Source organism: Telmatherina bonti (assembly GCF_933228915.1).
Source record: "Telmatherina bonti genome assembly, chromosome: 23".
In the NCBI taxonomy this organism is placed as follows: Eukaryota; Metazoa; Chordata; class Actinopteri; order Atheriniformes; family Telmatherinidae; genus Telmatherina; species Telmatherina bonti.
Window position 1 is genome coordinate 11274358 of NC_136632.1, and position 60948 is coordinate 11335305.

The following is a 60948-nucleotide window of genomic DNA, read 5'->3' on the forward strand; positions in this document are numbered from 1 at the left end:
ACTATGAAGACCTGATTTTCAGCTAACAATCATAATATTACCTGAGAAGCTTTACAGTAACGTACTGATGATTTTCAGTAATGTGCGGAATACCTATGTCAATATTTTTTCAAATGGGGGCACTGTTGTCAGGGTTACCATGCGAGTTATGACGGAAACCACCACCTCCTCTCAGGCTCACAGCTGTGGTGAGTGAAAAACAAGTAAAGCAAATTAAATAATCAAGAAAATAATTAAACTCAAAATCTTCGACTTGATTACTGACATGCATTCATTGGCTTTGACTCTACTTATACACAAGTGTGTTGGGTGTGTGTGTGTGTGTGTGTGTGTGTGTGTGTGTGTGTGTGTGTGTGTGTGTGTGTGTGTGTGTGTGTGTGTGTGTGTGTGTGTGTGTGTGGTGAGGAAGTTCAGGGGGCCCCAAGAATATAGAGGGTCCTGGGTCCATCATCATGCAGAAGACTGACATCAGATTTTCTGCTACTTCAGATCAACTAACAGAAGTTATTTGATGGAAATAAATGCACACACACACATCCTACAGAGATACCAGAGAGGAGATTACAAGCTGAAGTTTGATCTTTTTTATTGTGCTTCCAGAGTTTTGTCTCTTTTGTTTTTATCTAAATTCTTTACTCAAAATCAGTTACAAGAAACAAAGTGTGAGATCTATTTGCAGGCAACAGACTGTTTAAGCTACTTCTAATGTCAGTCAGTTATTTTCTGAAGCCGGTGTTTCATCATGAGCAATAAAGTGATTTTCAGCTCTGAATAAGATGTTTTTAACATTAAAGCAAATAAACTCTTGTGTGTGCGTGTAGTTCTTTAAAAAGAAAAAGAAATCTAAATATATTCCCGTGTTATCTTTATCAGCTCACAGCAGGGACAGATCCAGAAGGTCATTTGATGGGGGGCCATGAAGAGACACCAACTGGAGAAAAGGTCGCACATGTCAGGGAGATCTTAGAAGTAAAAACATCAAACTGAATATTACAACTTAAAGACGTTTTACGTAACTTTCTGACCTTAAAACTCCATGTCCCAGACTTATTCAATGACACGGTGACATATATCATATATTTCTAGAGGCGCTGCTACCCAGCAGCGTCCAGAGGCTCAGAAACCACACTATACAACTTTTACATCCAGACACGACGTGACGTTGCAGCAGAGTTTCCCTGCTCGGTAGGGAACTGGCTCTTTTGAATACGCAGCATCACTGATTCAGCAAAGAAATGCAAGAAAATTTGAAGCGAGAAAGGGACAAAAAAAGAGTCATCATAAGACGGTCTTTTGCTGGCTGGACAGGTAGGATGCAAGATGGATGCTGAATTAGCCATCTGTGAGGGGCGAAAAATGTGTCTTCAACTGACCATCTAATATAAAAAGTAAAAGGCAGTTTTGTAAAAGCAAATAGTTCATGATAGTTTTTATCAGTAACTGTTTAATGAGGAAAGTCCTACATTATAGGCTTTAATCGGTGTTGTGCAAACACTTATAGTTCCTTTGATAACTTTTAACTTCTGACAAGTTTTACCAGCATCACCGGCTGTTTAAATGTGTATTGTTGTCACACTGTTTAACAGCACACTGGGGAGGGGTGTGGGGCCTGGGGGGATGGGGGACACACTACTGATATGGACAGAGTTAACCACAGTTACTTTATTTCACTCCACCTTATTTTAATTTTATTTCTATTTTAATTATTTGTTGATTTTCCATTATTTTGCAGAGTTCTAAAGCTATCTATCTATCTATCTATATGTATATCTATATGTCTATCTATCTATTCCTAATCTAATCTAGTGATTTAATGACATATACATTGTCTTCATGAACTGTAAAGGGGCATATATTTTCACACAAGTATAAGTGAGATGATTAATGCTGTATTATGGTCAATAACTTGGTGTTGATGCAGAAAATTAAAATAACATTTAAAAAAATACACTACATGCTGTGTTCACTTACACATGGGCATATGAAGTTTAAGTTCAGTCACAAAGAAGTTAGAAATAAATTGGCAAACTGTTGTTACTGGGCATCCCACCCCCCATCAGTACCACTGTGGCAAATCCCAATTTACCTTTTAAATTTAGTTATATAAAGTAAGTATTCGCGGATCAACATTGGACCAAGGCAGCGCGTGGAAATGGGCTACATTCAGAGCTTTATGGGAGTTTTTCATCAGTTTTTTTTTTTTTTTTTTTTTGTGCATTTCAGAGGTTCCCCATCCAAGTCCCCCTCTTTATGTTTTTTTTTTTGTTCTGCACACCTTTGGTTATGGACGCAGTCTTTGGAGAGGCACTGAGTCAGATCAAAGCGCTGCTCTGTAGGTTCACCGCCCACAGACCCGGCTGCAGCTTTCAGACCGGGTTATGAATTGAGGAGAGCTCGCTTCAACACGCCTTTTCTTCACTGCAGGACTCGTTCAGAACTCCCGAGCCGCCGTGCTCGTGCGTGTATCTGTGTGTGTGTGCGTGTTTGCATGCCTGTGCCTAAATATGTGAGTGGTTGCCTTTTATTTTCGCACACCAAAGAGAGGGGGGAGGATTAGGCGATTTCTAAGCACTCACCTTTTATTCAAACAAATCATTCACTTCAGCTAATGAAAGGAATCTGACCCACGTGAACTTTTATTTTAAAGGTTGATTGAGGTTTTGCAAAATGTTCCACTCATTCTTCCCATTTTTATTGGCACGATTCTTGTGTAGAAAGATGTGATTATTCGTTTTTATTTGAGTTGTGTGCTTATGGAGCAATGTCCAATAAAGTAAACATAGATTCACGCTTATTTCTAATCCTTGCGAGTGTTTCATATCCAACACAGGTGTTTGCAGTCAGGTTGTGCGCACAGAGACTCGTGCGCAACGGCCAGGGAGGCGGTTACGAGATGAAGTAGGGTGCGAGGAAGAGGAGGAGTGTGAAGTGAAGAGAGAATGGGTGAGATAGTTGTAGTGGGAGAGTGGCCGTGAGGAGGGGAGGAAGGAACAGCCGCCTTGTTGTTTAATTAGTGTTTTAATCTCTTCGTTAATCTAACAGCTGGATTACATCTTCACGTCTTGGTCTTGTTTTAGGAAGCAGCCTTAAAAGAGGAGAAGATGGGGAAATTGCGCTTTGCGTAAAATCCTAAATTTACACATTTACGCACGAGTTTTGGGCGGAATTTTAAGTGAACTTGATTTTTTTGTACTTTTTTGGAGCATGTTTTTGTGGTCTCTGATGGATAGCCACATCAGAGGACTGGACTTTTTCCTTATTTAGTGCGTTCAGTTTGCTTTTAGATATTTCTTCCCCTGGAGAGAGAAGAAGGCTGACTGGGAGGCTGAATCTAAATAAGAGAAAATAAAGTGGACATCAGGACGCGTCTTGATGTTGTTGCCCATGTCTCGACAGCAGAGCACTTTCTCCAGCACTGACGGTGTGACGGTGACGCAGAAGACAGTCATGGACAACAGGCCTGTCCCGAGAAGAAGGACCGGTGCCATCCGACATCTGCTGCTGGCGGCTGCTTTCCTCGCCTGCAGCTCCCAGCTTGTAGTGGTGGACGCAAACTCATGGTGGTGAGTTCCCATTGATCTTTAGAGTTGGACCTTTGCCCGATAAGCTCAGAGATGTGATGAATTATGACCCTCCATTTGGTGGTTGTAAAGAGAGTAACGCAAGAAAACCTTTTTTTTTTTTTTTTTAAATCTTCTTTTCATTATAATGTTGCTGTTTTTGCGCACATTTTCCATGTAGATCTCAGTCATCTTCTAAGCTATGCAACTTTGTTTTTCATGCACAAAAGAAGGCAAATAGTTCATTTTAAACTGCAACTTCATGTTTTTTTGTTTTTTTTGTTGTTTTTTTTTTTTTTGTCTCCTGCATCTGACTGTGTGTGTGTGTGTGTGTGTGTTTTGGGGGTTAGTTTTTCATGGTGATGTTTCTGTGGTGTGATGGGGTGAATAGAACAAATGTGAAGGCCCTGTCACAATATTTACCCTGGCTGAGCCCCAAATGGCATTGCATGGCGGGCTGCTGCTGTGCCTACAGAGCCTTCAATTAGACACACTTGTTTTTGACTTAAAAACCACTGTGTGCAATTTTGTTGAGGACCAGTGGAGACAGAGTGTGTACAGGTATGTGGAATGATGCTGCTGAAGTTCCCCCGGTCAACAGAATCAGAATTAATTCATATCATATTCTCACATTTCCAACATAGAGGGTTAAGGATGCTTTGGGATGTTCTAGAAAGTAAAGGAAAGGAACCATAAAAATAGCGGCTGCAGAGATGTTCACCACAGGAGTCTATTTATCTGCATTTTATAGGCCACTTGTCCCAATAAAATGTGTGTCTGAGTTTTGCCCTCTGGTGAGCTGACCTTAGATCACAGATCCTCTGTCTCTTCATGGCTCATTGTCTCCGAGCGTCACCTTTTTACAGTTTAAAATGCATCATGATATGACCTCTGTCTTTCAGGTCTCTAGGTCTGACCCCAATCCAGCGGCCTGAAATGTACATAATCGGAGCGCAGCCTCTCTGCAGTCAGCTGTCTGGTCTTTCACCGGTAAGTTGCTGTGAAAAAAAACAAAAAAAAAACAGTCTGCTTTTTAAGTGCTGAGAGTGAGGGAGATGGTTAAATAAAGAGGGACTCTACCTGCAGGGACCACCAAAGTCTCAAAGTAGTAACCTACAAATCTCTGCTAATCTTTCGCCTTCTCTCCTGCAGGGCCAGAGGAAGCTGTGCCAGCTGTACCAGGATCACATGACTTACATCGGCGACGGAGCAAAGACCGGCATCAAGGAATGCCAGTATCAGTTCAGACAGAGGAGGTGGAACTGCAGCACCGTGGACAACACGTCTGTGTTTGGACGGGTCATGCAGATTGGTGAGTGTATTCCTGAATGAGTGCAAACGGGTAAATCATGAGATTATTTAATTGCTTTTAGCATATTTTTAAAAATATGCTGTCGTATAACATATAAATGCATTGATTTATGTGCAAGCATCATGTGGCCATGTGTTAGATGTTCAAACACAAAATGCTTAGTAGTAACACAAAACATGGTCTGGAGGCTGTTTCACGCATGCCGTTGCAGAATTATTCAAAACAGACCAGCTCTCTTCTTACTTTGATTATCATTTTTTCACACAGATCTAACTTTTAACAGCACAGATTGTTCCTCCTCTGTAGACACCTTTTTAAAGGAATAAATGTGTTGTACATGTTGGATAACACCTGCTAAAATCTCACATTGGTTAAGACTGACGTCAAGGTGACACCTTTAATTAATCACTTTTAATGGACAGATGTAAAATCTTTTTACTTTGGAAAGGTATTAAAATACGGACTTAGATAATGGGAATAGAACATAATAGGTATGTTAACACACAAAATAACTGTTTTATTCTTGTTGTGGGAAAGTAATAGTCTGAGATCTTACCTCATGCTCTCCTGCACAGTCCCAAAGACATTACAGAAGCGCTGTGGCGCTTTGGCAGATTTCTCAGCAACATGTCCCCTAAGAACAGCTAATTCTGGTTATATCTTACACCCCACCTGTACTATAAGCCCTCCCCAGCAATTAAAAGACCATGTTGACTTCTGTCTTATATCTTACTCCTCTTTTCCTGTATTAATGTCCTCTAGCCTTTTTTTTAATCATCCCGGGCTGTGTTTAAAATGGTTAGTGTGTATCTAGATGCTAGTGTGTGTGGTTCAGTATGTAGAGCTAGACTCAACTAAAATGTGTGGTCTCAAGCTAACACCCAAAGTGCAGTTTTTCAGCCACACGAAGCTGCTGAGTAACAATAGCTACAGGAATGTACAGAATAAATTACTTTGCCACCAAAACAAGCCAGAAACCATATTTTTTTTGGTAAAAATGTTACACAGTGCAACTTTAAAGTATGTTGTACCGCTGTAGCTATGAATTTATGCAATGTAAGCTGCAATAGTTGATATGTGAACCAAGCACTAAGTACATTTAAGTGTTCTTTAGCAGAGTAATATATAGGTTATGTCCTTATTAAAGACAATACGTCTATATTTTGTATGTGGTAGGTTTCTTTTGTTGTTTTTTTTTTTGTTTTGTTTTTTTGTTGTTGTTTTTTTGCATATTTTTCGAATATTTTTAATGCTTTTATGTGAGCCTCAGGTAACTGAGTGCATTTTTCAAAACCAATGGTGGACTATTGCAGATATTGCTGGAAGTTTACCGGGGAGGCTGTTTCGCCAAGTGACCCGTTTCCCACTCTGCGCAAGCGCAGTACAACTTTGTTATATTTGCTTTCAACCCAAAATGCAGGCGAAAGACGCATTACAAAACCAGCAAAGCAGGTAGAGAACACAAAATAGAAGGGGGGAAATGTTACGTAATTCCAGTATCATAGTAAATATGTTGTGACATCAGTAGCCTCCGCCTGTAATTCCCAGCAGGCGATGTGGGAAACGTCTCATCAGCAAGGAGGTGTGAAATCCGCTGCAGGCGGTCGGACGAGGTGTTTGCGCTTCTTTCTGTCTCCGTGCTCGCTGCCTGTCCTGCTATTGACAGCCGGCTGTATCTCCAGGTTTATATGGAGGTGTTAGCCGGCCCATTGTCCCGCGGCTCTGTCTTTTGAAATGCGCTGATGAGCTGACAGCGAGCCGGCAGATCCGGAGCCGCTATTTGAAGTCGAGGCTCCGCAGGCCCATAAAGCTGACGAGGGAAACTGAATGAAAAGGCTCACACGCCTCGGTTTTGCATGAATACCTGCCCGTCTGTCTGGCTGGTGTTGATTCCCGTTTATAGTAAAACTGACTCGTGTTATTTAGGCACACTGTGGGGTATTTATGTGAGGGAAAAAAAGTCACTTTAAGGACAAGTGTAGTAGATCCACGCGAACCTGCAAGGAAATGATAATAAGCATTACAGATTTATGATTATATCGCAGCAGAAACGTCATAAAGTAGTAAAAAACTGCAATTACATAAAAGTTAATGGGATATTGTAACATTAGAAGTCAATAAAAGACTATAAAATATATTAATAGAGGATTTATCACTTTCACTTGACTTTAAATATGTTCATCTCTGCACTGAAACAGATAAAATGCTGTTAAAGCAGCTTCAAACAGGATAGAGCATGAAGCTGTTTGCTGTTCACACGCAAATAACTAAGTTTCAGAGCACTTAACATCCCACCTGTCAGGCCTGTCTCTGTCCTTTCTGTGCTCTGACATGCGTTGTGTATTAACACACACACACACACACACACAGGCTGTGTTGTGTATTCCTTATTGTGTAGAAATCATTAATATGGACTCGGTCTGTGAAATAGTGAGTGTGCAGGCAGCTTCAAAGAGCAACAACAGCCGGGTAATTAACATCTTAAAGTGAGTTTTTTTCTGTTGTTTATTTGAAGCAAACTGTATTTAGTTTCTACGTTGGTTTTATAAACCACCATTGTGGGCTGATGGCAGGTAATTAGTGTTGTTAAATCACCACCTGCACAGTGGCGATCAGCGCTGGTGGAATTTACCTTCTGGACTAAAGGGCAAATTTTGGATGCTTGTTCTTAAGATGAAAATACTAAACTTTTTTCACTTCACTGCATTTATATAGCTTGATCATTAAGATTTCTGCTTGTGGAATTAGTGAAGCAATATCATAACATAGGCTGACTTAAAATGATTTCTGTTCAGGTGAAATCGATGTTGTTGTTTTCCTGTTATTTTCCATTCTACAGTAATTTATGAGACTATTTCATCCAAAGCAACTTACATTTGAGAGTGAGAACAACACAAGCAAGAAATCAAACAGTGGAGGACATCATAGATAAATGTTAAAAGTTGAAAGGAAAGTATTCCCTTCTGCTTTCAGGTCTGACTTTATTCTTGACGTCAGAAATTCAACAAGATGTTGAAAACATTTTGGTTCATATAACATTACGGCATCACACCGTTGCTGCAGATTTGTTGGCTGGACTTTCACGATGAGAATCTCCCGTTCCGCCACATCCAAAACCTGCTCTGTCGGATTGAGATCTGGTGGCAGTGAACTCATCGTCGTGTACAGGAAAGCAGTCGGAGATGATCTGAGCTTTGAGTCATGGTGCGTTATCTCGCTGGAAGTAGCCATCAGAAGAGGGGTGGGGAACCTTGGCCCTCATCCTGACAGTTTTCAATGTTTCCTTGTTACAACACAACAGACTCAAATGAATAAAACGCAGATCTTGATAAGCTGTTCGATTCACTTGATTTGAATTAGGTGTGCTGGACCAGGGATTCATGGAAAACCTAGAGAATTCCAGTCCTCGAGGACCAGGGTACCCCACCCCTGCATTCGAAGATACTACTCTGCTGTCATAAAAGAATAGACATGCTTGGTTGCTTCTACAGGGTCCCAAAGTGTGCTGAGAAAACATCCCACACCATTGCAACACCATCACTCTGAACTTGATCCAAGGCAGGATGGAGCCAAATTCAGACTCTACCGTCTGAATGTTGCAGCTGAAATGGAGACTCATCCAATCAGAAAGTCTTTCTGATCTTTTATCCTTAAGTTTTGGTTTGCTTGTATGAAATATAGTCTCACTTTCCTGCTATTAGCTGACAAGAGTGTTGTGTGTTTAGATATTCTGCATATCTTGGTTGCAACCAGTGCCTCTCTATCACAAACCAGTCTGCCCATCCTCCTCAGACCTAATCAACAAGGCATTTCAGTCCAGACAGCTGCGACTAACTGGATATTTTCTCTTGTTTAGATCATTCTCTGTAAAACCCAAGAGATGGTTGTGTGTGAGAATTCCAGTAGATCGAGCCATGTGAATCCCCTTTATTTCCCATTCTCATTGCTTTGTCTGAACTCAAGTCAACACTCATGTCTGCATGCCCAAATGCACTGAGTTGCTGCCATGTGATTGGCTGATTAGCCGTTTTTGGTAATAAGCAACTGAACAGGTGGATAAAGTTACCAGTGATTCAATTAGCAAGTTAATTGTGATGGTGTAACTTTAGGATGTAGATTTTGATTAAATAAAATAATCCTTGATGAAAATAGTTGTTAGATAAAGTCTGTCAAAGACATTTAGTCAGCACTCTTAATTACAGCGACACCTAAATGCATCACTAACAATAACAATGATGCCTGATGTCATGTTGAGGTATGTCCAACATTACTACTACTACTACATCTTACTACTGATTCACTGATCTATTTGTAGACTCAGTTCACCACATGACACACAAAAAAACACCTTTTAACACTAACCTCCCTGCTCAAATTAGATGGTTTAGTAAATTTACTGCTTAAATTTAGCAGAAGTCTCAGTCTGAAAGAAAGTGTGTTGTGTATTAGGACATGTTTTGAAACAGAGATACAAGAAATCTACGACAAATCTGGTCCGCATCAAACCGAAACTGATTTCCAAAACATCTGAATGCCTCCAGAAGTGAGTGAAATATGCTTCGTGATGGGGCTAAAGTGACCCTTTAACATAAACGTTGACCTGCTAGGGCTTGGATAGGTATATACCCCGAGGTGAAAAGCTGTGAGGGGGGGAACTGATACACTGGAGAGACTGATATGTTTACATCATTAAATGCTGCACTTGTATCATGGACCACTTATTTAAAGTAGTTGAGTGTAACCAGGTGTGGAGTTTAGAGACTTAAATCACATCTATTGTCCATTGTTAGGCGAAGTGGGGTGTGGGGCTGTTAGCTGTGTGTGTGAGGAGGTTGAAGCTGTGCAGTTTCCATGTTCCCTGTCAGCAAAGTCACAAACACACACACACACACACACACACACACCAAAAACCTGCTTCAAATGCAGGATATTTGGAGAATTTAAGAAAAGATTCTTGTGTTTTCCATCTTTCACATCAGGCTCCAGGGAAACAGCGTTTACATACGCCATCAGTGCTGCCGGCGTGGTCAATGCCATCAGCCGGGCATGCCGCGAGGGCGAGCTCTCCACCTGCGGTTGCAGCCGTGCCGCGCGGCCTCGCGACCTGCCGCGGGATTGGCTGTGGGGCGGCTGTGGCGACAACGTGCATTACGGCTACAGATTTGCCCGGGAGTTCGTCGACGCCAGGGAGAGGGAGAAGAATTACCACCGCGGGTCGCGCGAGCACGCCCAAACCCAGATGAACCTGCACAACAACGAAGCCGGGAGACAAGTAAGACCAAAACACACACACTCTCTCTCTCTCTTTCTCTTTTTTTTTCTGCTGTTTTTTTGTTTGTTTGGTTTTGTTTTATTAAAAGATTAATATAAAGCTAAAATTCAGCTCGAAAAACAAAACTTGAGTGTGGGAAATGTGTGTGTTTCCTCATTTTAACCCCATACTATATCTATATGTCTGTCAGGAATGTGTGTGAAAGTCGAGGTGGCCTCAGATTGACTGACCTGGCAGTATTTCTGAGAGTGTGTGTGTGTAGGTTATTTATTGGGAGGATACAAATGGTATAACCGCTAACGCCCTTGGAGCCTGGCTGGGTCACTGGGTCAAGGCACATACCACTGCAGCAACACACAAAACACACACCGACGTAAAGAGACGCACATAAATCCTCCAGCACAGTGGAGCTAACACACTCGACTGTACGGCAAGTTTGATTAGTCAAACTATAGTAATTTTGTCCCACTCTGGTTGCCGTACAACAATTTGAAATCATCAATGACTGGACACCACACACACATACACACACTTAACTCATAAAAGGCCCGTTTGGCTGCTTTGGTGCACACTGGACCTGGAGATTGTGCTTATCTTCAGTTAGAGCAGCTTTGTTTAAGCTGTTAACAAGACAGACTCTCCGTGTGTGTGTGTGTGTGTGTGTGTGTGTGTGTGTGTGTGTGTGTGTGTGTGTGTGTGTGTGTGTGTGTGTGTGCACGCTGTTTGATTTGTGTGAAAGACAGTGAGCCTGGGATTGTGCGTGCATGTGCGAGTCAGAGGTCAAAGGTGAGGGTCTGGAGAGGTTGTGTTTCTGCTGAGGGTCCCGTTGGGGCTGTACGGGAGTGTATGAGGGAAAGATCTACTGCTGCAGCTTTGTATGAACACACTCACACACTCCTGTAACATACACACTCCTTTTAGAATGACTTTTCCTCCTGTCTCCCGTTTGATCCCTCGCTTTCATTGTCGCCTGTCCACTGAAACGGAAGAGAGGAGAAGAGGGAGATGAAAAGGAGAAGAGGTAGACAGTTTTTCTCCTCTTTACCCCCCCCCCCCCCCCCCCCCCCTCTCTTTCTGTCTTTCTTCAGAGGACACGCTGGTTTGTCCTAAGCGGGATTTGTCTCGCTTGGCTGAACGAGGCGAACCGCAGGGCTTTTGTGGAGGTGACATGGGCGTGCCGCTGTGTGTGTGTGTGTGTGTGCAGCTTCACTGCATGTGTGTGAATGGCGGACAACGTGGTCGGTTGTGTGTACGCTGGAGACAGAGACGCAGGGGTGAGAGACGGACCTCCGTCACAGTCGTCCAACTCTCACACATTAAAGCACACACACGTGCTGTAAGGAGGGTGTGTCTACTGAGAAAGAGGAAGTTTAGTATTCCTACTCATGTTTGTATGAGGAGGCGGATTTATCTGAAAGATGACGGTCGTCAACGTTGCAGCTCATCATGTTGCAGCTTCGTTTTTCTACAACATGCCAGACAAACCCTGACTGGAGAGGTTCTCCAGATTCTTGTGGTTTGACTGGAATTTTCTCATCATATCCAACAGAGGATGACCTACCTTGGTCTCATCTAAATATAAGAAAACAACCAACCTCTAACAGAGAATTACATACTTTATAAGCCGTTTACAGGCCAGGCAAGTGGAGAGGGGAGGCGTTCTCAGAGCAGAATAACATATTCTGTTTTTTGTTTCTGGCTTATTATGTTTTCTGTGACATTTTGGTTAAATTATTCTTGCTTTCATATTGAGACAAAAATCTCCAGATTGGGTGTCAGGTACTTTATATTGTCCCCAAAATAATCAGTCCGTGCGCGCACACAGTTTGTTGGGCCGTATAAATGGTTTAGTGTCCATTTAGACAGTAAACTGGAAAGTGAACGCTGATGTTTTATTGAAGGGGCTTTTAAACATCTTTTATTAAACCATTTTGTTTAGTTTACGTTTTTTCTGCTGTACTTTGCTGGTAGCGTCTCTGTTGATGACAAGAAAAGGATCAATAAGTTGATCAAGAGGGAGGGGATTCATATAAGACTCGCTGCGGAAAAGAGACTTGAGTCAAAACTAAGAACGGAGCTGGACTTTAATTTTGTCTTTGTACAGGACTCATGGGGTCTTTATGTAAGCAGCTAGAGATGCTCCAGCGCTCTACTGAGGAACCGATAAGGTCTTTTATTGCTGCAGCTGTTGGATGTTATAATTCATATTGTGACTAAATAGTTTTAATCTGTTTCTTTGAATCTGTTTGAACCCATTTTACAGGTATTTCAGGTTTGTGGTACTCTGCAACACTTTCCATTAGTTAGTCCTGGGCTGTTTCCAGTTGATCTATTAAATCTCAGACCAAAACAACTGACAAACAGTTTCACTGGTGGGAAATCAGAACCAGGTGGAGCAGTGAGTCACACGGCCACACACAGCCACCGCTACTCACTCTGTATCCTGGCATGGTGTAAAACATGTATAATACAGGAACTTTATGAGCAGTTTGGCCATTTTCCGTTCAGAATAGAATAGAATAGAATAGAATAGAAAAGCATTTATGCAAGTTAAAAACAGGCACGTTGGATTTGTGTGTCCCTGGGTCAAGTAACGAACAGATACAGATCATACTGAAGACAAGGTCCAGTATGCATAGTGTAAACTAAATAAAGGTTTTAAATAAACTACACATTAGAAATAAGGCAATAAAATCACACTAATTAAATACAAACAGTAATAAAAACAGAAATATGCACACAGAGTTAATGCTGTTGTGGGAGCGGACCCTGTAAGTGCTGATGCTGTCAGGCCTGCGGCGTCCCAGGTTGTAGCCTGACCAGTAGCTTGTCCACCCACTGGAGCAGAGTATGGGCTGGGTGGTGTGTGCCCATGAGAATGCTCTGTGCTTTTCTCCAGCTGCACTGTTTGAAGATGGTGTCCATGGGAGGGAGGTCAGAGACCCTCTCTGCAGTCTTGACAACACGCTGCTTCTTCTCATCCTGGGTGGTGTTCCAGTACCACACTGGGAGATTGTGTAAAACATCATCTCTTAGATGCCACTAAAAACTAAACACTGTTCTTTGAAGAAAGACATTTAATTATTAATATTTGAGGTTTTTTTTTACTTAGTATATTGCTCCGGTTTCATTCATTTAAGTGTCAGAGTCACAACATGTCATATTTAGTGCTAAATGTTTCAAAAACATCCAGGCTAAGTTTTGTGAGTAAAAGATCATTTTAAAACCCAAAACAAAGCAGGAGGAAACACAAACAGCAATTTTAGTTGCCTCACCGTCACAAAATTATATTAAAAAAATAAAGCGATCCTTCCTCATTAGCATTACTCCTCAGTCACTGCTTATCCCGCCACAAAGGAGGGCCGATGATCTTCATTTCTCCTCTGTTCCGTTTTTTACTACCTCGACACATACACACTTATCGACACACACATCTCCTGACTCCTAACCCTGTCTGAGCAAAACCTATTGTGCCTGACACAGAGACCGTATCACCACCACGGATGACTGAACGTGTGTGTTTGTCAGGTCCAGTGTCACTATGCCCAGCAGGCATGTCTGACCAAATAGCTCCATGTGATGCTGGACACACACACACACACACACATGCATGCTCTGACAGCGTGGGGTTACCGGTATGTAACACTGCTTCCATACGACTCATATGAGAGATAATTATCTAAGTGAAGGTCAAGTATTATAAAAAAAAACTCAACCACCAACCATAAAAAGCATCATTTTGCTCTCCCAGTAAATTTCATTGTCTCCTGGTCTGTCTGAAGGGGTCAGCGGGGTCGGATGGCAGGATTGGAGGGTGCCGAGTGCTATGCCTGCTGGGTAGTAAAGTATAGGACAGAGAGCAGGGGGTGGGAGGTGGGGGTCGGAGGGGTTAACAGAGGTGACAAGGTAATTGAGATCAGGCAATGCAAGGAGTCGGAGTGATGGGTTTCATTTGCGTGAGGGCGAGTCAGGGGAAATCAGGAATGAGAGGTAATTGATTCAGTAAGTCAAGAATATATGTGAGTGACATTGGTGCGCACACAAAACACTACACAATGCTCGATTAGTGACAGTACATAATTCATGTGTGTTTTGGATGGGGGGTGTTTTACGTGACTTGTTTATTAAATGCTGTTTAAGTGACCTGTTGAAGCCAAAGGGTTTACTGCTCCAGGGGCCATAAGTCTTCTATTTCCTGTTCTGCTTCTTGTAGCGAAGCCATATGTTTAAAACGCTCCCTAATGTTGGGAGTATTTCGCGGAATAATTGTGCAATGCTGCAGAATGCTGCAACTTAGAAACTTTATTGGGTTGCAGGAAGTTTCTAATTTTTATTTTTAATTAGGGATTAAGAGTTATTGTGAACTCATAAGACTAAAAGTTATTGTTGATATGAACATTAAGCAGTTTTACACACAAATATGTGTAGTTTTAGACTCCATTAATACCTCTTTAACGCAAGGGCTCAATGCATTCTGCATGCTAGCACATGCTAACACATGCTAACACATGCAGAATGTGGTATGAAACTTTCTTGTTAAATTAAACAAAACCTCTTTTAAAAATGCTTAATCTAGATGGCTGCATGTGTAGATGTAACTTGTCTATATTATTCTGCATAAATGACTAATTGATTATAAGTTATAGTTGAAGCATGAATAGATGGGTTTCTGTGCAACTGGATCATTGAGATGTGTGCACAACTTGGAGGCATGAGGCAGTGACATCCTGGTTTGTTAAGCATTTCCAGGCTCCTGAGCAGGGAAAATGAAAGCTATGGACATTGTTCAATACTTAATACATTGCCAAGAACAGAGGATGAACATGATGAAAGCGTCGACTTTAGCTCAAGCTCAGTGAAGTCTCTGCACAATGCGTAGTTCTCATCCTATCACATAAGAATTTGTCTTTTTTACCAACACAGAAACACGATATGCATTAAAAAATTTGTTTGCAGGCAGATTTTCCTTTGTAACACTTGACTTTTTAATGATGTTTGTATTAGGTCATGCAATCAGTCTTCATTGCAGCTGCATACGTTTGTCTGGATTTTCTGAATCTTTTATTAAAATGTCTAGCTTGCTATCCTTAACAGTGTAACTTCTCTTTATTGAAATGAATAAATGGCAAAGTTATAGCTCTCTGGAAGACTCGTGTTCTCTTATAAAGGAGTTGTAGGATCGTCCCACTCTTTTTGATTAGGAGTAGCTTCTTATTGCTGACTCATAGATAAGAACATGGAAGAGCGATTTGTTTATTTCACTGCATATTAGATCACAGTGATGACAGAAAAATTTATACCCGTTTGTTACACGATCAAGCTAATTTTGGAAGATCTCCTTTAGGTCAGTTGAACATGGTCGCATGTGGATTAGATGTAAAATGGTGTTTAATTCTTCAGCAGTAGAAACATATCAAATTGCTACAATCCATCACATATTTTCATGAATGTATACAAATTTAATGTTTGTTTGTTTTTTTTTGTTTTTTTTAAAAAAAGAAACCCATCAGGCACAATACCTGTGTGAAGTTTTTCCCCTACTCAAGAAAAAATTATGAAAACAGTCTCAGTCTGAGGGTATGTAGTCCCCCATTGCCATCCAAATCAATTTAAAATGAATATATTGAAATAATCTTCTTATCTCAAAAACTAAAGCATTTTCGCAGCACAAACATAACACCATGAAGATCATTGTCAGTTCATTTGGACAGCAATGGGGTGTCCTCAGATTAGCCATAAAAAGAATGTTTTAATGCCTCAAAAATTAAAGCAGTACAAACTATAACACAGCATAAACTATTGAAATGAATTTAATTATTTTCTTTCTTAAAAATAAGAACTTTACTCGGGTATCAGAAATAGGTTTTTGGATGAAAGTTGGCGTTTAAAAGTAGTGGTTCCACGTTTTCACCACTAGATGGTAGCATTGTCACAGCAAAAATGAAATCCATTAACCAAGATTCTGCTCGTGCAGAGGTGAGGTGGACTCGGCCAGATCATGTTTTTTGTGTTGTTTTATGTGAATAAGATACTAATTAGAGAAGATATGATTTAAAGAGAAAGAAAAAGTTCCATAAACATCTCTGTGTGCTTTTGTCATTCCACCAGGCGGTCTACAAGCTTGCCAATGTGGCCTGTAAGTGTCATGGAGTATCAGGCTCCTGCAGCCTGAAAACCTGCTGGCTTCAGCTGGCTGATTTCAGACAAGTTGGAGAGTTCCTCAAAGAGAAATACGACAGCGCTGCAGCCATGCGGATTGGACGCAAGGTACTGATTTGACACAGAGCAGAAATACAGTGAAAGATTGGTCTTAAAAGTTGCTCAAACTCATTTTCTTCTTGCGCCACCAGGGAAAGCTGGAGCTTGTAGATAAGCGCTTCAACACCCCAACCCCTGAGGACATGGTGTACATCGACCCCAGCCCAGACTACTGCCTGCGCAATGAGACCACAGGCTCTCTGGGTACGCAGGGTCGCCTCTGCAACAAAACCTCGGAGGGTATGGACGGCTGCGAGCTGATGTGCTGCGGACGTGGATACGACCAGTTTAAGACCTACAAGCACGAGCGTTGCCACTGCAAGTTCCACTGGTGCTGCTATGTCAAGTGCAAACGTTGCACGTCGCTCGTGGACCAGTTTGTGTGCAAATAGCACGCTGGTGCGCGGTGATGGAGGTGGACGGCTGCATCAGAGAGGGAGAAGGTGACGTTGGAGGATGAAGGTGATTGTTCAGGGTTTTGTTCAGGATGTGACGTACAAGCACAATTCTCCTACATTATTTCTTTGTTTTCAAAAGAAGAAAAATGGCTACATGACACTAGTGTTAGTGTGAAAGGTGACTGGCGGATGGACAGAGAAGTTAGATAACAAAAAGATTATGAATAACGTCCTGATCACAACCCTGAAGGAAAAACGGAGGAAAGAAATCTGGAAAAACAAAGAACATCAAGGAAGGTGAACTAACTGGATCCTTTAAACAGGGACTCATAACTTGTGTGAGATGAAGAAATGAAATAAATATAATTAAAAGATAAATAAACATACAGCTCTGATTCTTATTTAAAGGCAGTTGAACTCATTGCAGTCCTTTTGGAGCAATTTGGCTCCTCTGTTGCGATAGCATGCATGCAGCAGCTGTGCTAACATTCCCAAAATGAAGAAAAGATGGACTTGAAGTGCATGAATAAGAAAAAGAAAAAAAGGAGGAATCAAGGTGAAAAAAAGAAACAGAAAAGTGAAAAAAGGCGGAATTTGAATGTTTATTTTACAGCGATCCTCAGGAGGCGGCTGACGGGAACATCAGCTGGAATTGTCTGCTTAAAACTGCAGTAACTGTGTGAAATAAAAGTTTTAAATAAAAGGGGGACACAACACACACTCCTGCACCTGTGGCCTTACAAGAGTACCTGTGTGCAGGTTAATGAGGCCTGCTGGTTGCTGCTTTACACCGCGGCTGTTTAAACTAGCAGCTACGCTAACAGTGAGGCGAACTAAACCTCCATTAGTGAGATTGATGAGCTGGATCTGCCTTAATGAAGCCGCAAGAAGAGACACGTTCAGTGTGAGTGGACCTCTCCATCCTCTCCTGCTACTCAACTTGTTAAGTCAGGAAAGAGCCTTGTTGTGCCGACTTGGCAGTTTTCCAGCACTTTAGCATGTTGATATTCCGCCGTGACATGTTTGCTAATTTGCGATGGCTGTAGATTGTTAGATGGAGTTCCAGGCAAACATTCAGAGGACAAAGTGTGCAGAAGAGGACTGGTCATGCCGTGGAAACATGAACGCATGAAGGACTGCAATATATAACGTTCTCCTTTTAAGAAATAGATTTAAAAAAAAGAAAGTATATTTTATTACTGTGTTTAATTCTCTTGTTCTCTATGTTTTAAACATGCATATTATTGTGTATTCTTTTGATAAACTAGTCTATGAAAACGACTTGTTTTGTCTGCTCCAGTTATTTGAGGAAACGTCTGATCCGGGCCATCATGACCGCTACAAACAGGTTTTTTGTCACGGGAAGGTTGTTTAGGAAAATAATTCTGCAGTGGCTTAATGGCAACAGCAAGTAATGCAGGACACAAGACTTCTTGTATTGATAAACAGGGAAAAAGCAAATGGACTCTATGCTGCAAAGAGACTTTTTATAAAGTCTAATGTTTAAAATACTAATAAATAAGCTATAGTCTGTAAGAGATAACCTGCAGTGGACTAATTAAAATACAAATATTCTCTGTTTTAAAACTGATCTGCAAACCTGCTGAATAGGTCCTGCAGACCTGAAGAAGCATGGAAACATAGACGTAGCAGTGGAAGAGTGGCAGCAACAACTGCACCAGCAGACAGGTGCAACGTGCATCTTCACAGCTACAGAAAACATTTAGATGTCACTGTTGCAGAAGTTCCTGCTGCTAATTAATAAATAAAATTGCTAGCATTTTCTTTGTCAACACGTGAACCTTTTGCTGTTGTTCAACAACTTTACACTTTTATTATGTTCAGATTATCCAACTGTGGCTCATTTCTAAAGATTTTTTGGTCAGATTTGCTGATTTTTCCTCATTTTATGTCTATTCCTGCTTTGATTTCTGCTGCTTTTCTTGCACCCTCCAGAGACCTTTGATCCCGACAGATGGCCGAACAGCTTGTCCGCCTCTACGCTTCTTTTCAAAGCGCTCTTTACTGATCAGAAATCTTATTCTGCTGGATTCCCCAGTGGCTGTATGATGGCTTCATCAGACCGATGTCAAGGGGTCTCTATAACTACATAAAATGCTTCAGCAGCGATGTTCATCAGCCTCTTACAACTTTTAGTGCTGAATGTCAAGTACGCAGTCACGACTAATCAGGTCAGCAGCCTAACCTAACCAACAATCCCATTACTTTCAGCTGCTCACAGGTAATTGGATTAGACAACTGACCAGAGTGGCATGACCGACCTACAGCACTATAACCGAGTAATCCACCACACCTGATAGAAGACTGCACACGTCTGCCGTTTCCTTCCATTACAGACAAAATGTTGATTTTAACTAGAAAGACAACCATCAGTACATTCGTTCTGATTGATCTACATCAGTGTAGAATCTGTTTTTGTTTGTATTTAATGAGGATTAGACCAGTGAAAGTGTTAACCTGATGGTCTGTGTAATCCTCCTCATGTGACCCTCATCTGCGGCTGTGATGCTACAGGGTGGATTTCTCGAAAAGGGATGAGAAAATCAATTAACAGAGAGTTTTTTAATCACATTAAAACCCTGATTTAACTAATTATTATTTATTGTAGTCTTTAAAGAAGTTGCAAGATTTTTTTATTCACATCTTATCCTGAACTTAAAGGTATTTTATTTTACATATTAGCATTTTGTGTCATATCTGGCACAGTCTGAAAGAATGAGTTGTCCTTTTTCCATCTCTTTGGTTAATAGTAGTATTTCTGTTTCTTTAACACTTCAAATACCATTTTGACGTGTAGTTTACTTGTAGTTTGACTGGTGAAAATGCTCCTATTTTCTTCCTTTTCTTTGTGCTGATTTCCACACTCAGCTTTGACACTGAGAAGCTGCTGAATAAAGCAGAAGCATGTTTGAAGAATCAAGACGAAGCAAATATGTTTTGCATGTATGGAATATGGGACTTTTGCGCCATATTTCATCTCATAATACCAGGAGCAAAATGGACAATGGGATCTTGCACGTGTTAGGGTTTGTAGATTACCCAACAGCTGTTGTAGTTAAGACATCCTTGAGCAAAACACACTGATCTGGATTAGCTGAAGTAAAGAATGTCTTTTTTTTCTTTCCACCTGGGACATACTGCACAATTGAAGTCTCCTTCTGAGTCAGCGCCGCTGTCTTTTTAAAGTTGTCGTACACACACAGATCTCAAAGAACAACTCAAACACAAATGCTCAGCCACTTTATCTATGAGCTCATCCATCCATAGGCTCTCTCCAAGCAGAATGGATCGCTGAGTGCTCTGAATGTCTTATCTTTTCAGGATGGCACTCCAGATGTTGTAAACGCACTCTGAGTTGGAAGGTCAGTTGCCACGTCAATGCTGCTTTTTTTTTTTTCCATCTTAGCTGATGTCTTCTCAACCTGTTCTGTTTATTGACCCGTCCCTCATTATATCTATAGATTCAACAAGCTAAAAATAGTTTTACTTTAGCTTATAGAGTTGCAGACAGAGAGTTACCATCTGTGTCTGCATGTCTGCAACTAAAGCTAGAAGAATTTATCTCTAATTAGCATAAATTGATGTTGCATTAAGCCACTTTATATAGTTGATTAAAATCAAACAGTGACATGAGAAATTAACCAATGTGTTGCTCCAGGTTTCATGAAGGTTTCTCAGAACTGCAGACAGCTGGTGTTATGTAGCCGTCTTATGCAGGACTTTTTAACTAATGTTTGTTAAAAATTAACAAAATGAAAAAATGAAGGGAAAAAGTGACATGTAGACAATTTTTTTCATATTTAATCATCATGTAAGGCTGTTTTTATTATGCAGTTCATATGTTGCAGGAGTTTCCACACCATTTACATAGTAGATGCCTTACTTTATGTCCTCATTAGTTTGATTCTGAACCTCATTTTTCATATTCAGCTTTGAAAGTCACATGATTTGATGTGCATGTTAACAAAATCGCCCTACAGTAACAATAAAGAAATGAATTCACTGTTAAAGTTAAACAAAATTTTTTTTAAAAATTGTCATAAATCTCAGGCGTGGTCTGTTGTGACTTGTTGATCCTACATACTTTACCAGGATCTTAACCACACGGTGTCTGTAATACACATAACTCAATATGAGCACCGGCCAATGTAAAATTATAACCTTATTTTTGAGCTCAGATGATATGCAATTTGCAAACTAAACCATTACATTTTTATTAAAGTGCACAAAGACAACAAATCAAATCATAAAAGTTTTCTTATGTCTTACATTTTTAAAAAAGAAACATCAGCTGGTTTTAAGGCACTAACAAGCTTTAACAAATGTTTTGTAGCAGCTGAGCAGCTGGTCAGTTACTTGAGCTGGATATTAAGAGTCCTACAGAAGTTTTGTTTCTCTGAAACAAGATAGGTAAAATTCAGTGCTCAGTCACATTGGACAAAAAGACAAACAATTTCAGCATTGCTTTTCTGTTAGCATGGGACAAGACTGGGACACGGCTGTATATCAGATTTTACCAAAATTGGATATACTGATTTTGCCCAACTCCTAATTTCTGGCACCAATATGAACTGACACTGATATTTTTGGAGCGAGGTGTGCCAAACAAACAAAAATACCTGGAAAACTATACATGACATCTGTTATATTTGGTCATTTTGAGTTAGAGAAGACGTATCTGAAGAGTTTGACGTATAATATGTGTGCATGTTATGTCAACGTTCCATTAAAAAAGTAAAAGCCAATACTAATATTCTGATATTCTATTATAAGGTCAATATCGGCCGATAATATCGCACATATCTACTGAAAACTAATGTCAAACATTGAGACAGAATTTGACTATAGATTAAAGTGATCATTTATTATCAAGGTCCAGAAGTGCAGCACCTCATCTAAACCTGAGCTCATTAAAGATTAACTTGATGCAGCAGAGAACTGCGCTCTGCTCTGAGAAAATATTAAATTCTGATTAATCCTGATTAAATCTTTAAAACATCATTAACTACAGGCAAGTTTAATAATAGTTGTACTGATGAGGCAGCTAAGTTTGTTGTGTTATTCCTGCTATTACAGCAGCAGCTACAAGGGATTTACAAGTGTGCACAAATAAAGCAACAAAGAAACTTTAAATGCTGGATTAGTGATATGAACATAGTGCAGTAAGAAATGTTATGCAAATAAACTGGTTATGCCACCACTAAGGGTCCATTGGTGGGTTACGGAGCTGAAGGTGTCATTAGATTATACAGCTATTTCTGTTTAGAAGGACATTTCATAAATTAGGAATTTAACCACAATGAAAATACACTTATTTTTCTACATTTCCATATCTGAAGCATAAGAAACTCATTTTATAAGTTTTTTTTTTAACAGTGTGATTTAGTTTGATTACATGGATCCAGAAATGTTCTTACAAATGACAATGATGATGATTGCTTTCTGAGATCAGAAATGTTCGTCAAATGTTAGTCAATCTGCGAAATAGGACCATAATTTGACCATCTACTCAGTATTATACTCTGTTATGCTATATAATCTACTCTAAAATATTATTGTTAACCAACAGCAAAGTTTTATGTTAAACTTCAACATCAACAAATATCAAAATTATAGTAAATCAGTGTAACCCTGTACAGTGCACATGTTCCATGCCCTGTCTTTAAGACATGTCAGTCACGTTGTGCTGTTAAAAATTAATCAATTACTTCAGCTGTGGACTGTGTCAAAAAGAATAGATAAAAGTGAACTCCATATCAGCCACCCAGTTGAACTAACTGGCCAATACAAAACATAATCCTTCTTAACGTTTGGGAATATTATTTTTCGGTTTTGTGGACTGCTTTTAGAGAAGGAAAAGAAAATAATAATACTTTAAACCTCTTTATTTGGCAATTAAATGACATTTTTTCCCAAAGTATACTTACATAAGCAGCTATAGACATTTACATAATGCTGTATGAGATGCATTAATTTAAAGAAAATAGAAAAATGGTCCTATGAAACATCATACACTGCCTATCAGTGACATGATAATTCCAACAGCAAAGTAGGACGGATTAGTTTGTCCTTCTCTTCTGTAAGAAAAATGCTTTCCTGCAAACAATAAAGCATCTGTTGAAAAAAATGTTTAAAGGGTTTCATGGTGGTACAGCCGACCTGATTAACCAGTCTTGTGTTGAGTTTAGCAATACACCCAGTTGCCAGAGCTTAGCAACACAATAAATCTGTCACATTAGCACAATTATGCAATTAACCAACCATAATTGTTGCCTATTTGGGTGTGGACTTAAATAGGTGTGTTTTTATGTGGGTTCTGTCATGAAACACTTCATGTGTATGTGTGATTTAAAAGCTAAGAAGAAAAGAGAGGACAGAAGGCCAATGATAATATGGTGGTGCAATTCAGACTATAGTCATACCGCAACACACACTCCCATGCACACATGGAGGTGTAGCCAAACTGTCCTACAATGTGCAACTTCAAGAGGTGCTTGAAATTGCACATTACATGAATGAAGAATTTACAAAAATTACAATGAATACTGCCACAAGAAAAAAATTTTTTTTCTCATATTTACAGTAATTAAAAAATTGACACAAAATAAGCCTCCAAAAGAAAACGTTAATTTCAGCACCTGAAAAGGGCATTTGAGATTAAATAATCCCCTTTTTTTTAACCACATTACTCCAGAGACTGATCATCAAATAAAATAACTGCTAGCTGCTGATTATGTGTGTACAGTTGGGCTCATATTTATTCATACCCTTTCATTAAAGAAGGAAAAAACAGCTGTCTGTAAAATAAGCTGAAATTGACTAAAGAAATAATAAATGAAATTTTTATGAAAATCATTTAATTATTTTCTAATTCTGGTTCAATAGAAATATTTTTTTAAAAGGCAAACAAATAAGATAATTTACTACATATTACATCACTCATAAACTAATATTTTGTTGAACAATCGTTTAATGTTTCCGCTACAGTCAGGTGTTTTCTGTTCCTCTCAGTCAGACTTTTGTTTGTTTGTTTTTTCTTTCTTCAACTCAGTTAAATGAAAAAACAGTGTCTTATATTACTAAATTATATTTTTGCAAATGTTTACTTATTGTTCCTTTTTTAAGTCTCCAGTTATTTGAATGACTGTTGTAAATTCAGCCTTTTCTTTAATGAAAGGGTATGAATACATATGAGCACAACTGTATATCTGAGCAGCTCTTTGTCTAACAATTTTCTACATAAAAAAACAGTCACAGATACTGTTTAATGGTCCGTTTAATGCGCGGCGATACAACTCACTCCATACTTAATGATCCAGCATATTATGTACTAATTACTGATAATAATTTCGCAACGAATGCGTTTTTTGCAAAAACTACAAAAACATTACTTGGTGAATGGAATCTCTCCGTCTGTTCCTGCTTGTCAGTAATTGGTCAATTTTTATTTGTCGAGCCATCTGATTGGTTACCTGCGTCTCATGAGAGTGGCGTCATCCCCCCGGACCAGTCTAGTCCAGCAGCGACACCGTCAGTCACCGTTCAGAGTGGAGAGGAGCTGGTTGTGTCCACAACTCTCTGTCAACTACAACTCGTTATCCAGAACACTGATTCTTCCTCAGACTTCCGGACCAGGTGAATAACATAACTTACATTTTTGCTCTTAATTGTTGGTGCTGTTGTTCTGTATTGTTTCGAGCAGTTTAAATAAACCCAGTACTTTCCCAGCTTGACGTTAGCGCCTCTCGGAGTGTAACATGCCAGCTAGCAGCTTCGCTATCCAGCTAATTCTAGCTGTCAAAACAAGAGGAGCATAATCTGCTAGCCAGCGACAAACCACAGCTTTCTTTCTCTTTTCAAGGCATTGGTTTACATTTTATGGTGATAAGTGTCATGTTTAAAGGCAGGCAGCTTGTTGAGGGAAGCTGTCAAGGTGCACAAAAGCCGCGCTGAAGAGTTTTCTGGCTGTTTTCGGACGTGGCAGCTCTTGTTAGCGGACTAGCCAGTTCGCTAGCTCGGTGTAAACAAACCATCATCCTTTCCTTCGTGTTGGACTGCAGTATGCTTCTTCTTGTTTTTCACAAACAAGGTCACATATTAAAATATACCCCATATACCGGCATAATATACATTTAAAGACACACTTTTGCAGGTGTCTTGTGTTAGAAGTGGAAGAGTTGCCCCTGTCAACAAGAAGACTGTCTGGAGTTTTGCTTTTCTTTGTCTTGCTCGTCAGTGTTCTGTTGACTACCGGGGACTCCTTCCGAGTTGAAACTATTGAATTATTTGCTATTATTAAATCTCCCTGCAATGCAATATTTATCGATTTTTTTTCTAAGCTTTCAAACAAAGGGATATAGTATCGAAAAGAGAAGTTGCTGAATATGTTTGGAAAACGTAAGTTTGTTTTTAAGGTACTTGGAGACTAGATTTACGACATGTGTTGTTTGTCGTGTCCACAACATTGAGACAGATTACAATAATGATTTCTCAATGTGTTGAACAGTTTATTCAAGCTATCATCATGCTATGCCAGATAATGATGATATACAATGAGGACAGGACTCCCAAAAGTTGTTTGTTAGCCATAACTCATCATCAGCAGGCATCTGCCAAACTTGACAGCTGTTGGTACACATTCACAAAGAACGAACTGGTGACAATTATGTATTTATTTTTCATAGCCCAATAAAGAAAATGTAGTTAAACAAATATCTGTTTATGTAGACAGTAAAGAATAATGTCACACAATTTTTGTCAACCTAATGTTTCATATCTAGCAGTATATGGTCTATCTGCTAATCCAGTATTGCCTTGTTATGACTGCTCATAAAAATATTTGGGCTGGGCTGACAACCAGTTTTTCTTAAATATGACTTAAAATGAACAAAAGTACTTTCAGGAAATCCCTGACAGGATTACGAAATATTTGTTTTTAAATGGAGAATAATCTTTTTTTTATTTATTTTGTTCCCCAATTTAATTCAGTTTACTCAGATTTTTATTCTCATGGACTTACTGTTTTCATAAGTTTTTGGGACTTTGGAAGAAATTTGTTGTAAGCGCAAGTTTTGTTTTAAGGTTTCTTTACAGTGCTTTAAAGAAACTTGCTTGTAAGCAGAAATAGCCAAATCATCTCATTTTTGTTCATATGTACCTGGTCATGTCTGTGTACCCTCATAGATGTGTGGATCATTTGACGTTAAGGAAAATTGAGTGTAACACAAAATGCAAAACAAACAGCAACCCACCCGATTACTTCATAATTTATTTAAAGTTTTTGTTATTTTGTTTCATCTTAAACCAACTGTGAAACGTGTAAGGTCTTATAAAAAGATATAAATAAATATGCAAAGAATGTTCTCCAACTTTCCACTCATGCTAGACATGGCTGTTGCACAACACTGTATTTTTCACGGGAACGGCAGCTCTGTAAAAAAAAAAAAAAAAAAAAAAAAAAAAAAGTAATGTATAATGAAGTCAGGCTTTTGACAGTATGCCAGACAGGAGAGCAGCTAAACTTAGCTTCTAAGAATAGTAGATCTGTCATTGCAAGTTGATTGATCATAAGGAGCAGTAGCTGCCCTCCCTTTTTAGTTATAACTCTCTTTTGTTTTGTGTTTTTTGTCATTTTTTTCTAGAAACTTTCAGAACAGAAGTGTAGCTCTGTTTGGTTTGTGGAAAACAAAAAGAACAAAACACACTTTTGTTTAAAACGCTTGTCATGCAGTTGCCTAAATAAGTATGTAAACTACAGACACTTGTGCTAAATAAGCTTATTTTAAGTTAATTACGTTGTCCATTAGTACAGTAATCATCTTAATCCGAGTGTAGATAGCATTGGAAGGCATGTTTGTATTTCTGTATGTGTCAGGATTTGTTAGAATGATTGCAAACTAAACATTTTCATTTATATATTTGCTTATTTGTAAGTCACAACTTTCTAATTGTGAAAATTAAGTAGTAACTATTTAAGTGAGTTTTAATTAATTTCCTTTTTTTTTTTTAAAATATCTAAAATGTTTATTGTTTTATCGACTGTGAACTTTTTTTTCCCATTTGACCTAGTTCTGAATTGCCACCTGGTGCTGTAAAGCCACTATTTTGTTGCACCAGCAGAGCAAATGGTGCATCGACCTCGTTGTGGTCCTCTCACAGTGAGTGGGGGTTTGATACCACGCAGAGTCTAAGAGCAATGTCTTTAATTATCTTTGATTTTTAATCGGCCCCTTGTGTGTCCCCTAGTGTTATTTATTTGGAGCCCTAAAGGATTAATGACCATTTGTGATATTAATTAATTTTTAGATGTTGTAGGTCTAGCATATTTTATGTTCAGAGTTGCTTGATCAGATAAATGCATTGACTTTGACCACACCAAACCACTGCGGAGAGATTATTCGCTGCCAGAAAATGAGCCATGTTACACAGGCTTTAACACAAGTCTTTGGGAATGGCACTTTGTGACCAGTTAATGAAGCTGTGCCCACCAGAGACTCTCAAATCAAAAGTTAAGACCAACATGAGGGTCAATCTTTTTCAAATAAAGGCATTTCATTATGGCCACCCTCCTGAAAATCCTGTTTTTCTTTAAGGAGATGTGGTTTAAAAGTACTATGTGAAGCATTTGATGACAAAAATTTAAAATGTACAAAAAGTGTTTAAAAGTTTCATATCAAGTCAAACAGGAGCTTAGCACAAGCTGTCCCAACTCTTCTTGGAAAAGAAACCTCCCACTCACCTATTTATTGATCTATTCTGGTGTATATTTTTCCTCCAGCCACCATGTGTACCACATGTAGGTTAATGGTAGTAAGTGTGTTTTGTGTGAACTATGAGGCAGTGAACGTGTGTGTGTGTGTGTGTGTGTGTGTGTGTGTGTGTGTGTGTGTGTGTGTGTGTGTGTGTGTGTGTGTGTGTGTGTGTGTGTGTGTGTGTGTGTGTGTGTGTGTGTGTGTGTGTGTGTGTGTGTGTGTGTGGCCCCTATCACACTGACTTTCTTTGTTTAGCTCTCTATCATAAGACTCCTGGCAGCTGGATCAAAAACCCAGTGTTGTATCAGGACACCAGGGGACACCCACTTTGCTCACACACTTTAAATACCACATGCTACTTTTGATGCAGGAAAACATGTCAAACTAGTGACAATAAGATAACCCCACCAATGGGAAGCTCCAAGCAAGTTAAGACAGAAACTACCAAATAATTAAGCTGGATAGCCTTCAGCTATAGCTGTGTGGAGACAACACAGGCATTCTGGTTTGGCGGGTCTCAGTGTGGCTTCATATAACAAGTCAACACTCAAAGCAACCATGTGGTCTCCCACAACAGGTTTAAATGACAGTCCCATATTTACCGGGAGTTCTTTCACCAACCCCCTACCAGAAGAGCAAACAGCACAGAGCCAGAGTTTATCAAAGCAATACCTGTTCCTGAAATGTATTAAAAAGGACAAGTGACTAATGCCATTCTATAAGTAGAATAAAGGTTATAATGTTTTCACTCAACAAGACAAATGGGTTTAAGGTCATTTCAGTGGAGATGCTGATGAATGGGGACACAACCACCGATGCACATGAAACAAACAAGTAAGCTCTTGACATGGATACGAGTTTACCTGAGTGAGTCAGGTCAGTGTTTAAAGATATAGAAAATTAAATGAGAACAGATTCAGAAAAAAAATCCTGCAACCATTACGCTCATTTCTGTCTCAGTCTACTAACTCACTCTGACCTTGACTTTTCAAGGCATAGATCTTTATTTTTCACCGGTCCTGTTAGCAGCAAAGTGTGAAAAGAGAGGGCAACAGACTGACAAAACATGACGGGAGGTCAGAGGCCAGGTTTACCGTGTTGTTCAAAGGCCACTGTAAAGAATGTGTTGTCACAGGGAGTTTTTATCTTTTTTTTTTTTTTTTTTTTTTTTTTTTTTTCTTATTTTATTTTTCAATTTGTTTTGGATAATAGCTTGTATTACAGAGTTTATGCTACTGGACCCGACCGGAAAGGACAGGAAAGGGGCAGAAAGAGAACAGAAAAGAGAACATAAAAAAAACAAAAAAAAACAAAACAAAAGAAAGAGATCAATGCATACATGTATATGCACATATATACCCACCTACATATATATGTATATACACTCGCACATACATTATATATATACATATATACATACATACATACATATACACATACATACACATGCATACACACACATGTACACATACATGCATACATAAAGATAGATATACATACATACATATACACATACATACACACACATATATATATATATATATATATATATACATATATACACATATACATACTCACATACATACACATACATATACACATACACATACACACACATACACATACACTCACACATATGCATACATATATACATATCCATACACATACATACATACACATACACATAAGTACACACACATACCCACCCACACACATAAATATATACACCCACACAAGCCAACTCTAGATTCGTGGAGAACAAAACCGTTGACAATCATGAAGACCAGAAACTAGCAAGTTAAGTCAAAAAGACAGAAAGAGAGGTACCTGCTGTTAGTGAATAAACTTGCTGGATGACTCAGTGACTGTGACACATGCAGAACATTCATGCAGAACATTCAGAGTGGAACGTGTTTAGAGAAGAGTGATCATGCCAATGTGACCCCGCCCGCCTACAGCTAGAGGAAGGCCAGGAGAACCCAGAGACCCGGGTAACCGACAGTCACCCCCAGGTACAGATCCCAACCCCCCCACTCCAGAGCCAGCCATGCATCTGCCCAGGAGGTGGCAAAGGAGGTGCCCAACCAGAGTCCCCCGCAGTCAGGGGGAACAGGCCCCAGCAGGCCCAGGCCGGCAAGGGCCGATCCCGCCGGGCACCGGCCACCTAGGGCAGACAGAGCGCAGGCCCCAGGGCCCCAAGAGCCCGTGAGCAGCCCCCCGCCCCCGCAGGCAGAGGGCACAGCCCACACCGACGGAGGACCAGGATCCCCAGACCGCCACCCAGCGGCAGCCAGGTCGCACCCCAGCGCACCAGCTGCGCCCCCGGGTACAGGACACCACCCCCCCACCACCAAACCACACACACATATACATGCATACCCCGCCCCCCCCCCAACACGCACTCCCCTCACACATATACATGCATACCCCCCCCCCCCCCCCAAACACGCACTCCCCTCTCAACCCCCATCCACACAACCCTCTGTAATCCATGCACATCATCCATAACATATACAACCCCACCCCACCTCTACTCACTCACCCATACCAAGTCACACGAACCCCAATCGCCCCCGCCCCCACACACGCTCACCCCCCCCCACACACACACACGCTCACACCCCGCCACCCCATCCCTCTACTTCTACCCAACCACACATGCCCCACCAAACACCCCTCCACCACCCATAGCCCCCCTCCAAACTTCACCCTCACTCACACATCCCATTCCGCATATACACCCCCCCCTACACACACACACACACATACCCTCACTCCTCCAACACAGGCACACCCCAATACAACCCACGCGCCAACATACCCCTCCACACACACATCTACTCATCCTCACACATCCCTATCCCCTACCCACCTATATCCCCAACCCTAATCCCCCCCCCAGCCATCCCACCATCCATCTGTAACCCCATACACCCACTCCCACACATCCTCACCTCACCCCTCCATCATGTCCCATGTGAGATACCTCAGAGGGGGCAGAGGACAGGATGGCCCCGATCAGGGCCCCCATAATTACCGCCCACCACTCCCAGCGTCCCCCCCACCACCCCACAGATGCAGCCGACCCAGCACCCCCCCAGGGCCGGCGACAACCCTCCTACAGCCAGGCCAGCCCAGACTTAGGCCTAATGGACGGCACTCTTCCCCCACCCGTACCCCCCCCCAGTAAAGCCCCGAGAGCAGGGGCATGAGAAGACCCTATCGTCCCTGCCTCCCCCCCGCTTATGACTGATTGTGAAGTATGTATTAGTTGCAATTAAAACTGAGGGAAGTGCCACGCGGTGTTGGGAGAGGGACCACCTAAGCAGCCCCGCCCACCATACACCGCATGCTCTTCCCCCTAATCATGTGAGTCGTCAGTGTTTTGGTGTTTGGTGTCTAAGTGTAATTAAAACTGGGAGGTGAGCCGAGGCTGGGTGCAGCGATCAAGACCACCTTGATGGCCTTTCTCACCACCCAGCGCCACGTGCACACCTCCCAATACCCTGCCTGTGTGTGATGGGGAGCGGGGAGGAAGAGGGGTTGAGGGATTTAAGTCTGGAGGAAAGTGAGCTTTCCTCCAGAAGGTGAGCCGCCCGCAGCACTGGGCATGCCCCCTACTCCCAGGGCCCCCCAAGGACCAGGACAAGCCGGGGACAGCCATCCCCGTAACCAGAGCCTTCGGCGACTCTAACCAGAGAGTCATCACCGACCCAAGAGGGGACCAACTCACCACATGCAGAAGGGGGGCACGAGGACAAAGAGGAGGCGGGGCGGCAGAAGGGGAATCCCAGACCGATTGTCCACCGCCCCCTCACTCACAGAGGACACCCCCACCTGGGGACATGAAGTCCCCCCTTGTCCACACATCGGCACTTCACACTGTCTCAGCACACACCTACAGCCACACACACACACACTTCCGGACACATTCAGGTCCACCCAGCCACCCGTTCAGCCCACCCTTAAAACCATCCTCCTGACCCCCACGTCACATCCAAATCTCCCCCAATCCCATCCATCATATCTACCACCAACCTACCACACACATGCACCACCCACTCCCCCATACATACACCCCTGCCCCCCCCCACACACACACAGACAGCACGCCCCCCCCTCCCCCCTCCTCCCCCCCCCCACACACACACCCGTATACATGCACCACCGCCACTCCCCACATACACGCATCACCCCACTCCCCTACACACACGGCACTACCCCCCCCCCCCACAGACACCACGACACCCCCCCCCCCACACACGCATCATCACACTTCCCCACCCACACACATCCACATACCTATGTACCGCCACCAGTCCTCAACGCACACCCCCTACACACATCCCTCCATACACACTCACATCCCATCCACACTATCAAACACCCCCCACTCAACAAGTCCCAGGGTCGCAACCAGGCACCAGAGCACGTACCTGCCCGCCGCCGCAGCGGCAGGTCCAGGTCAGCCCAGCCCCCCCCCCGGCACAAGCCGACCCCCCACCCCCAAGAGACAGGGGACAACCCCGGGCACCGGAGCCCGGGACCCCGCCCAGCCCACCCCACGGCGGCACAGGCGCCCGTTACGGAGTCACGCCCGCCAACCCATCCCCCGCCAGCGACCTCGCCCCGCCGCTGCGCGGCAACTCCAGCCACTGGCCCATCCAGGTCCACAGTAGGGCTAGAAACCTAGCCACTCCAGCAATGGAGCAGTCAAAATCCCCCCCCCCCCCCCCCCCCAGGAGCCCACCACAGACCCACAGCCCCCAGAGAACCCCAACCGGCCACCAACCCCGAGCGCAATAAGGTCACATTCTCCCCCCATACTAAGTGATGGAGCTGATCACAGGGGACCAGAGGGAATAAAGTTCAGCTGACTGATCTCTTGAGGAGGCAGACATCATCTCGACACTGATGTGATCTAATAAGAGATTTCTGAACTGCTGGATACACAGACTTTGTTTGCTTTTCCAGTTTAGAAGGATAGTTTTCTTTGCGATACATAAACTGGTGAGGATTAAGTTTGCAGAATTAAATTCTATGTTAATTTCACCCAAGTAACCCAGTAGGCCCAGTTTGGGGTTTGTAGGGATGTTACATTTGAAGCAATTTGACAGATCTTTACATACCTGAAACCAGAATTCCTGGACAGGTGGGCAAGACCACAAAGCATGGTAGTAGCTGTCAATTGTGTTGCCAGTGCAGTGTGGACAGATGTTTGATTGTGACAGACCCATCCTGAACATCCTGTGTCCTGTATAATGAGTTCTATGCAGAATTTTAAATTGTATTAGTTGCATGTTTGAATTCTTAGTCATTGTAAATGTATTTGAACAGATTTGTGACCATTCATTTTGGTCAAAGTTACTGGATAAGTCTGCTTCCCATTTAGAAGTTGGGAGACATATGGAATCGTCTAGCTTTGATAGTAATCTATATATTTTGGATAACAGTTTCGGGGCATTGAGATTTAAGAATTCTGCAGCCCTGATAGGTAGCTGCAAGTTTAATTGATCAGGGGTGTATTTCTTACCTATAATAGATTTAAGTTGGTGGTATTCTAAGAATTTTGTGCTGCTGATTTCATATCGTGAAGTAATTGTATCAAAAGGGAGAAAGTTCCCATTTTCTATTAAATGTTCTAACTGTTTTATTCCTTTATTCTTCCACTGAGGGAAGTTTATCATTTTCCGGTTTTGCTGGATGTCGGGATTGTTCCAAATAGGTGTAAGTTTGCATGGAATAAGCAAGGATTTGGTTAGTTTAAGAAATTCCCACCAGGCCATTAGTGAGGAGCTGATATTAATGCTTTTAAAGCATTTTTGGCGTTTGACAGCTGTGCTGATAAATGGCAGGTCTGAAATTGCCATATCCTCACACATAGCTTCTTCTATATTAAGCCATGGTTCATCTAGATAGCTAGGTTTAAGCCATTTAGAGATGTATTGTAGTCTATTGCTTATAAAGTAATTTTGGAAATTAGGCAAGTCTAAGCCACCGCTATCTTTAGTCTTCTGGAGTGTTTTTAGACTAATCCGTGGTGGTTTGTCTTTCCAGAGAAATCTAGTAACATTAGAGTCCAGTGATTTAAACCAGGTGGAGGGAGGTTTAATGGGGATCATTGAAAACAGATAATTGATTTTAGGTAGAATCATCATTTTTATAGTTGCAACTCTTCCCATTAGTGATATGGGTAAAGATTTCCACCGTGTGAGATCGTCCTCAATTGTTTTTAGTAGAGGGACATAATTTAGCTTTATAAGGTCTGACAGTCTGGGTGAGATGTTTATTCCCAAGTATCTAATATCTCCTGACTGTAAAGCAGTGTCAGGAGTATTATGGAAGGAACAGTTGATGGGTAGAACGGTGGTTTTAGACCAATTAATGGAATATTCAGAAATTGATGAGAATTTATTGATGAGTGCGATTGTCTGACAGATGGATGATTGTGAATTTTGAAGGAAAAGTAATACATCATCAGCATAAAGACTGGTCTTATGCTCCATATTTCTACAGTTAATGCCTTTAATGTCTTTGTTTTGTCTAATGCTAGCTGCTAAGGGTTCAATAAAGATTGCAAAAAGTGAGGGGGAGAGTGGACAGCCTTGTCTGGTGCCTCTCTGCAATCTGAAGCTGTGAGAAGTTTGATCATTTGTCCTGACGCATGCATTTGGATTGCTATACAGTATCTTTATCCAGTCGATAAACGATGAGCCAAACCCGAATTTTCTTAATGTTGCAAATAAGAATTTCCAGTTCACCCTGTCAAATGCTTTTTCAGCATCTAGAGAGATTATTGTAGTTTCCAGGTTATGTATGGTGGCATAATCAATTAGATTTATTAGTCTGCGCGTATTAGTGGTGGAATGTCGTCCCTTGATAAATCCTGTTTGATCAGGATGTATGATAAGTGGAGTTATTTTTTCTAGTCTTGTAGCAAGCACTTTACTGATTATTTTAAGATCTACGTTCATTAGCGATATTGGACGATAACTAGATGGGAGTTTGGGGTCTTTTCCTGGTTTTAGTATTACTGTAATACTAGCCAAATTCATGTTTTGAGATATTTGGCCTTTTTCCTTAATTTCTAAAACCATTTTATAAAAAGTGGGTGCTAGTATAGACCAAAATTCTTTATAATATTCAACTGGAAAACCGTCTGGTCCTGGAGCTTTATTGCTGGGCATGTGTTTTAAAGCTTCATGTAGTTCCCCTACTGAAATGGGTGCGTCCAAAACCATTTCCTGATCCTGTTGTAACTTTGGAAGATTGAGGTAGCTGAGAAATTCCTCAATGCTGTTGTCTGATGGATCTGTTTCTGAGGAATATAATGTTTTATAGAAATCCCTAAATGTGTCATTTATTCCATCAAGATCATGGAGGATATTTCCTCTTGAATCTTTAACAGAGGAGATGGTTGTTTTCTCCTTGTTTGCTTTTAATTGATTTGCGAGAAATCTTCCAGATTTGTTGCTATGTTCAAAATTCTCTAAGCGAAGTCTTTGGAGCAAAAACTGGGTTTTTTGGTTAATTATTTCATTCAGCTCTAGTTTAGCCTTTCTTATGTGATTCAGCACTTGCTCTTCTGGAGAAGCCTTGTAGGCATCTTCTAGTGATTTTATTTTAAGCTCTAGTTCAGATATTTTTGAACTCTCCTTCTTTTTCTTATGTGATGAAAATGAAATTATTTTCCCTCTCATTACTGCTTTTCCTGCCTCCCAAAGAACACATGCTGATGTTCCTGGTATGTCATTGTTTTCTATATACAAAGACCACTCCCGTTTGAAGTAACTGATAAAATCAGGATCTTTAAGTAATGATGTATTAAGTCTCCATTTGCTATAAGATGGTTTAGTTTTCTTATTCATTAGGGTAAATGATACTGGTGCGTGATCACTGATAGTGATGGAATGGATTTTAGTTTCTGAGATATTGTTCATCATAGAGCTGTTAGTGAGGAAGTAGTCTATTCTGGAGTATGAGTGGTGGACAGATGAAAAGTAAGTGTACTCTCTAGCAGTGAGGTGTTGTGAGCGCCAGACATCACAAAGACCAAAATCCTCCATATATTGTTTAACAACTCTTGCTGACTGCCAGACCCTATGTTTCCCTGCTCCGCCCCCCTTGTCCATCCCAGAGTTTAAGGTCATGTTGAGGTCGCCCCCAATGATAAGTGTATTATCAAGGTGATCATATAGTAAGGAGAAGAAGGAATGAAAAAAGGAGGGGTCATCAGTGTTTGGGCCATAAATATTTGCAATGCATAACTTCATGTTTAGGATAGATAATGTCATTATTATGAATCTTCCACCTGGGTCTAAAATTATATTATTAGCAGTAAAATGAATTTTCCTGTTTATCAGAATGGCTACTCCTCTTTGTCTTGAGTTGAAGCAGGCCGAGTACACGTGAGGGAACTGTACTGTAGAGAGTACGTTAGCTGTTGTTTTTAATAAATGAGTCTCCTGTAGCAGGACAATGTCTGCCTGTAGATCATTCAATCTGCTAAACACCTTCAACCTCTTCTCCCTGGAACCAGCTCCTCGTATATTCCACGTAACAAACCTCAGGGTGGTCATGCTCAAGCTACTGAAGTGTTTCTATAAAAGTATGTGTGTGTTTGTGTGTGTGCAAGCCCACATTAATGCATGCATGCTGTGTGTAGATTGTGTGCGTATATAAATTCATCTGTGTGTACAATGTTCCTATATGTCTGTCCACATGCTTAGAGTGTGTGTGAGAGTTGGGGGTGAGTGTTGATGTGATTAAACGTGCTCTGTGTTGTAGGTGTGTTATGTGCATGACATTTAGTGTCTGTGTCATGTGGATGTACGTGCGTACCCTACCTATTATTGTTGTTATGGCATAATAGAATGAAAGAGCAGCTAGAAAGGAAAGGAGTGAGAAAAGCAAACAACTACAACTACACATAAAAAGAAATAGCACAAACAAAAGAGCAAAAACAAAAGCCTTTAGGGGGGGGGGGCAAAAAACAAAAACAGAACAAAACGAAAGCAACAACAACAGCAAATTTACAAAGACTGGCAGTAAATGTACAGTTCTGAATTACCATAATTAATGTGCTTATAGCAGATTAACATGTAAATTGAACAATAATTAGCTGTATGAGTGATAGATATTACCTGAGGTTAGTAGAGCCAGGGGGTGGTATTTTTGTCACGGTAAAGCTGTCCATTGACGAACAATTTGTCCACCGCGATGACTGCACGGGATCCTTCGTCTCTGAGCTTCTTCCGGATGGGAAACAGGACCCTGCGTCTCTCCAGAATCTCTTTGGGAAACTGATTATTTACACTAAAATCGGTCCCGCGGAGTTCCGGACCTCGATCCCTCACCTGCTCTTTCTGCTTGTAGCTCACGAACTTGGCTACAATCGGTCTGGGTCTGCGGCTGTCCGGTCTTTTCCCACCTAAGCGATGAACTCGGTGAAATGAGATGTTCCTCACCGCGTCTTCGGGTAGCTTCAGCTTGGTTTGGATAAAGGATCTGATTGTTTGCTCTGGATCCTCTTCTTGTTGCTCCGGGATTCCTGCAAAGACCAGGTTGTCCCTCATGCTGCGCGCCTGGAGATCGATCACAGTTTCCTTTATTTTTTTATTTTCCTCTGTGAGTCGAGTCATTCCCTCGTTGAGAGAAGTCACCGTCTTCCTGAGGCTGGCGTTCTCTGCGGCCAGAGACTCCACCTGCTTCTGGCTGAATTCCAGCGACTCCCGCAGCGACTGAAACTCCCGGTGGAGAACTTCCAACAGGCCCAGACGAGCGTCGAAGCTGGCGAGATTTTTGTCAATGGACATCAGGATGTCCGAGGTGTCGTCCCCGTTAGAGGACGTCGCTCCGGGTGAGTCTTCTTTCCGGCTTCTCTTGGAGGTTGAAGCGGATCTGGGCGCAGACGGAGTCGGTGTTTGGCTTGGCTTGCCCATGACGATGCGGTGGAAACACTCGTCAATAAACTCCGACAAGCTGGTGAGATCCTCCTCGCTTTGCTCCAGAGTTTACCTTGAATAAGACTTTTTAATTATTTGCTTCCAGAAACAGTTTTAAGATTATATTGGCAAGAATATGATGTAGAATGAATATTTGTTTTCACGCGCCTTGACTAAATCTGCCGTCTCGCAAAATTTACGTCACTGCCACATCACTTACCTGCGCCTCTCTCACTTACCTGCGATGTTACCATCTAAACATTGGTCTGATCTTCCTAAAGGAAGATCAGACCAATGTTTTTTTTTTTTAAGTTTATGACTTTAGGACTGATGTTAACAACATAGAAATCATTTCTCATCTCCACAGACTGACGTGTCTATTCTGTTTTAAATGCACTGGACATTGAGCTTAGAAATGTTACGTAATCTGCAATAGAAGAGCAAGAATGAGAATGTATGTGGTCATTTACAGTACAGTAGTACGATCAAACACTTATCTGTTCGTATGTGCACCTAATTTGCTTGACATGTTCAAAATAAGCTGAGTAAGGTCAGTTGTTTGGTTTCAGATGACATGTAAAAAAAAAAAAAAAAAAATCTTGTATTTTCAGCTAGAGCCGAGATGCAGATCAGTATAAACTTGTTTTGATGACTTTTAAATGGCTAAGCCTGTGAAACCTGTTTTTACACCCCTGACATGTGGCAGTCGTCTGCCTTGAAAAACCTGTGTTCAAGTTCATAGAAGAGTTTAACATCACGGTGACGTTAGATATCATGCAGTGCAGGGTAAATGCATACAGTCTGATCATTGTGTGTTTCTATAAAAAGCATAGTTTGCCGTCTTTTACTTGAATATTATGCCCGCTGTCTTTCTGTCATGTCGTCGCTTCAGGAAATTCTGATGAAGAAATATCGCTTGTGTGCAATCGTGTTAGAGAAATTCGGTGAAATTGATTTTCCATTTCTCTGCGAAACACAATTTGTTTTGCGACCCTGTGTGTGTGTTGGAGGGAGAAAGCAATGACACAGTAGGTGACATGTTGCAAGTCGTTTCTGATGAAGTGACTCATAGCACGCACATGTTGATGGAAAAGAAGTCCCACTTTTTTGACAGCTTCTAGCTGAAAAGCTGACTGCAAACACTGACAAAGGTGAAGCTGGATAAACATGCACGTCTCAAACCTTTTTTAAACTCAGGTTATTTAGTTATTTCCTGGTAAATCTAGAGCAGTGGGACTTCACTAAACTAGACAATGTTGCCTGATTTGAGCTGAAGGAGAGCAGCAGAAACGGCTCGTATGTGTTTTTCACCTCCTTCAAGTTCATTCTGAAAATGTAAACTCTAGTCTCCATCTGTAGTTTGATCAGATAACCAGCTTATTTATTTGTTTAAGGACATTTATATTTATCCAGTTGATGCAGAAGCTACAAAGCTTGACCTTTGTCCTACATTTGCTTTCCGCCCAACAGTAGTGAAGGAAACATTTACTTTCAAATAGTCTTTGACCTACATTTTAGTGTTTCATTACTCAACACACATTTATCTAGTTAGTTCACGCGGGCATAGTTTAGATATGACAGCTAGCTAGACAGTGTGACAGAGCAGGTTTTCTGAGTTACACTTTCTGCCCTTCCTTCAAATATTTATTCTTTATGTGCAGAGCAGAGGTAATATTTTCTCCCACTTCTGCTCCCTGCAGTTCTGCAATTCATATCCTAATAAAAGACAGCAGCGTCTTGTGGTTTAACAAAGCTTGTTTAGAAATAATTTGTATAAACTGTTGGTCTGAATTTGCTGCTCAATGCTTATTAAGAAAAAAAAAAAAGTGTTTTCACTTCCTCTTTTTCTTTTTTTTTTCCCACCCATATATGTCTGTTTTCCTCAGCTGTTCTTCATTTTGAGCTTTTGATGCAGACAGATAGAACAATGTACTTGTCTCATTATTTACTTACTTTTTTATTTTCACCTAATGAACTCCTGTTTGGTTTGTCGTTTAGTTTCCATGAGGGATTTATGAAGGCAGTTCCTCACTAATCTATGTTACGGACTTCACACTGATTTGATGTGATTTTAGTTTTCTCTTCCTGATAACTTTGCTTGATTTTTGCACAAATTTCTCTTTATTTTATTCTATTTATTTATTATTGTTAGCAGGCTAATGAATAAATTTCCAAAAATGTTTAAATTTACCTTGAAAACACAAAGGGGGTGTTTGCGTGTAGTTTTGCAAGAAACGTTGCATCATGCAACGTATCCCAATGAGAAACGGCAGATAGGAGAGAGCGTTATGAAAAGATCATCACAGGTTTGATCATACAAACACCAATCAATAATATTCCTTTCAGAAACCAATCAGGAAGGTTCAGGGACCTGGTGCAGCCTTCTTCCAGGGAGCAGAGCCCCTCGCCTCTGCACCAGATGATTAATATCTTACGATGAGAGAATCTGTTATATTTAAAGCAACAAAATGAAAAATAAAAGAAGCAGGCGAAAATATGCTTTATTACAATGTGCTTAAATGATATTTCAAAGTACAGGAGGGCAAAGTTTTCCTTTAGATTTCTTCTGCTCTTCTCATGCATATACAAATGTGCCTGATCAATAAGCTTGACCTTTTATTTTCTGTTTTTTTATTTTAAAACTCACAGAAATTCATCTGAATACTTTATTCTGAACTGATGAGTTAACTTGGATTACAGCTCATATCAGTAATATTACCATGTAAATATTATCATGTTCAATACTGAAATTTCTGTCCTTCTTCACAACACCTGCTGTGCACTCAGAATATTGTAGGTATTGACCTCTGGGTCAAATCAATAACATTTATACTTTAGGTAAAATGATCTACATTTATAGAGACTCTGCTATAACATCAAGATTGGTCTTTGCTCATGTTTAATGGATTCAATGTTCATTTTTAAAAGTGAGATTCTTATAATATGTGGTTAGATTTTAGCTTTTAAAACTTTTACAGTGCTTTGAAATATAGCTGACAACATAGTGGGATTGCCAGCTTGATTTTAATCTATATGGGGTACACAAGCACAAGACGCTGAAATTATAGATTTAATAAAAGAAAATGTACCTCCAGGGTACACTATTGAAGATATGTAATCAGACCAGCTTTCAGGTTTAGGAAGCTGGTCATGATTTCAGCCTTTGCGGTCATTTTTCTGTCCATGCGGAGTCACTGATTGGCCAGTTAATGATACTTTCTGAGATAGTTTAACTGCGTCAGAGCAAAGCAGATGGCAAACTTGATACTTTAATAGAGGAAAATAACAGCACACAGTTGAGCCATTGTGGCCATAGTTACCCTCCATGAAACGCTGACATTAGTCATCTTGCATCCTGTCGTGGACAGAAATGTGTCAGATCTTCTAACAGAAATGAAATGAAACTTCTTTGGAAATAGGCTGAATCCTGAGAAGCCCTGTTTGGTTTGTGTGATAATAGAAAAAAATTGTTTATTTTTTATCATCTACTCACCATGTATTTTGAATTCCATTGTTTTATTGTAATGGAGGATCAGTCCCACATTCTTCTCATTTTTGTTTGTTTTGCTACAGATTGTTTCTTACAAGCAGAGCCAGGGATTGTGTTCATAGGTGCGCTTGTGTAGTTTGTTTTAAAAGACATTTTAGTCTTTCAAAGAAGAATATTAATAATGGTACATGAAGCTTTACTTGCCAAAAGTATGTTGTTTTTGTATGTTGTTTTTTAGCAAGATGTTTATGTTAATTTTTTAAATCAGCAATTAGTTTTACCACCATTAACTTCACTCTGAGTTACATCGAAAACAAACCTTATCAGTGTTTTCATTTTCTCAGAAGGGCAATTTGTTCTTGTGTGGTTTGATCGCAAGAGACCATTACCCAGGGAACTCCCTACAGCTGCAAAAAATATCTATCAAAAGTGGTTCATACCACAGCTAGTCAGGGGAAAATGAGGATTTGCTACCCACTATATGCCCCAGTGCTACTTCCGCTGTTAGTTTGGAGAAAAAAAGGAAATGTTGATGAGATTATCTGTGAAGTAGACATGTTTAATTTCGATTTAGAAACTTTCCAACTGAACAGTCACCGTTTCAGTTCAGCTTAAATTGTTTACTTCATCATCATCCCTGCGTAGAGCTGTGCTACTGGGCAGTTCCAGCGTTATGGATGTTATGTTCAGATAGAAAATGAAAATAAAATTAACATTGACAAGGCATTGATTTGAATTAGAAATGTGAATATCCATATTTTAGTTACACTTATCAGGATAAGGATGAGCCTGCAGTATTAAATGTTTTGACCCTTTGGATTTGAAGAGAATTGACAAAACACCCAGCGTTATGGATGCTATGGAAATAGACAAGCTGTTCAGACTCACTAAACACAAGATGAAAACTGAATTTTTCTTTTAAAGACTGACGTGTTTAATATGATTTTTTTTTTTTTTTTTTTAGGGAAAGGAAATACGGACAGCGCCGTCTTTTCTTTAGTGTCATTAACCTTAATTATTTAGATAATTATCTCAGCCCAGGAGTTTCTGAAGTGTTTGCTATTGATTGATTTTTTTTTTTTTTTTTTTTTTTTTTTTTAAACCATGCCAATATCCTGTTTTCTCCCTCTGTACTTGTGTTATGACTGTGTTATAGGTTTGGTCTTTAGTTGTGTATGATTGCAACTGATGCTCATGGATACATTTTTGTTTACATTTCCCTTTTGAGTCTACAACCTCCTGGTGTATACGTAGTGGGAGGGGTATGTGGTGCAGATGAAGCAGTCCGGGGCTCGCCTTGGGAACATGTTGACATTGACTTGGCCTCTCTGGAGCACAGTCTTGTTTTCTATGAGCAAAGTGTGGAAAGGCGACTACGCCGCTTCATTTCTAATCATTTACTGAAGATTAAAGCTGTTTTGGCTGTTTTGGTAACATGTTGTAAAACATGCAGATTTGAGTCTTTTATTCAGTTCTTAGTGGAACCATTTGTATTGGAAACATTAGTTATAGTTCAAGATTTATTATAAGTTGTGTTTAAAAGCAGCTTTAGGTTACAGTACAGCAGCTGTTTAGATTCATACCTGGCTGCATTTTATTTTTGGTTCTAATCCATCGCCTTGCAGCCCCCTAAGCTGGTTTTTCAAGCTGAAACTGTGAAGTAAAACAGTTTCTCAACAAGGAACACATCTACTTCCTGTTTTTGCATCCTTGACACCTCTCGTCGTTAAGCAAGTCACCATGGCAGCAAGTTGGCAGCTCCTCATTGGTTGCGGCTATCATTAGATTAAATGTGTGAAGGCCTTGATAACACTGGTATGACACAGCACGAAATACTAGAATTTCTTTAAATGACTTTAAAATGCTTTGAATGACTGAACATCGGATGTTTCTGCAGGACACTGAGTGAAAAGGACTGAAAGTTGACCTTTTTGAACAAAGACTGTACCTCCACTAATTATACTCTGGATAATTAAACTCAGACACATTACAAACATTGTAATTTTCCTTGTTTTATATATGATTTTGTTAGAATTTTAGGTTTATTATGAACACCTGAAGCTAACTTTTTCTCTCTCTGCTCTTTCCCCTTTACTCTGCCTGGATTGCAGTTCCTCTCCACCGTTGTCTCATCCTGAATCAGATCTGTTTCTCCAGTCCAGCACCTTCATCTTGCTTCAAGGTTTGTCTTCCATTTCACTTTTTCACTCTCATTTATTTCAGTCCTTTTTATTTAACTTCTGTTCTTACTTGACTTTTCTTTGTTCAGGTTTTGTCTCAACTATTGTCTGCACCCAGAGGGCTCCTGTCCAGTTCCAGCAGAGTTTCTTCCAGTTTCCAGTGGAGGACACGTCCAGCGTTTCAAGCTGGACGGAGGAGAGACGAGTGGGGCCGACGGCCCAGCCTTTGTGCTGCGACACAGAACTTCAAACCTCGTAGAAAACACCACAAATGATACACCAACAGACACCATGAGTCCACGGGAGAAAGGAGACACGCCAACCTCAGGTTCTTCAGCCAGTCACCTCAGCACCGCGGAGTGCCCCTCACACAATGGGGTTAGTATCCAACACACGCATGCTGCCATGTGGTTGGTTCAGAGCCAAATGGAACGAGTGGTGTGGGTTTACCAGGTCACACCGTAAACATATGCCACCAAAACACACATGGTCACATTAATAATGTAAAAGGTGTTGATGATGGGGGTAACTGATGCTGCCCAGTCTGGCAGTTGGATGGTCAAAGCAACATACTGGAATATTCTTCTCTATTTAATGTGTTTTCATCCAGATTAATGCAAGGCTGATGTGATTCTTACACTGACACACATACATTTAAGAATGAGTCATAATTTCTGTCTTTAACACTGTTTTCTAAAGGATCAATCTCAAGATGAAATGCATGACTTTTTAGACTTAACCTTCTAAAGTTAAGACTGTTTTAAAGGTTTTTGGCCTTTGATAGTACCACATTAATAAATCCACTGTTTCACCCTTTAGTCTTAATATTATCAATCCATACCATAGAATTCAGAAAACGCAGCATAATTTAACGTCAAATGAAGAATATTAAAACAGAAACGACAGAACAAAAACTAAACAGATCACCTTTACATAGACATGTACACAGAGCAGAAGATTAGTTATTAATGGAGGAAGACACGTCTATAGAGACAAGCTGAAACAAATAAACTTTAAATGCTGTCAGCTATCGATGAGGCCAGTTTGACATCAGGTGCTCAGGAGCGTCTCCTCAGAAATAGCTGCTCAAAGAGAATATATTATTACATAATCCGTTTTTACAGCCACTTCTTCGATCTTGATTTTGCTCCCTTTGGTCACTAACCTCTCTCCAAAAGCTTTCAGCCCTCGCCACCTCCTTTTATTGACAACTTCAGCCCCTTCAAGGCTCTGCATGCTCGATGATGAGTCACCCTGTGATGTAGTAATTAGTGCTACATTTGATGGAGGCAGACCTGCCTCTGCCTTATGTTCAGTATTACTTTGAGTCCAAGAATAAAGTGATGTAGTCACTGAATATGTTTAAGAATAACAGTTCCTGTAATTGCCTATAAACTTTTTTGGAACGAAAGCAAACACATTATCAGAAATCTCTGTGATAGCATCCCATGAGCTCAGCCTGTCGAACTCGTCAAACAAATGTGCCAGACACGCTCCCTCCGATGCATCATTTGTGTTCCTTTTTAGACTGCGCGTGTGCGTACGAAGGCAAAGCTGCTATCCTATTGTTCAGTGTGAAAGACAAACAGCGGAGAGCCGTTGAGCTGAAACACAATAGTGTCTCTGTGCGTTGATTGTTTGCTTGTGTGTGTGTGTTCGTGTTCAACCCTTTTACCTGCTGTAACACAACACGGATACCTGAGGAGGAGTTCGAGGCCTCCTGCCCCAGTCAGAAAGGGCAATCTGTCTTAACACCCCGCAGGATGCTGTTTGAATTTTTCCACACTTGGTGTAGGTAGTAAGGGTTGTGTGGTTGTGTGCATGCATGCACCATAGTTTTTGGGTTGGCATTAAACATCTTGTTTACAGTTAGATTTAGTAGGTTACTGCTCTTAATTTCAGCCTGTTTTACTTTCATTCATGTGTTTAAAAAAATAAATAAATAAAAAAAATAAATAAATCAAAATGTCTTTTTTGGTCTTTCTTGACTGATCTAAGTCTTTCCTTTAATCAAATCTTTAAAGTAATAATTTGACGTTTCCAATAAATCAGATAAATAAAATGATAATAAAGATGATTAACACCAGGTCTGTCATCTTAAAGAACCATTTATTAATATTTCTCATGATGTCATCAATAAAGTGTAAACAGTTTATATACACTGGAAATCCAGCATGTTGTGTACACACCAGTAAACACAAATGCATGGCAACGTAGGAGAGTAGGGATGCACCGATCCACTTTTTGGGAGTTCTGATCCGATATCTGTAATTTGAATATCTGCCGATACCAATATCAAATCTGTTTATGTGAACATTATCGTAACTATGGTTATTATTGCTGTTATAACTGTGTAAGATTTCATTAGGTTGTAACAAATGACCCATCCTTTCTGAAGTTACCTCACCAATACAAATATAATAACATTACAGATCTAACAATTTCAACAAGTTTTATTTTGATTTGGCACATTTTACCTAAATGCAACTATAAATGTCTGGTTTTGAAACAAAGATCTGGCTTTTAGTCAGTGTAACAATAAATGTCACATTTCAACATTCAAGTCATTTATTTCTTTTAAAACATGTCCGAAGCATGTCATCAAACACATCTGCACTAGTTTGACTAGTGTGGTATCGGTACGCTTTTATTAATACCAAGAACGAGTACACACGCTTGGTATTGAGCCGATGTCAATGCTGGTAACGGTGCATCCCTAGAACAGAGGAAATTAAAACCAGCTTTAGCAGCAAACAACCATAAACAGCCCTCAGTAATAGGAAGTTATCTTTTGCAGGTCCTGTTTTGTTTTTTGTTTTTTTGTTTTTTTTGGAGGGGGTTATTTTATTTTTCATGCATCTTGGTTTTATGTGTTATAACCTTTCACTTTGTCATTTTGTGGCCTCTCGTTTAAATTAGCTGCAGATTCACTTAATTATACGAGTACTTTTTAATCCTAATCCGTCAACTGTACAGTTGGATTTTATTTAGTCTCTAATCGTGGCTTCCTGCCATCTACAACTATAGCTAGGTTACCAAAGTTGTTTTTAGGTGCCAAGTAACACTCTTGCTTTCTTTAGATACTTTTAACATTTAGTGGTCACATGTCCTGGTTGATCTGAGCACAAGTGGATCAGATCTCAGTTACCCACTCTACATGCGAATAAACACACAGCCTACATCATGCTGGCAGCGTTGATGGAGGCTAAATCCACTTTGCCTGCATGTCACAGTTCAGTAGATGCTCCCAGAATGTGTCTCAAGGGCAGATTGTGATATGATGTGAATGTACCCCAAGTCCACATTGAGTATATTCCCCCCCTGTATTGAGGGCTGTAATCACCCCGGGCACATGTCCAGGTCCAAGCAGCCAGAGCTGAAGACAATCTCTTAGATAGCAGCTGAGCTCACGTTTGTCTCATGAATTTTTAAAAGTATCTGCCCACCCTGCAGGGGACGAGTATGTCCAGTTTAATGTCCATTCTTTTTCTGATGGGACACAAAACAACTTTGAAGTGGCTTGAAAAACATAAAAAGCTTTGATTTAAGCCTCCCAGCTGTGAACGGTTAGATAAAAATCTGTGTCACTCTGCTACGCTAATGTAGATTTTCCATGCTCTCCTCGTAGTCACGGGCAGTAACACACAGAGCAGTGTCTGCAGGCCAGGCCGTGTGTGTGTGTGTGTGTGTGTGTGTGTGTGTGTGTGTGTGTGTGTGTGTGTGTGTGTGTGTGTGTGTGTGTGTGTGTGTGTGTGTGTGTGTGTGTGTGTGTGTGTGTGTGTGTGTGTGGGTGGGTGTGGTACATGCTGTTTTTTAAGGGTTTATTTTTCAAATTCTGATTGTCTCAAGCCAACTCGGTGCATGTGAGTCACATGTTGGGACTGCGTGCCGTGCAGAGTTTATGGTGTACAGGGGTGAGCTCTTCCCTCCTCAGCTCGCTGTGCGCTCAGACTGGAGTTAAGGGTCCACAGGGTTTTAGCTGGATTCCTGTAGGCAGGCGGCTGCTTCCTGTATCTCACCGTCAACATACTTTGCTTACCTGGAATGTAAAATTTCATGATGGCTTTCTGCCCCCCACCCTTGCTTCCAAACTTTATCTCCTGCCAGCCGGCTGTTGGGTCTTGTGAGCTGAATAAAAGGGGAGGGGTTACCTCATATCACACAGAACACATGCATGAGTCAGGTGTGTGTCCATGTGATGAGTAATTACGGTTAAGTCAGTAGTTAGCGTAGTTTGGGGGGGGGTGGTACGTCTCTTTTTCTAGTAAAGAAAAATCTGGTCCTAAGGGACAATTTAGAAAAACCGCCTCATTTAATCATGTGTAAGCACATATCTCAAGAGCTAAACTTTTGTACACATCAGTAGCATCCCAGACTACTTTCTTTTCTCGTGTTCATGTACAAAAACATCGGACACATTCCTGCAAATGCTCTACGCAGTAAGTTATCTTATTCTCTTAAGCTACTGCTGCTGAATCCAGAAAGCATTGTTAAAGGCCTGAAGGTGGAGACGTGTAATCTACATAATTTACACATGCAGAGCTTCATGTCAGCTGCAGAACAAGAGAAGTACAACAAAACACAAAATGCATCTTTCAGCCGTTCATCTTGTCCTCATTTCCAAACTAAAAGGTCCAACCTGAAGAAATAACTGCATTTGCTTGTCTATTATTATATTTTAAACCAATAAACTCACTCTTTGAAATTATGTAACATTTTTTAAATTTCTTGTCCCATAAAAGAAGAAACATCCAGTGTTTTTATGGGAAAAAATTCAAATGACCAAGTAGCCCAGCTCACAGGCTGTGCCTGCTGTACCGTATAAATCTATTTACACTCTTTATCAGACTCACTGCTGCCACATTTATACACACACACACACACACACACATTTTCAACAGATACAGAAAAAGGGATGCTGATGTAGAGGAGTCAGGAGAACTGAAACAATCCCCCAAAGCCAGAGTTTGTTTTTGTCTGTCTATACTTAATAAGCAGAATGTGGTTTTAGATCATTTTTACTCTTTAAGTCGTCTGACAATTCCCCAAAAAACCAGTTTGCTCTTATTGGTTGGCTACAATGCAGACTAAAATGCTGAAAAATCTACTTCTGTATGTCAGATCACATGAAGAGGCTCCAATTGGATATTATATGAACGTGAACAGAGTGTTTGTAACAATCTCCGGTTGTTATATGTGGAGAAAATGGCGGCCGTGCTTGGTTGTAGTGTTACAGCCACTGGGATGATGGGGGGTCAACACGTGAATGTGTCAGATGGTCGGCCAACACTCGGGGCTCTTTTAGTCACACTGTGAGCTCTCGGCTATGGATGGACATTTCAGGGAGGGATGGGATGGGATCATATCTTTAGCTACACACACACACACACACACACACACACACACACACACACACACACACATCCGTACAGAGAGAAATATGACTCCACAACCTCTGCCCTAATGACTTGTTGGAGACTGGATGACTGAGGTTAAGTTGTGTTTCTGTCTTTCTGCTGTGTATCTGCCTAAATACAAGCTCATAAATGTTTCAAGGATAGTAAACATTTCAAAGAAGACCGGTCTACTCCAGTGCCACAGTCCATCTTCTGTCTCCATATTTTCCTCAAGTGATCTTGATGTGATTTCAGCAGCTTCTACGGCATTGATCAGATCCAAACCCTCTGTTGCTGAACTGCAGCCTTGTGGCTTTCCCAGTCTGCGTTTAGTTTGGTGCATCTGTACATGTGGTTTCCGTGGAGTTGTTTGTGTGAAGGTCACTAGCACAAGTTAGGTCAGTCACTAGTGCAGGGATTTCTTAATGATTACTTAATGATAATGGTTCTGCCTGTTCCACCGATGAGAACTTGATCAAAACACGTGATAACAGTGCAGCTCTCTGCATTCTGTATTCATGCAGCTTGCATGTTGCATGTGTACGAGTGCGTCACCATGCATCATTCAGCTCAGTGTGTGTGTGTGTGTGTGTGTATTTACATGATTTAATCTTGAATACTCTGTAAGGACACCCTTTTTGTCCTTCACACAAAACAGATCAGCTGATTTTCACCCCCCTCCTTTTAAGAACAGCCTCATCATCTTCAGTGGACTAGGAGCATCTGGATTTAAGCTTTTGCTTATGTTTCATGCACGCATGAACACATGAGAGCTTTCTGTTCGCACAGATACACTGCAGAGCACACGTGACTATTTGGCAATTATCCATTTAACCCACCACTCACATATTGTGCTGAGTTAGAAGCACACACACTCACACACACTGAAATAATCTCAGGTGTCACCTTGGTCTTGGCTTTGAAACACAGCAGATTTATGGCAGAGAGGTTTTACAGATGCATGCCCTCAGCTGTGTGTGTGGATGTGTGTTTTTGCCCTCTTTCTTTCTTACATTATAGTTGACTGAAGTCAGTCTCTGTGCTGGCTTTAGTTCTACACACACACACACACACACACACACACACACACACACACACACACACACACACACATATATGATAAACAGACAGATGCAATAAAATAAAACATGGACCAAGGACCTAAATGACGAAATTCTGCAGTTCTTTGGGGGGGGGGGGGGGGGGGGGGGCCTACATCCTGGGATTAAAAACTCCATCTCTGTTGAGAGAAAAGTGGGAAAGAAGTTGGTCTGTTTGTTAGTTAGGAAAAGCACGAATCTCATCTGCACGATGTTCCCCTGAGCCTCATCGACTTTCCCCCACCTGAATCATCACATTGCATCGTTACTGTGGTCTGTGTGAAGGATTGTTTATATGTCAGCGATGATAAACGGCCGCATATTTACCCTCAAACGCATAACGCTGGAACAGTTATCGTGTTATATTGGATTCATGCTGTTTATGCCATTAATGGGAGGATTAGAAAGATGATTTCTACACGTCTTTATTAAAATCAACTGTTTCATTTGGAAATCTTCTGTTTTTTTCTTAGAGTTGTAATAAAAAAATGTTTTCCGTTGCAAACTGTTGGATTAAAAGTGTCTAATCCATGCAGTCCATGTGCTTCATGTTATAGTTTATACATGTAAACAGATTCCTCTCTTTACTTTTTTACGTGTTCTCTTTTCACATTAATTACATCCTGGGATTAAAAACTGCACAATTTAAAATCCAATTTCAGGTATTGGTTAATGATTGTTGATTTATTTATTTAAAATAAAACATGCAGGTTTATGGTTATTTTATTGTCTGTTTTATAACTGGTTTTGCCATAAATTCAAGAGAAAATCACATCTCAATCACTTTTTTTTTTTAAATCTGAGAAGAGCCAAAAAGGTTGAAATACATTTTTCCCATAATTACATTTGAAACATTCTTCTGTCAGTGTCTGCTGTGAATCTGCGGCACGATGATTAAACCATTCAGCCCAACTCATGAAATTCTTTTGTATGTCATGTTGAACTGAGGCAAAGACAGTTTTCCTGAGCAAATAATTAGATTTCAGAGTTATGGCACATAATTACTTGCCGCTGGTTTACAGTTGTAATAAATAATGGCGAGCGATGACCCTGGAACAAAGTTCTCCCGTCGCGCTGAATTATATGTCTGCATGAGTCAGGAATATGTAAGCCTGGATCAATAAACAAACATGCAATCAAATGCAGGTTGATGTGAAACATAACATTTTCTGCTCTTTTTTCTAAAACTATTTCCCTCCTTTTTTTCCTCCCCAGTGTGTCCCAGAGTGTGACGAGGAGAGAAGGACAGATGAAGATGATGGCAGAGGAGAAGGAGAGAAGACGCAGGAAGACGACGAAAAAAGCGATGAAGGTTTCATGGGAATGACTCCATTGCTGCAAGCTCACCATGCCATGGAGAGAATGGAGGAGTTTGTACATAAGGTAAATGCCAAATACAACCCCCCCAACCCAACCACCAGTCCTTCTAATTAATGTTTCTGTTCAGATGTTTAGACTTCATTTCCTTTGCTTGCTAAAACTCCTTCCCCTCCCAAGAGTTGTTGAGGAAGTTTTTATATCGGAGCTCATTAAAGCCACACTGTAAAAGAAACCAATAAAACCTTTAAAACAACTTAGATAGTTTTATAATCGGAGCAAACTTCACTGAGATTATTCTGTGTTGTTTTTAATCACCCTAACAGAGCATTGCTCATGACTTCCAGCATCAAACTGGGAAGTTTCTGAAGAACAGCGCAGCCAGTTGCAGAAAAGAACCAGTTTGACAGTGATCCCCACAGTGAAACTAGCTTCTTAAGAAGTTAATAAAGACTCTAAATGACTGGTTTGCTCCATGACTTCTTTGGAGATAGTTTATATCCTGTTGCTTTCTTAATCAAACTTTCTCAGCCAACAGATTATTACATAGTAAGAGAAAAGAAAAAGACACTCAAAGCCACCTTTAATGTCTGCTGGTGTCATACTGGGAGTCTTCTGAAATCGTAACCAGCAGGGAGTAAATTAGAGAAATTATTGACTGGACACAAACTGTTGGCTGTTTATCGGCTTCACTTCATTTATTTACATGCCTTGACCCCAATTCTGTTCATTTGACACTGACACCTACACTACACACACACTCGTGATCATACACTGTACACCACTCCCCTTGAAAAACACACACGTCATATATTTGGCTCATCCAGTAAACAACCAGCTGCTTCTAATGGAGGACATTTAAATTTGATTATATGCAATTTTCTCATAAAGCTCCTATCTGCACTGGCCTTCAGGCCTGACTGAGACATTTCTTTGTCCTTTGATAACCCATCAGGTCTGGGAAGGTCGGTGGCGCGTCATACCTCACGATGTGCTCCCTGATTGGTTGAAGGACAACGACTTCCTGCTTCACGGCCACAGGCCTCCGATGCCTTCGTTTCGCGCCTGCTTCAAAAGCATCTTCAGAATCCACACAGAGACGGGAAACATCTGGACACACCTGCTAGGTCAGACACAGAGCCAGTCACTTGCACTCCCTCGACTCTAAACTAAAATCCTCATTCCTAATCGTTGCGTCAGCGTGAAGTAACAGGATATGATTCAGTCTGACCTCCCAAGTCGCTCTGCTTTTATGCTTCAGTTAATCTTTTCATTTAGTTTTTATCCAAAGCAACTTAAATATGAGATTTTGGGTGAAGATCTTGGCTTTTTTTTTGTTTTTATGCAAACCTTTAATCTATATGTGAAATCTGTTGGTGTTTTATTCACCGTCTGTAATGTAAATAAACCTCTGTTAAGTTTTTTCTTCGAGTTGTTTCAGCTCTGCTTCCACCTAGTGGCGTGTCGGAGATGGTGCACCTCAGTGGTGGAGTCATTTTAGTTCTGTTAATGTTCGTTTATGTTTAATCAAACAATAAATATTCACCTTAATGATACAACTAAATTTGAATGATTTAATTTGATCTGAGCTAGAGGAGGTGGAGACAAGCTGCAGCCTGATGAGTCTTAGTGAAACATGCTTTGACAAATACTTCCTTACATGTTTCTCTTTGCTCTTAGCACCCACATCATTCTTGCCATGCCTCCTTAATCTCCTGTTGCCTCTCTTTCATGTGTCTTTTTTTTTTTTTTTATCTCTCTACAGGATGTTTGTTTTTCCTCTGTTTAGGTCTCATGTACATGTTCAGGCCCAACATGTCTTTCGTGGCTCCGGTCCAGGAGAAGGTGGTCATAGGAATGTTTTTTCTTGGAGCCATCCTCTGCCTCTCTTTCTCCTGGCTTTTCCACACGGTCTACTGCCACTCTGAGGGCGTGTCCAGAATCTTTTCCAAGTAAGAAGCACGTGTATTTATCATCACGGTTATGACGTACAGTTCCTCATGTTGGAGTGTGCACAAGTCCTCAGATGGTGGGTAATGATATTGTTCTTTTCAGATTGGACTACAGTGGGATCGCCTTCCTGATCATGGGCTCCTTCGTCCCCTGGTTGTACTATTCCTTCTACTGCTCGCCTCAGCCTTGCTTCATCTACCTTATAGTGGTGTGTATCCTGGGACTGGCTGCCATCACTGTCTCCCAGTGTGACTTCTTTGCCACTCCACAGTACAGAGGAGTAAGAGCAGGTAAGGAAAGATAGTGACATTTTAAGGTGCTGTAATCTGTGTTTTTATGAAGTGAAAAAGGTTGATTTTTGTGCTCGTCTCTAAAGAAAAACATGTTTGTGTTTTCTCTGTTGATTTGATGCCACTACCTTCAATCACTGCTCTCATTAGCATCAATTCCACACAGCAAGCTAATGTTATTATGTAGACCCCACGCAGACAAAGTCAGCAGCTTCTGAACACGACAGAGCAATATTACTCTTAAAACGTGGTCACTACATGTAACATAAACTTGCAACATAAGCTGGTCTGATGGACACCAACCTTTTCTTCCATTAATACCCTACATCAGTGTTTTCAACCTTTTTTAAGCCAAGTCACACTTTTTTCACTGAAAAATCACAAGGCACACCACAAACCAAAATGTTGTTGTTTTTTTGTTTTGTTTTTTAAAAAAAAAAAAAAAAGTCCATATTATTCATATAAAGTCTATCTCGTCTAAACCTTTTGAATAGAAATCGGTTAAACACAAAGAAGAAGAAATTTTATTATCTTTCACTGGGACCTGTTTGGATGAACACAGAGCTGCTTTTTAGACCAATAAGGTGAAATTGGGCACATCTGATAATCTCTCACGGCACAGAGGTTGAAAAACACTGCCCTACATCATGAGACAGATTTGCATATCGCCTGGCGAGTGGCTAGTTTGGCAGGCCTTGAAGAAATAATGATCATATGTCTCCTACTTAAATTCTTGACCAATCAGGTAGCACAGTGGGCTTTTAAATAGATTTAAGTTGACAGTAGTAGCTTGGAATATATGTAATGTTATGTAGTTGCATAATGTTGCTCTCCCTGTTTTCAGGTGTGTTTGTGGGTCTGGGCCTGAGCGGCGTCGTTCCCACCCTGCACTTTGTAATTAGTGAGGGTCTGATCAAAGCAACCACCATTGGTCAGATGGGCTGGCTGCTGCTCATGGCAACGCTCTACATCACTGGTGCCTGTCTGTATGCTGCTCGCATCCCCGAGAGATTCTTCCCTGGCAAGTGTGACATCTGGGTGAGTGTCGAAAGACAACAACACGCAGCCATGCATCGGGCACATTTATTTCTCATTTTGCTTCCATGCATTTAGCTCGTGCTTATTTCTGTCTCTTTTTTTCCCCCTCTCATAGTTCCACTCCCACCAGTTGTTCCACATCTTGGTGGTCGCCGGGGCTTTCGTTCATTTTCACGGCGTGTGCAACCTGCAGGAGTTCAGATACACGGCGGGAGCGGGGTGCGCTGAGGATGGAGCTCTTTAATGCACACGCCCACACACTGACTCACTCATTTACTGACACACATTTTACAGGGAAGCACTGGTTCAAAAACATTTAAAAAAAACAAAAAAAAAAAAAAACAATGCACAGAATCACACGCTCCTCAGACAGAAATGCACACATGCTGTCACCACGACAACAGAAGACCGAAGTGGCTTTTCCTGCTGCGTAACACACAGGACGACCTCCAGGGGGTTGCTATTTAAACTGACTGCCTCTCTGTCAGTCTGTCCATCCCCACCTCTTGTGGCTTTGTTGCTTTGGTTATAAAAACACTTCTGAGACAGCATGTTTTATAAAGCAGTTTTTGAGACTTTTTTGTGGTTTGGGAGGGGGCGTGACATTCAGAGCTCCTCTCCAGCAGTGCTACATTTTACTTTAGGCTGATTTATCTGATTACAGGAGGAAACTTTTTCTTTTTAAAGAATATTTTGGGGTGTTTTTTTTCCTGAATGCTGTTTTCCAATTCACTTTCAGATGTGAAAAAACAAAGAATTGAGTGGAAATGACTTTAGTTTTCTTCTATGATCGAGTAAGTTTGCAAAGAGGGATGTTGGGGAAATGGGAAGGGTGTGTGCGCTTAATAGTCACTTTTAAAAGAGAAAAAAAAAAAATCTTTTTTCATGTAAATAAAATTTCTAAATTTTGGGTTATAGATTTGTATTAAATATATTTTAAAAAAAATAAAAAAATGCTATAAAACTATGACAAAAATACATATGTTAAATGATAAATCAAAGAGGAGGAGAGGCGGTAAATCTATAATTGTGGAGGGAGAAAAAAGCGGGTCGTGGGAAGCGCTTCTGACAACTTTATGTCATCTGGGTGTGAAAGGTGGACATTATCAGGGCACAACAGCTAAATCCCATTTATACTGTGTCCAGTGTAGGTGGGAGCTCCCGATGTGGGTAAAGGTTACCTTTCTGGTATAAAAACCATTAAACATACAAAAAAGAAGGCAACACAATTATCATCCCACCCTTTCTTTTCCAGTCTGTGCGAGTCTGAGCACATATCTTAAAGACTTTGGGCTTCACAGAGCTGTAATAACCAAAATCTTAAATTGGAACTGTGATATAGAAAGGATAAATCTTTATTTGTTCTCTTGCTGTAAATGTATCTAAATATAAAGCGTATTTCTATTCCACCAGTATAAGTTTATTTTTTCTATGACATGCCCTCAAATGATTTATTAAAACAACATCTAGCATAGCTAAGATATTTTTTTATAAACAAGGCCCCTGAGCATATCTGTTATTTAGTGATAAAACTGGTATGAAACTGCTGTTACTTTAATACACTCAGTTCATTTTAGTCCATCTCATGTATGACATAAGAGGATTCACTTCCACACGAGACCTAAGAATTTAAGAAATATTTATTTTTTTCTTCTTCATTGAGCTGCATCCTCGTTTATCTGCTATTATGATATTGCAAGCTTTAATTTTATGTTTTTGTTTTTTCTTGTCTTCTTTTCAATTTCATCAGGTGACCGGAAATGATGACAATTTCTCTCTTGTGAAAAATGATCAAAAAATAGAACAAAACAAAAAGCAAAATAACTTGATAGTCATTTCAAAAAGTTACAACTTCTTCAAGGGCTCACAAATAGTCTTAATAGACTTGGTGATTAATACAAGCTGAACTTTTTGAATTTGAGTTTTCTGGCAATACCAAAATGATTTTCCTGTGCAGTGAAAACAAAACGTCTTCAAAGTTGTCATAAACTACGTTTCCATGATTGATTTAATTTTTATTTGACCACTTTTCTTAAGAATAATTAAATTGATTTGCTCTTTGCTTAATGCAATTTATTATATGGGAAAATAAATTTTCTTCCCTCGTTTTTGTTACTATTTTATCTTGTTTTTATTAATTTATTTCTCTTGCAGAGTGCATATTGTCTGTTGAAGCACATATTCCAAACTGATGGGGGTGTTTGGTTGCAATAGACCTTTATATCTGCTGTATTGTTCTAATAAAAAGGTTTTTGACTCTGGTTGATGTGCAAAAGGCTTCCTCCTTCTCTGGCATACACACATGCACAAACATATACAGCTGGCTATTTTTGCAATGGGGGTCTTAAGATCTTTAAAAAGAAAAGCACTTGTAACTGATATAGTTTTTTAAATTATTTTTTTAATATTTAAATATTTTACTTTTTTTAAAAATCTTTTTTTATATTATTATTTTTAGATTTAGTTTGGTTTATTTGTATAGTATTTACTTTAATAATAAGACAAATTAAAACCGCAAGCGGTGATATAGGCCCTCGCACCATGGCGCCGCTCGGCATAATGCCACCGCCTCCCCTGGCAACATCCTTCCCATGCCTCTCTCAACCTAAAGTGCAGCCAGACTGCACTTCAGGCCATTTAGGCCTTATGAACGGTCACTTCCTGTCACCAAGGGGCGGGGCTAATTTATAATCTAATTATTGACATACAGAAATGTGAAGGATATGCCTGGCATCATCTGTAGCAAATCTGGTGCAGGTTGGTTGTTTTTTGTGGGAGTTATGTCAGTTTTCATTGCATCACATCTGCTTTGCTGCCCCGCCTCTCCTAAACGATATCCCCTATTAAAAGAAATAGCACAACTTTTAATCACACATGCCTCTTGAGCATCCTGACTCATTTGGGTTAAAGTTAGACAAAATTCTTAGGAGAAGTTCCTCAAAATGCATGGCAAAGAAAATGACAGAAATGACCCCAAAAATGGCACCTTTTTCAAAATGGCCGACTTCCTGTTTGATTTAGCCCATATGTCCAAGAGACTTTTTTGAAGGTGCTGGAAGGGTCTACATGTGTGCTGAATTTTATCCATGTCAGTCAATGTAGTGGGCGGGGCTGATTGATTGAAATATTGTAGGGGGCGCTATGGAGCAATTTACTATCTTTTCCACTATATTGTAATTTTATTCTATTAAGGACATAACTGTCATGACTCATGGCAAGTATGGTGAAGATCAAAGGTTTCATGGCTTTGTTACAGGTACTTTCTGGTTCACGATATCAGACACTTGTTGTTGCCAAGGGGTGGGGCTAATTCATAGTCGTATTATTGCATTGTAGATTTTGTTCAGCATGGGACTGGCATCAAATGTGTCGATTCCTGTGCTGATATGTTGTTTTATGTGGGAGTTTTAACAATAAGTCTTTGTTAAAGAGACATCAACTTTGAAGGCCCGCCCCATCTAAACTAAATCTTCTATTAGAAAAAATAACACAACTTTAAATCACACATGCCTCCTGAGCAAGTTGGGTGTCAGTTGGACAATATTCCTAGGAGGAGTTGTTTAAAATGCATGTCAAAGAAATGACCCCAAATATGGCACCTTTTTCAAAATGGCCGACTTCCTGTTGGATTTAGCCCATATGTCCAAGAGACTTTTTTGAAGGTACTGGCAGGTTCTCCAACTGTGCTGAATTTTATCCATGTCGGTCCACGTAGTGGGCGGGGCTGATTGATTGAAATTTTGTAGGGGGCGCTATGGAGACATGCTCCATTTATTTCATAATGTTTCAATGGGGCTTAGTTCAGGGCCTTACTGTCATCAGTCATGGCAAGTATGGTGGCGGTCCAAGGTTCCATGGCTTGGTCACAGGTACTTCCTGTTTCATGGCGTTGGACCGCCATTCGCCATGTCCCGTTTAGCGTAGCGACTTGAGGTTTTTATTGTGGCATCATGAAAGGGTTTGACATGTTTTGGAGGAGGCTCAGTGTTTGGGACCATTTGCTTAGAAGCATGACCCTCAAACGTGGAAAAAACCACTTCGTGTTGTAAGTGGGCGGGGCTTAGGTCTACACTAGCAATGGTCACATTAATCTGTTCAGGACTGATCCCTTATTAATCCCTATAAGTTTTAGGGTGATCAGATCAAAATTGAGAATTTTATAGTGATTTATGATGTCACGCCGCCGCATGGAACTTCGCCATGGCGTCACGGGCACGCCGTGCAGCGTAGAGCAACGTCCTTTATCAGATCTCTTCACCAACATGTTTTGTGATGCCTGAGTGAATTTGGGCCATGTGGTGTCCACCAAGCCAGAGTTATGGGTGTGTGAGCAAAAAACAACACTTTTGACCTCCAGGGGGGCGTGGCTATTTCATAATCAAAATATTGACATATAGAACTCTGTAGGAGGGGACTGCCATCATATCTAGCAAATTTGGTGCAGAAATGTTGCTTTATGTGGGAGTTATATCCGTTTAATTTTTCATGGCGAGACATCAAACTTTGAGGCCCCGCCCCTCGTAAACTAAGTCTCCTATTAGAAAAAATAACACAACATTTAATCACACATGCCTCCTGAACATCCTGAGCAATTTGTGGCTCAGTGGGATAAAAGCTCTAGGACGAGTTCGTTAAAATGCGAGGTGCTAAAACGCCAAAATATTGACTTTGACCTAAAATGGCCGTCTTCCTGTCGACATTTCACCATGACATTAAGAGGATTTTTTGTTCGCCCTAGCACGTAGATCATGTGTATGAATTTTCATAAAGATTAACGACATGCAGTGGCGGGGCACCTAAAATAGGTGGCGCTCTCATTCAGTGTCGCCCAAACATTCTGGAGCACCTCAAAATATCAAATTTTTCGTATTCCCTTGGGGGGGTACGCAAAATTTGGTGAGTTTTCGAGCACGTTCAGGCCTCCAAAAAAGCACGCGAAGTGTCCGAATAAAAATAATAATAAACACTGCAAATACAATAGGCCTTCGCACCGCCAAGGTGCTCGGGCCTAATAAACAGAACAGCTCTGGAAGAGCTTCCTGTTAAGATGGAGCTGAGAGGTCAGAGGTTAACAAGCTAATTAGCATGTTAGCAAATGGCGGCTTGACTGCACTTTGCCGTTTAACGATTGAAGGTTAATTTTAGTGGATTTGTTTCCATTGAATGATTTCATGTAGTTACGAATTATTGTTGATTTTTTAAATTGAATTTTGACAATTGGATGGAAGGATGAAGTGTAACAAACAACCCGATGCTAAGTTTGGGGCAACATGGCGACAAAACGACCAGTACTTCGGGTAAGTTTCGGACACTTTTGCAACATAAACACAAATATTATTGTTAAAGGTTTGGACAGATAGATGGCCATCTATATGTTAGTTTCCTTTTCGTGCTTGAACATTGCCCAAATTTATTGGGTTGATTGTCTCACCTGACGGTGTTAGCATTTTAGCTATTTGATTGTCTGTGTAATCTATGCATGTAAAGTCACACCTGCCGTTTTGTCCCTTGCCGCTGCCCGTAGTTGGGGCTGTTCGTTAAATGCTTCTTGCTAAAGCCACACGTCTCCTCCGGCTCCCGTACGTACAACAAATAAGTACATTACATGGTGTCAGAAAACTCTCAAGAACAGTAACTACGCGGCCACGATGATGCAGTTCGACCACCCGAAGATCGACTGGGAAGCAGCGGACTTATATCAAGAGTTTCAGAGGTTTAGTAGTCACGCCTGCTTCGTGTTCGCGGGACCTCTGTCCGCGCTAGAGGCTAAGCAGAAGGCGGGCCGGATTGTTACGTGGATCGGTGAACAAGGGAGAGAAATATACAAAACTCTCGAATGGGCTGACGGTGAGAAAGATGACCCGGCGAAAGTCCTGGATAAGTTTGCAGGCTACATCAGACCGCGAAAAAATAAGCGGATCGCCAGACAACTATACTCCCACAAATCCAAGCACACCTGCTGGTCTAGGAAACTTCACGGAGCTCTGACGCACCACAGGAACTCTGCCAGGTAAATACACAATAAAGATTGATCCTGATGCAAAACCTGTTGTTCATCCAGTGCGTTGACAACCAGTTGCTCTGCGAACCAAAATCGTTGCAAAGCTTCATGAGATGGTGAAGGACGGCCACATTGCAAAAGTTGACCAGCCAACGGAGTGGGTCAGCTCCATGGTTGTGGTCACAAACAAGGACAAACTGAGAATCTGCATTGATCCTAGTGACCTGAACAGTGCCATCAAACGAGAGCACTATCCAATGAGAACAATTGAGGAAGTTGTGTCGACTATGCCCAATGCAAAAGTGTTCTCTGTGCTTGATGCAAAGTCAGAATCTCTCCAGATTGAACTAGATGAGGCTTCATCTTTCGTGACGACCTTCAACACTCCAATAGGAAGATACAGATGGCTGAGACTACCTTTCGGCATAAAATGTGCACCAGAGATTTTTCAGCGCATCATGGATCAAATGCTTGAGGGCATCTGCGGAGCTACCGGCATAATGGATGACATCCTCATAGCAGCGCCAACCATCAAGGAGCATGACCAAATCCTCAAAAGGGTCGTGGAGAGAGCCACAAGCTATAATCTGAGACTAAACTTCAACAAATGCCACATTCGTCAAACGGCAGTGCCAAATGTGGGACATTTGATAACAGCTGATGGACT

At 40.7% G+C, this 60948-nt stretch overlaps 2 protein-coding genes across 2 annotated transcripts; both read left to right on the forward strand.

Moving 5' to 3' along the window:
- Positions 1 to 3384: 3384 nt before the first annotated feature.
- Positions 3385 to 16794, forward strand: wnt5b (wingless-type MMTV integration site family, member 5b; the record flags this gene model as incomplete). Its single annotated transcript, XM_079262957.1, has 6 exons — positions 3385 to 3563; positions 4463 to 4550; positions 4713 to 4872; positions 9852 to 10144; positions 16253 to 16411; positions 16495 to 16794. 6 exons carry the CDS (start codon positions 3385 to 3387, stop codon positions 16792 to 16794), a joined length of 1179 nt encoding a protein of 392 aa, XP_079119083.1.
- A 7555-nt stretch (positions 16795 to 24349) lies between these two features.
- adipor2 (adiponectin receptor 2) lies at positions 24350 to 56541 on the forward strand. Its single transcript, XM_079262830.1, has 9 exons — positions 24350 to 24456; positions 43118 to 43188; positions 43276 to 43564; positions 50898 to 51065; positions 51955 to 52126; positions 52765 to 52951; positions 53055 to 53242; positions 54087 to 54280; positions 54396 to 56541. The coding sequence occupies exons 3-9, from the start codon at positions 43478 to 43480 to the stop codon at positions 54522 to 54524; spliced, it is 1125 nt and encodes a 374-aa protein (XP_079118956.1). The 5' UTR covers positions 24350 to 24456; positions 43118 to 43188; positions 43276 to 43477; the 3' UTR covers positions 54525 to 56541.
- The last annotated feature ends 4407 nt before the right edge of the window (positions 56542 to 60948 follow it).

What these genes read in the sequence shown, in the direction of transcription:
- adipor2 (XM_079262830.1), top strand. Translation starts at nt 43,478, where the DNA reads ATGAGTCCACGGGAGAAAGGAGACACGCCAACCTCAGGTTCTTCAGCC. An exon ending in GTGTCCAGAATCTTTTCCAA is followed by an intron (nt 52,952 to 53,054) that starts GTAAGAAGCACG and finishes TGTTCTTTTCAG; the next exon opens with ATTGGACTACAGTGGGATCG. An exon ending in GTACAGAGGAGTAAGAGCAG is followed by an intron (nt 53,243 to 54,086) that starts GTAAGGAAAGAT and finishes CCCTGTTTTCAG; the next exon opens with GTGTGTTTGTGGGTCTGGGC.